Source organism: Schistocerca americana, chromosome 5 (genome assembly GCF_021461395.2).
Source record: "Schistocerca americana isolate TAMUIC-IGC-003095 chromosome 5, iqSchAmer2.1, whole genome shotgun sequence".
Lineage (NCBI taxonomy): Eukaryota > Metazoa > Arthropoda > Insecta > Orthoptera > Acrididae > Schistocerca > Schistocerca americana.
The window spans coordinates 405,549,699-405,621,787 of record NC_060123.1 but is presented as its reverse complement, the minus strand read 5'-3'; positions in this window follow the sequence as shown (position 1 = coordinate 405,621,787).

The following is a 72,089-nucleotide window of genomic DNA, read 5'->3' as shown; positions in this document are numbered from 1 at the left end:
TTTGTACTCAGTTGATTCATATGAAAATCCGTTATGATTATGGCCGCACGACGGTAATTAACAGACTTTGAACATGGAATAGTAGGTAGAGGTAGACGCATAGGACATTCGCCTCGGGAAATCGTTAGGGAATTCAGTGTTCCGCGGTCTATAGTGCCAAGAGTGTGTTGAGAACACCGGATTTGAGGCACTATCTCTCACCACGGACAATGCTGTGGCCAACGGCCTTTACTTAACCACCGAGAGCAGCAGCGTTTGCGTAGCGTTCTCAGTGCTAATAGGCAAACAACTCTGGGTGATATCAATGTGGCACATACGACGAACGCATCCGTTGGGACAGCATGGTGAAATTTGGCGTTAATGGGCTGTGGCAACAGACGACCGACGCGAGTGCCTTCGCTAACAGCGCGACAACGCCTGTTGCGCCTCTCCTGAGCTCGTGATCATATCGGTTGGACTCTAGACGACTGGAAAACCGTGGCCTGGTCACGTGAGTCCCGATTTCAGGTGGTAAGAGCTGATGGTAGGGTTCGAGTGTCGCGCAGACCCCACAAAGCCCTGGACTAAAGTGTCGACAAGGCACTGTGTAAACTGGTGGTGGCTCCATAATGGTGTGGGCTGTGTTTGTATGGCATGGTTTGAGTCCTCTGGATGTTCTTCTATTTGGAGACCATTTGCAGCGACTCATGGATGTCATGTTCCCAAATAAAGATGGATTTTTAATGAATGGCAATGCACCAGGTCACTGGTCCACAGATGTTTTCACTGGGTTTGAATAACATTCTGGGCACTTCGAGCGAATGGTTTGACCACTCTGACTGCTCGACACGAATCCCATTGGACATTTATGAGAAATGATAAAGAGGTCGGTTCTTGCAGAATATCTTGAACCGGCAACACTTTCGATATTATGAACGGATATAGAAGCAGCATATATTTCTGAAGGGGACTTATTACGACTCGTTGAGTGAATAAATGGTACAGTAATCCTATTCTTAGTTATAGCAACTGCATTTATAGGATACGTTTTACCTTGAGGTCAAATATCATTACTGGACTACGCCGGGCAAAAGGAGGCTCGGCATAGTATGAGGAGGTATGCCATGACTTCTGCACCTCAATGTAGTTTAATGGCATCTCGAGTTATTTCTTAAAAAGTAATCGCTAACTTTACAACGTAGGGTGGTTTCATTTCATCCGTCGGACTGCGGCTGGTGGCGCATCGGTGTTATCTTTCCTTCTCCCCACTGTAACGTTAGATACGTGGCGACCAACATGAAGTAGTACAGCGGACAAAGTTCACAGCTCGCAGCTATGACGCTGGTGGTCCAGCGCGAGTATTTTTTTTTTTTTTTTTCAAATCCATCGTACAGAATACCGTAAATACACTCCTGGAAATGGAAAAAAGAACACATTGACACCGGTGTGTCAGACCCACCATACTTGCTCTGGACACTGCGAGAGGGCTGTACAAGCAATGATCACACGTACGGCACAGCGGACACACCAGGAACCGCGGTGTTGGCCGTCGAATGGCGCTAGCTGCGCAGCATTTGTGCACCGCCGCCGTCAGTGTCAGCCAGTTTGCCGTGGCATACGGAGCTCCATCGCAGTCTTTAACACTGGTAGCATGCCGCGACAGCGTGGACGTGAACCGTATGTGCAGTTGACGGACTTTGAGCGAGGGCGTATAGTGGGCATGCGGGAGGCCGGGTGGACGTACCGCCGAATTGCTCAACACGTGGGGCGTGAGGTCTCCACAGTACATCGATGTTGTCGCCAGTGGTCGGCGGAAGGTGCACGTGCCCGTCGACCTGGGACCGGACCGCAGCGACGCACGGATGCACGCCAAGACCGTAGGATCCTACGCAGTGCCGTAGGGGACCGCACCGCCACTTCCCAGCAAATTAGGGACACTGTTGCTCCTGGGGTATCGGCGAGGACCATTCGCAACCGTCTCCATGAAGCTGGGCTACGGTCCCGCACGCCGTTAGGCCGTCTTCCGCTCACGCCCCAACATCGTGCAGCCCGCCTCCAGTGGTGTCGCGACAGGCGTGAATGGAGGGACGAATGGAGACGTGTCGTCTTCAGCGATGAGAGTCGCTTCTGCCTTGGTGCCAATGATGGTCGTATGCGTGTTTGGCGCCGTGCAGGTGAGCGCCACAATCAGGACTGCATACGACCGAGGCACACAGGGCCAACACCCGGCATCATGGTGTGGGGAGCGATCCCCTACACTGGCCGTACACCACTGGTGATCGTCGAGGGGACACTGAATAGTGCACGGTACATCCAAACCGTCATCGAACCCATCGTTCTACCATTCCTAGACCGGCAAGGGAACTTGCTGTTCCAACAGGACAATGCACGTCCGCATGTATCCCGTGCCACCCAACGTGCACTAGGAGGTGTAAGTCAACTACCCTGGCCAGCAAGATCTCCGGATCTGTCCCCCATTGAGCATGTTTGGGACTGGATGAAGCGTCGTCTCACGTGGTCTGCACGTCCAGCACGAACGCTGGTCCAACTGAGGCGCCAGGTGGAAATGGCATGGCAAGCCGTTCCACAGGACTACATCCAGCATCTCTACGATCGTCTCCATGGGAGAATATCAGCCTGCATTGCTGCGAAAGGTGGATATACACTGTACTAGTGCCGACATTGTGCATGCTCTGTTGCCTGTGTCTATGTGCCTGTGGTTCTGTCAGTGTGATCATGTGATGTATCTGACCCCAGGAATGTGTCAATAAAGTTTCCCCTTCCTGGGACAATGAATTCACGGTGTTCTTATTTCAATTTCCAGGAGTGTAGTATACGTAATGCAAAATTATTCATAATTAATAATTTTCGCCGTAGTAGTTTTACTAATAAAGAATTCATTACAGCACACATAGGTCACATGTAAATTCCGTTTATCTGAGAGCAGATTACGGAATTGCCTTACTCGTTGACACTTGCATCGCTCGCTGTGCTGTAAAAGAATCCGGGTGGTGTTTTAACCATAAGCAACCGAAACACAAATTCGTAGTGCACCACGCACATTTAACGAAAGCTGCTGTTTTGCAGGCATACCGATTTTTCAGAAACGATAAAGAAAACCACAGTACCTTCGAATTCAAAAAGATTGTTGTTTTTTCGGTCAACATCGATGTGAAACACGCCTATTTGATCATTCTTGTGAAAACATGTGCACTATACTACTGCAGAATTAGGTAAAGTATTTTATGAAATCTCCTCTCGAAACGGTTTCTCTGTTAATATTTAGCAGGTTGGGAGCATTTTAATCTCCATGTAAAAATAAACAGCACAGGGTTGTCAAAGTGGAAAACATTTGAGTGAGACAATTTTGACGGTGCAATTGCTCGCTTTTCTTTCACCTACAAAGATTTGATCGTAAAGTTTCTGATCCCACCCAAAGGAATCAAGCGAACGTTATCCACATATTTGACATTTTAACTATGAGCCGCGAACGAATACACATTTAGCCCTAGCATTACCAAGGCCCTTCCCATACCGCGCGCTGCCAAGAGGATGGCACTTTAGGCTTCCCCGAAAAAGAATTCTTAAGAAAATTCGTTAATTTTTCTGAATTATATTGTCAATATACGTTTTAAAGAGGTACAGATGTGTATGTAGTCTCCATAACCTGAAAATACCTTTTAGCAAACATTTAGCAATATCAAATCACTTTCAATACGTGTGCTATGAATTTATGACCACCATAATTTTTTTTAATACAGCAAATTTCGTTCATTGTTGTTGACATTCACTGTCAACATTATTTTTAAAGAGATGTTGATGTGGAAGTAAGTCTCTGAATCACAATATATTGAACACGACGTACATTAAGGTAAGAGATATCTATTACTGAGACTTAAATTTTTGGATTAAGTTTAAGAGAAAAATTTAAAACATTCGTGGAATCTGGTAAAAGAACTCATTAAAAACAATAAATACTTTTTTCAGAAATTTAAAATAAAAAGTAACAGTTTAGGTTACAGTATTTTCAAACGGTGCGCGCAAAGTAACCCTTCCCCTCACCCACCCACCCAGTTGATATTACGAGTGTTGACGAATGTTTTCCGTAATGATTGATATATTAATGAAATTACTACAGCCAAATAATTTTGCGTGACATATTATATTTAAGTATGTGTTTTACGATGAAATTAAAAAACGTATAGTGTTTTGCTCTGAACCTGTATTGTCAGCGTGCTGGCTCTGAGCACTATGGGACTTAACATCTATGGTCATCAGTCCCCTAGAACTTAGAACTACTTAAACCTAACTAGCCTAAGGACATCACATACATCCAGGATTTGAACCTGCGCCTAGAACCGCTCGGGCACTTCGGCCGGCTGTCAGTGTGTTGGTCTTGGATCTGAGCCACTGCGCTAATTTCGCTTTGTCGAGGCTGAATTAACGTTACATGTGTAGGAGGTATGCATGAAACTTCAAAATCGGTTGTCGAGACATCTAGGGGCCGAAATGCCGCTAGCCAGCCAGGTACCCAGGACAGGCCCCTCTAACACACACCCAAGACTCGTCAAGATCCGCGATTAACTGGTCTGATGGTCACTTTGTCAGCGGCAAATGGCACAGTTCGAATTTCGACCCTGTCAACAGGTGGCAGGTGTCTCTCCTTGCCGGGAAGTGTCTGATGTCACGTCCGGAGTCTGCACCAGTGCCGCACGAAACCAATGAGAAAGTAGCTGCGTAGACTGGAAATCAGTTGGTCAGCGGACAACGGAACTCCTTGATCTTTGACCATGCGCCGGGGAAGATGAGCCGCAGTAGACAGTTGACAACACAAGTGAACTGCTCCGTGTACGTGGAGAATGGTCCGGCCACTGTTGTCTTGCTGCCCGGAGGAACGGCGGAGCACTGGAGCGGCCCCGTATATGTGGAGGACGGAGCGGCTAAAAAGTTCGCGGTAAGTTGGGCAAAGGCATTAATCGCCTGGGTTGTCACCATGCCCAAGTATGAACCTGAGAAGGTTTGGTGCTACAGAACACATGTTGAAAATTTGCCGGACAGATAAGGAATGATGAATTTCTGCGCAGAATCGGCGATGACAGACAGGATGACAGGAGATGTGTTCAGATAACAAGGAATAACTTTCATTGTACTTATGACAGCCGTAGAGGTTGTAAATTGTAAGGCAAGACAGAGACTGTAATATATCCACCAAATAATTTAGAATATTTCAGAAGGGTGACGAAAAAAAGAATTGAAAAGACCTGTCACTTGACACGTTCCTACATAATATTGCACGTTCAGTAACGTCAGTGCAGTCTCGGTGAATCTAAAACTAGATCAACAGAAATGGCATCTTCATCTTTGTGTTAGACAGAACATCGTTGTTTTTTATCTTCTGCGTGCCCCAAAACATTGGTGTTATAAATGTACTGAACGAAGATACAGACACGGAAGCAAATAAACATATAAATTTACCTGACATGTATTAGCTTTTCCCGGTCGTTACCAACACACTGCCGGCCGGTGTGGCCGAGCGGTTCTAGGCGCTTCAGTCAGGAACCGCGCGACCGCTACGGTCGCAGGTTCGAATCCTGGCTCGGGCATGGATGTGTGTGATGTCCTTAGGTTAGTTAGGTTTAAGTAGTTCTACGTTCTAGGGGACTGATGACCTCAGATGTTCAGTCCCATAGTGCTCACAGCCATTAGAACCATTTGAACCAACACACTCTTTTCCTTCAGGATAATGTACTTCGATAAATGTTGTTTGCGTGTTTACATGAGTGGAAATTTCAACACAGCAATTGGCAATGAATTAAACTGTAAAACTTTAAGAATTCACATGTTGTAAAACATTTTGGGTGCTGCCTCCAGATCCGGACTTGTAAGTGATTTTTAGCGGCAACGAGCTGAGAGATTCTTGAGTAAGCCGTTGCGGCAATCGGTCGTGAAAAGAAGCAAATCACGTCCGCCGTTTACGACCGGCGAACAGGAATTCTGCTCCGTTGGCGCTCGCTAACCAAAAAGGAAATAGTCCTTCTTGTCTCCGCCTCGCTGTCCTTTGCTGGTATCTGAGCAAACATGATGGGCTGCTCCGGTATGCATCTCACTCTCCCGGCTGTTACAAGGCACGCCTCGAAAACCGACGCGACTGTGCACATGCCTTTCTTCTTATATCCCTAGCCTAGGGTTCATATTCGCTCATAACGTGTGTGTCTGTGTGTCTGTGTCAGTTAAATTCTAATTAATTTGTTCAGGCATCGCGCTAGCTTCACATTCTTCTGCAAGCAGTTGTTGAGTCCACGATATGTTGAGTCCTCGGTATGGCAGCACGGTGAGAAGGTAAATAAATTCGAATGTTTCACCAAATGTCAAAAATCCTACTACTATATTACCTACGCCATTCCGGTAGAAAATATGTAGTTTTTGTTGTACCTTTACGATTATCAGTTCGTTTGTCATTTATTAGTATCTGTAGCTTTTCACGGATGGTTTTTACTTCTACCAGATTTGAGTATAGTGATGCATAGACTGATTGATTACACCTTTACTAAATTATGGAAGGTGTAAGAGAGATACTGGTTTATTGTGAGTGCGGTCGGGAGTCCTGTCTGAACAGGTCAGGGAAAGGTGATATAAAGGCACATTTGCATGCCGAGCGTGAGTTTCCTCGGAAACGCGAGATATTAATTAAATAAATAATCAGTGACAAATAAATAAAGCCTATGGCACACAACTGCAGCGCTGTGTCGCTGATAAAACAAAAGCACATTTTCGTTAGTCGTATGTTTGATTAAGAAGAAAGAGCCCTGGTTGAAGTGGTGCGAGAAGCACGTATTTTAGTTTATTGTCTGGCACACCGCCATATTTCATGATATAGAAAATTACTGCGAGTTGCAACCATACTAGGCACTCGATTCTGTAAAGAATTTATATTTATAAAAGTAAGTAGGATTGTGAACAGTAGGCTTATTCATTGAATATATATGATTTAACTAACTGTGTAATTTTTTTGTTTAGTAGACAATCACCTCTGTACGACGTTTTGGCATGGCTGGCAAATTATTGTAATATTGAGATTTAGTTTATGAGTCCGCACCTACCGCAGCAGTCTTTGGAAACGATTTAATTACGAAGTCCGATTATTTCAGTTTTATTTCACGGTCAAGTACGAGTAACATTGCCTTTACGAAAAAGCCATTGTCAAGCGTCTGATACCGAATAATCAAAACCTGACGACTCATAGGAGAGCCAATCATACAGATAAAAATAATTAATATTTCATTTTATTTTATTTTATTTTATTTATTTTATATTGGCGACTGCGTGTCGGACTTGTTATTTTGTCATTTGTTACATTGTTCTCTTTGTTTCATGTGAAAAATCAACCTTCTGGTCCTGGACTTGACTATATGAGAAATAAAAAAAATCAGAAGATATTTGCCAATTATAAAATTTTGCGGGAAGACGCAAAGAAGCTTCCAGCAAAATAAGGTAAGACGCAGCATCTTTGCATTAGCAGGCTTGACCAGACGTATAATTCAGTGTATTAGCTTTTCAGTAAAATTCTGTAGTGTTTCTTTTCCGCATAACAGTTTCAGTGATAAATTCCATTCTCAGTATTTTTCCTTAAACAATAACGTATGCAACAATACCAATACACGAGTGTACAATATGGCCGACTTCTGTACGATATCATGTAACATGGCCAGCAGCCATTACCAATAATCTCAAATTCAGTTTATATTTTTAAATTAACAGACAGCCATTGTTGCTACGACCGGTTCATACTCAACTGTATTTTATTTTAAAATCAGTGTCAAATATTTTCTTGAAACATATATCACGTGTGGCATGGTAATAACTAGAAAACAATACGCAAAAATGGAACAGCAAAGACGTACTATTCAGACGCAATCCGACTCGGACGAGAGACAAATGTTAGAAAATGACTTTACGACAGCAACCGGTAGTGACGATTCATCAAACATTGACGCGAGTGTTGACGAAAATTTTGACAATAGGCCTTCCACCACAAAAATTTCAAAGTCTCAATCAGAGCCCATGTTAATGCATGACGTCACGTCTAATGACGCGGCGGGGGCAGAGACCTTGCAAACGGTAAACATTGCCGACATGTTACAAATGCTAATGAAGCAAAACGCCGAAAACATGGCAACCTTACAGATGCAAAATGAACAGTTAAAGACACAAAATGACGGAATCAAATCTGATCTCATAGCACTCAAGACAGCTAATGACATTTTATGTAAGCGTGTGGAACTTATAGACGCCACACTGACCAAACAGATGATTGAACTCAGTACGAAATTTTCCAAGCTTAATACGAGACAAGAAAAGACTACAAATGACGTAGCACTTTTACAGACACAATTAAAAAACCTTAATGTCACGTGTGAAGCTCTTACTGAACAAATTCAAACATATCCTTCAGTACACGACAACCTTGAAAAACGAATTACTGACGTGCAGAATAAATTTGACGATGTTGAACAACACCTGACTGACATCTTACAATCTGATGCCACAGCTCATTTTCAAAATATTAATAAAGAATTTCATGATTGGGTAGAGAACAAAGACAAACATTTTGATAGATGCATACGTGAAAATTTACCAACAATTGTGCACGACTCCGTAGCGGAATACAATAACAAACAGCTGATTAGTGACGCAGTACAATCCGTCACTGCACCCATGAGACAATTCACCGATCAACCACAGTCTGAATGTAACGAAAATATCAGTCAAAATGTACAGTTCAGAAATCAATATACATTCGAGTATGACGCACACATACCGCACACAACATACACACAAGAACAAAACACACCACGACAACAACACATACCACAACGTGCAAACACAAACACAAGCTATTATCATGGTAAACCACAGCAACATTATCGTAATTACTCGCCAGCTGGACATAGCAGTAATTACAGTGGGACAAATCCATATCATAATGCAAAGGAAGACGAAAGCTTAATGAAACACAGGCAATTTCAGATTTTTATCCCAGAAAAACGAACCATTCATCCGGTGATTTTTCTCAAATCTTTTAGTAACGCATTTCCACGCACTTGGAGTGACCGGAAAAAGATTTCATATATTGTCGGTTACATCCAAGGCGATGCAGCTGTCTGGGCATACAGTCAAGCTGACGTATGTACCACGTACAGTGAGTTTGAGCGTGCTTTTCTGAACAAATTCTGGTCGCAATCCGTCCAGGAGCGACTCAGAAGACAAATCTTAGAACCTGAAACTTTTAACAGTAAAAATGGTAACTTACGCAGATATTTTGAAAAATACTTGAACATGGGACATTTTTTAGACGAACCAGTCGCAACGCGAGATATACTCCGTGCGTTGAAGGCCAAATTGCCTTTCAACATTAAAGAAAAACTCCTACATATCCCGGATGACGATTCAGATTATTTTTTAACAGCTTTAGATTCGGTTGACATGTTACTTGAAGATCAGCGCTTCGCGCGGCAAAACACCAGCCACAATGTTTACACTTGTGGTATGCAAAACATGCAGGCTTGCCAACACAATTCTGGCGCGCCCACAGTTGGATACGCGGTACAACAAAAACAGCAAACTCACATGCCGTCTCAGTACGGAAATCAAAATCAACACGCGTATTTCAATACGAACAATAGTTACAACAGTAATAACATTTCATGCGGCAATCCATACAAAAGGCACCGCGGTAATAACTACAACGGTAACAACGGATACAAAGGTAATAACAAAAACACAAACAGAAATAGAAATAATAATAACTACGAGCCAAGACAGCATCAAGGTTGGACTCGTAACGATCAGTACTTTCATTCAAACTCTGCTTTACCACAGCAGCCACCAGGTCAAAATTGGAGCATACCTTACGACCGACAGGTAAGTTATAATGCGCAACAGCAACAACAACCGCAAAAGTTTGGAGATCATAATAGGCAATATCCGAATGTGAATATAATAGAAATGACACCTGATGCACAACCTCAATCTGTGTCAGTACCTAGTACAAATGCTAATCCAACAAACTAGAAACAGTCATTACTTTGCCCCAGGTCGTGGCTGAAGAATCCTTGGGGGGCGGCTTCAATGTTAATCAGTTATTTGACATCACACTTGAACAACGGAATAATGATATGCCGAGTAATTCTAAACAAAAACTACCTGTTTTATTTATAAGATACAACCACAATAACAATATATCAGATGAACTTTTACAAGACAGTACACAATGTCGTTTAAACACAAATGAAATCGTTTTAGCATCCACTACTGGTGTAGTAGGTGGGATTCCAACTACTATTATCCTAGATACAGGTGCAGCTGTGAGCGTTTTATCTTTTAATTTTTATAAAAAGATGTGTGAATTGGAACCTGTGCCTGAGTTTCCTGCCCAAAACTGTAAAATAACTACTGCACTAGGTAATAAGTCATGTAGGGTTACGAAGCAAGTTTTTGTAAACGTTAAAATAGGTAATGGAACCGTACAATGGCCATTCCTGGTTGTACAAAACCTTGTGACTAATTGCATATTAGGAATAGATATTATGAGCGAGAAGGACTGCATTATAGACTTCTCCAAAGGTAAATGTATTTTAAATGATAAAAGCAGGGTAATTATTATTGATTTGGACAGGAGAACTCTAAAGCATGACAAACACTGTACAGGGTACAAGGTTCAGTTAGTACTTGACAAAGACATTCAAGACATGCAAACACACTCATCTGACACAGAGCTAATGGACTTGAAAACATTGCTTGATCATAAGATAAGTGAAGCTACAGCTCTCAGTGTACATGAACGTATAAAACTACAGGAAGTGTTATCCAAATATTTACAAGTTTTTACCAAACGATTAGGTGTTATCAACACGTATGTGTACAAGATTGAAGTTAAGCCTCACAAGATCTTCTACCATAAGACATATAACGTACCGTTATCTCAACGACCTGCTGTGTGGCAAGAACTAAAACAAATTACAACATAGATTATAAGTAGTATAGAAATTTTCATTTCAGCGGTTCCAGAGTCGCAGTTGAAGACAGAAGAACTTTTCTTTCAACGCCGCGGCTCCACCGAGAAGACTGAATATTAAAGTAAAATTTATGATTACGTAGCAGTGAATGATATATAAATTTTTCACGGAACATTTGTGACTGTAGGTACCACTGACCTGGTATGACACCTGACGAACTGACAGACGTCATCTGTGAAGCGATCTTTTACTTTGAGAAATAGATTAGACGCACATCTCTCAACACGAAAAGCATCTATCAGTAGTCAAGGCCATACAGACACTCTACACACACGCACAAAACGCGAGGAATCGAACATTTTCTCTCTCTTACTATTTTGAATATTTATTGAGTAGCGAAAACGCCTGGTCTTGCCTACTGATGTAATGAATGTTGTGTCTAACCTATCTTAATTTCAGATGACATCACAAAAAACATCGATAATATCCCAGCAAAACCGCTAAAGAGGATGTAAATATCTGCAATTCATGTAATCAAATGTGACACAATGTAATAACCTATAGCTATGTAATGATGATGTAAACATGTTTATGTGCAACTGTATTATGTTTATGCTAAGAAAATATGTGACGTGTGTATGTATTATTACTTATGTTTTTTTTAAACTGATGTATAATGTAACTGTTACTGTGTGAAAATTTGAACGATAACGAGTGCCAAAATGTGAAAAACTTTCTTTCAACGCCGCGGCTCCACCGAGAAGACTGAATATTAAAGTAAAATTTATGATTACGTAGCAGTGAATGATATATAAATTTTTCACGGAACATTTGTGACTGTAGGTACCACTGACCTGGTATGACACCTGACGAACTGACAGACGTCATCTGTGAAGCGATCTTTTACTTTGAGAAATAGATTAGACGCACATCTCTCAACACGAAAAGCATCTATCAGTAGTCAAGGCCATACAGACACTCTACACACACGCACAAAACGCGAGGAATCGAACATTTTCTCTCTCTTACTATTTTGAATATTTATTGAGTAGCGAAAACGCCTGGTCTTGCCTACTGATGTAATGAATGTTGTGTCTAACCTATCTTAATTTCAGATGACATCACAAAAAACATCGATAATATCCCAGCAAAACCGCTAAAGAGGATGTAAATATCTGCAATTCATGTAATCAAATGTGACACAATGTAATAACCTATAGCTATGTAATGATGATGTAAACATGTTTATGTGCAACTGTATTATGTTTATGCTAAGAAAATATGTGACGTGTGTATGTATTATTACTTATGTTTTTTTTAAACTGATGTATAATGTAACTGTTACTGTGTGAAAATTTGAACGATAACGAGTGCCAAAATGTGAAAAACTTTAAAAAAAAAAAAAAAATGCGTAGTGAACCACTGTTCACGGACATTAACGTACATTACTAAGTCTGCAACTACGCAGAAACCTATGTGAAAGAAACTGTTAATGACATTCATGATGCATCGTACCTTTGTTAACGCGATGAACGATTTCTTCGATGAGTAACCACGAACATTTAGGTGAGCTATATTTAAAAAAAAACTGAATATGTGAAGTGCATAATTCGTGCATCGTCTAGTGACATTACTACAGTACCCAACTTCAAGATGTTAACTGGATTAAATGGACACAAAGTGCCTGTCCAGAAAACAACACGACGGGTGGAAGAGTTTTGGTTGGAACTTCAGGGAATGAAATGTTCTCGAAATGTGACGGACACTCTTACCTGGACTGTCCAAGGATCGACGCCAGCTATGTGCCGTCCGAGGTTCTGCAACCAAGCTTCCACGGAATGTAAAAAAAAAAACGAACTGCACGTGGACCAATTACTCGACGGGTCACGTCCGATCTGTAATAAACAATGCTTTTTGTCACAACGAACTGCATCACAACGACTATAATGGAAATAGGAAATGGACACGCTTATGTATTAATCACGTTGTTATACAACGATGTTACTGTGATCAAAAAACTTTACCACGACGATACTAACCCGTAAAAAATTATTGTGCAGCAGATGAATATGAACTGTGATAACGACACCATGTGTATAGGTCAACGCACCTGAAACAACAGAACATTTTTCGTTGAAGCATTTCATTGCAATGCTATGTAACTAAGAACATTCAACAATCTAAAGTTGTATTGTATTATAACAAATATTGTAATTTTAAAACTAAGTTACCTGTCATAGAATGTAGTCTTCATATGTAATCTTGGTGGAATATTTTCTTTGTGCAACGACTAAGAAATGCGCGCGCACACGAACAATATGAACTGCAATACTGTGCCGCGTGATCTAAATTTACGAAATAACGGCAGTGCCGTAGTTACACAGACGCTTCTGCGCATGCGCGCACTCTATCTGCCAACATAAGAACTTTTCGGTGCACGCGCGTCATTCAAATTTGGTATATAATATACAGTATAATGTAAGTCATGTAAATAGTTGTAGATAACTTAGATTTTCTTGTGCCTTTAGGTGAATTGCTCGCCTGCAGGTGTGTCCTTTCGCCTCGCAATTCAGGGGGCAATATAAAGGCACATTTGCATGCCGAGCGTGAGTTTCCTCGGAAACGCGAGATATTAATTAAATAAATAATCAGTGACAAATAAATAAAGCCTATGGCACACAACTGCAGCGCTGTGTCGCTGATAAAACAAAAGCACATTTTCGTTAGTCGTATGTTTGATTAAGAAGAAAGAGCCCTGGTTGAAGTGGTGCGAGAAGCACGTATTTTAGTTTATTGTCTGGCACACCGCCATATTTCATGATATAGAAAATTACTGCGAGTTGCAACCATACTAGGCACTCGATTCTGTAAAGAATTTATATTTATAAAAGTAAGTAGGATTGTGAACAGTAGGCTTATTCATTGAATATATATGATTTAACTAACTGTGTAATTTTTTTGTTTAGTAGACAATCACCTCTGTACGACGTTTTGGCATGGCTGGCAAATTATTGTAATATTGAGATTTAGTTTATGAGTCCGCACCTACCGCAGCAGTCTTTGGAAACGATTTAATTACGAAGTCCGATTATTTCAGTTTTATTTCACGGTCAAGTACGAGTAACATTGCCTTTACGAAAAAGCCATTGTCAAGCGTCTGATACCGAATAATCAAAACCTGACGACTCATAGGAGAGCCAATCATACAGATAAAAATAATTAATATTTCATTTTATTTTATTTTATTTTATTTATTTTATAGTGAGTAATATAAGATACGTAAAAACATACCACGAGGGGACAATAAGACTGGAAGGCCAAGAACTAAGTGCTCGGATTAAGAAGAATTTCAGTCATGGATGTAGTCTCTAGCACCTACTGTTCAATCTGTACATTGAAGAAGTAATGGCGGAAATTAAAGAAAGGCACCAGTATGGGATTAAAATTCGAGGCGAAAGGATATCAGTGATAACATTCGCTGATAACATTGCTATCCTAAGTGAAAGTGAAGAAAAATTGCAGGATGTGTTGGAGTAAACAGTCTAATGAGTACAGACTATGGACTGAGAGTAAATTGAAGAAAGAAGAAATTAATGACAGCGAAAAAATTAACATCAGAATTGGGGATCACGAAAGAGACGAAGTGAAGGAATTATACCTAGGCAGCAAAGTAACCCATGATGGACAGAGCAAGAAGGACCTAATAAGCAGAGACGGCATTCCTGAGAGAGATGTCTACTAGAATCAAACACGTGTCTTAATTTGAGGGCAATTTCTGAGAATGTACGTTTGGAGCACAGCGTTGTACGGCATTGAAACAAGGCCTATGGGAAATGGCTCTGAGCACTATGGGACTTAACATCTAAGGTCATCAGTCCTTAACATCTAAGCTCATCAGTCCCCTAGAACTACGTAAACCTAACTAACCTAAGGACATCACACACATCCATGCCCGAGGCAGGATTCGAACCTGCGACAGTAGCGGTCGCGCAGTTCCAGACTGAAAACCAGAACAGAAGAGAATCGAAGCACTTGAGATATGGTACTACGGAATAATGTTAAAAAGTAGGTAGACTGGTAAGGTAAGACGATAGGACATGTGGTAAGACATCAGGGAATAACTTCCATGGTAAAAATTCGTTCTTGTCACACATGGCGTAAGTGGTGAAGCAAAGATGTTGCACCACGAATATTCAAATTGAGAAGGAAAGTAAAGAACTGGGTAAAATAAACTTACGAGGAGATGACATGATATCCAACTCCTATGAGACTCCTAGGTGCAGTCAAAAGTCACCAGGCAAGAAGAACTATGGACGTGTGCGTGTACAGACGAAATGAATTATTCATGTCAAGAAACAAATGCTCATTTCGAGAGCAATTTTAGAATTCTATTAAAACTTTTTGATAATGCTGATAAGGTTTGAAGCATCTACAGAATAACGGGGTAAAATTATTTTAATATCACTAAGAGGATTTGAATTGGGAACAAAATTTTAGGTAAACTAATTGTTACTTCTTGGCACCATTTGATAGAGAAATACGTTACTGACAATGAAATAGTTGCAGCATTACTGTTCCGGTAGAACCTTCACCATAGTGTATTAGTATTCTTTGTGATTAGTGTTATCAGGCCTTGCAGCATAAGTAAGACAGTGAACAGAATACGATGTTGCGTTTTCACTATGAAACACTTGGAGATGCCACGTTCTCTTATGAGACGGCGTTATCAGTAGCTGATGGAGTTACAAAGGGGCCTCACTGTAGATCTCCATTTGCCGGTTGGTTGTACAAAGCAATAAATAGAAGTGTGGGTCATTCGGAAGTGACAGAGGCCGAATGTCGGACTGCATAGAAAAGTTTGGGCCGGCATAGTCGTCGAGAACGTTTGATTACCACAATGGAGGATCGCTGTGTTGTGCACCAGGTACGCCGTAACCCCTTCATAACAAGCTAGGTGGCGCACTGGTTAGCAAACTGGACTTGAATTCGGGAGGACGACGGTTCATTTCCGCGTCCGGCCATCCTAATTTATGTTTTTCGTGATTTCCCTAAATCGCTCCGGGCAAATTCCTAGATGGTTCCCTGAAGGAGCATGACCGATTTCCTCTATCATTCTTATGTTTCTTTTTTGTAATTTAAATACTTTATTAATGTTTGTTTTTGTGGTACTTCCCCATAAAATTATGCTGTAACTTAATGTCTTATGAATTAATGCAAAGTATATAGTTTTCATAATGCCTGTATCTCTTGGGTTAAAAAAAATGGCTCTGAGCGCTATGGGACTTAACATCTGAGGTCATTAGTCCCCTAGAACTTAGAACTACTTAAACCTAACTAACCTAAGGACATCACACACATCCATGCCCGAGGCAGGATTCGAACCTGCGACCGTAGCGGTCACGCAGTTCCAGACTGAAGCGTCTAGAACCGCTCGGCCACTCCGGCCGGCTTATCTTTTAGGTAGCTGAGTTTGTGCAGCACCTATAGGTTTACACTGAGTTTCCCCATTATATATACTACATGCTTATCCCAGTTTACTTTTTCATTGATACTTATCCCAAGGAATTTGGTACATGTGGTGTTCTTTGCTTTGCACTCGTCTAAGCATACATTGATATCTTCACTTTGAAAGTTTCGAAGTCTGAAGTTTAGGCAAAGTGTTTTAGTAATATTGTTGTGCAGGTTTAATTGAGAAAATCTTTGGATGGCATTATCTACTTCTCCATTGGATTTTATTTCTAGCTTTTCTGTGTCTTTATCCTTGAACAGACGAGTTGGGTCATCTGCATAGGTAACTATACCACCATACCTGATCATATTTGAGATGTGATTTGTGTGTAGAAGGAAAAGTATTGGGCCAAGGATGGAGCCTTGTGGCACAGAGAAGTGTAAAATTCTCGCTTTAGATCTCATTTTCATCACCAGTAGTTTTTGTGTTTTCAGTATATTGGCTCCTGTAAGTCAAATATGAAAGAATCCAGTCTCCTGCATATCCTCTTATGCCATATACTCCTAATATTTCTACTAAAGTTTTGTGGTCTACACAGTCGAATGTCTTTGTTAGATCCATAAATACTCCTACACATTTATTTTTAGAGTTCAAGTTTGTTATGACATTTTGAATGAGATCGATTACTGCAAGCCAAACTGATTCTTGTTGATCATTTCATATTTCATCAGAAAAACAACGAGTCTCTGTGCTTAAGCTAGTTCAAATATTTTGATATGACTGGTAAAAGATCTGTAGGCCTATAATTTTCTGGATTGAATTCATTCGCCTTTTTATGTATTGATTTTATCAGTGCTGTCTTTAAGCACTTTGAAAAAGTTCCTTCCAGAAATGATGAATTGATTAGTTGTGTAAGAGGTTAATTGAGTTCCTGCATACAGTGTTTAATTTATGTACTTGATATTCTGTCAATTCTAAATGACTTTTAGGTTTTTTATTGTCTTCAGTATTTCTTCTTCTGTCGCTGGGAAAAGTGCCATTGTTTTTCCCTGGGGATTACAAAATGTTTTCCACGTGTTATTGTATTTTTTATTTGTTTCTCTCTTTTAGGTTTTGGCCTACTGTGGCAAAATATTCATTGAAGAGAGCTATGATTTTATTCTGTTCAGTTATAGCTTTTTGATGATCATGAACTGTATTTTACTGTGTTCCTGTGAGTTGGAGGGTTTGCAATTTTGTTTTTTTAATAGATCAACAAGCCTTGCTTTTATTATCATCACTATTTATGTACTTTTTTGCTTCTAGTCGTTTGGCTGCTTGCAATACTTTAGCATACATTCTTTTATATTTTCTGTAGTACTCTATAAACTTTTCATCAATACTAGTTTTATATATTTTGTGCATTGTGATATGATTTAGACATATTTTTATTTTATCATGGGCTGACAGGGCTGTTTCTATAACTTCACTTCTGTACTGAAAGTACCTTAAATTTGTGAAGATGTGATCTATTTCAGTACAGGAGTTTTCAGTTATACGTGTTGGAGCAGCAATTGCATTGTATAAGCCATATGTTTTCATTGTGTTTAGGGCCCCCCCCTGCTGTCATTGGTGTCTTGCAATCCTATATCTTCGTAGCGTACATTGAATTTGGTAGCACTTTATTTTGATTTTTATATATTAAGTCATAGAGAACCTGTGATCTTTCAGGTTTTCTGGGTGTAATTGATTAATGGTGTGATTCATAGAGTACAACTGAGTGTTCTATTCAGTTTTATTCACTATATACATCGTCGAATGGCCCAGTCTTCTACAGGCCCTGCGAACTGAATTATTTTGTGTACTCACTGCGTGACTGGAGTGCAGGTGGCAGATTATCATTCAGAACGTAATGAATGGTCTCATGTCAATAGTGTCGTTCTCTGTTTAGCAACTTCTGATATTCAAGATGTTCATGTTGGCTGGAGACAATGGCATATCAGCGCTGTACCGCAATAATTGGCTATGGCACAGATTTTTTTTACGTTAGTTACTTGAAGCTTTTGCAAGCATCGTATGTAAAGCAATGGTGGTTTCTGCAGGAACATAAAACATTTATCTGTAAGAAAATTGATTGTTTCCTGCGCTAAAATAATCGGAAAATATATATTTGTGAAAACTAGAAACAATTAACCACAGCGTAACATTTAATATAAATACTTGTTCTTTGTAGGTCAACGGCGATTCATTTTTACATTTAATTGATGGCCTAATGAAAGCGAATATTCTATTTCTATTACTCACGTGGGATACATTCCACATTAAAAACCTGTTTGAGGCATTTGCGTATATGTTCTATAAAACTTCTGTGCATAGTGCTCTGTTTTGTAAATACTGTATGACTGTATTTTTCGAACTGATCACTGGCTAGTTCATATGGCACGTTTTTAACACAGACATTAATTAAAGACTTCACCAAATTATTTCCTTTCGCAAGAAAGAAGTTGATAGAAATATGTTCCAGTACCAAGATAATTGGATAAATAAGACAAATAGCTTTACCATATAAAAATTATTCTCTAGCCTTGACATCAGAATCGATCTGTAAAACATAGCCGTAAAATCTCCTAGTTACATCCCGTAATTAAAGAAAAATATATTTCTCTGATTGACTGTCACTACCTGGCACTCAAAACTCGAAAGTTTAGTTTAACAACTTACTTTCCTACCTGCACCTGAGGTAACAATACAGAAAATAAAACAAATTTTCTGGAAAGTAGTGCCTTGTAACTTGTAAAATTTCCTGCTGCTCCGTCCCCCTAGCTGCGTAGTCAGGGACCCGGATTTGATTCCCGTCCGGGGCGGATATTTTCTCCGCTAGGGGCTGGGTATTGTCCTCACGTTAGTGTCGTCACAATTGACCTTTCATTGCTGAGATGTCTGTACGGATATGTCCCTAAAGCAAATAAGCTGAAAAAAAACTTTCTGCTGAGTATTATGTAGGAAAAGATTAATTTTGTTAAGGACTAGCAACCTACTAGAGGAACGCCAGTGAAGATGTCAGTGATACTATCAGAAGCTTCCCGATGTTGTCCGTAGCCATTTTTGAACTGGAGACCGTACTAAACGTATTGCAGCGGCACGCTCTCAGCTACGATTCAAAATGAGAGTGTGCGAGCCTTTTTCGACAGACTGCTTACCTTCACGTGGTAATATTTATGGGAGCATCATAAAATGTGAAAGCTAGTTAGCAATGTGTGGGCGAATAATAGCGGGCAATTCCGAATAGGCGTCCTTCCTTACAGGAGCCGCCTCCGTAGCCAGTGGCGAGCCACTGGAAGAGGGCAGTCCCGGATGCTTCGGCTTCACAATGCTTGGCGGCGATCTTAAGAGCTCGTGGCTGCCTTTTCTGTATTGGTCTATCGGCGGCCTTGGACTTGGATCGTCGCAGGTCGTCTTTGCGGGCCGGTTGGTAGATAGGAGCGCACCTTTATCTGTTTCCCTAACGACGCCATAATAAAGAAAGGAGAAATACAACTACAGAGTGCCACAGCGCTCTGTGCTAGTGCCTCTAGTATTCATGTCTTACATCTTGCAACAAACAGTTCGTGGTGTATTACTTTTAATACAAGCTATTCGACAAATGTATTTGTTAAGTTTATTTTTTCTCAAATATGCATTTGTTCCTGCAACATGTCACTGCAGTTTGATGAAAAGAGGCTGTATCTATAGTACCAGGTGGTTGTAATCAAAGATCAGTTACTCACAGAGGTCTAGTGTGGGCTGTAATTATCGTACGGCAGTGAAACTTGGTAGATGTACACTACTGGCCATTAAAATTGTTGCACCACGAAGATGACGTGCTACAGACGCGAAATATAACAGACAGGAAGAAGATGCTGTGGTATGCAAATGATTAGCTTTTCAGAACATTCACACAAGGTTGGCGCCGGTAGCGACACCTACAACGTGCTGACATGAGGAAAGTTTCCAACCGATTTCTCAAACACAATCAGCAGTTGACCGGCGTTGCTTGGTGAAACGTTGTTGCGATGCCTCGTGTAAGAAGAAGAAATGCGTACCATCACGTTTCCGACTTTGATAAACGTCGGACTGTAGCCTATCGTGATTGCGGTTTATCGTATCGCGACATTGCTGCTCGCGTTGGTCGAGATCCAATGATTGTTGGTAGAATATGGAATCGGTGGGTTCAGGAGGGTAATACGGAACGCTTTGTTGGATCCCAACGGCTTCGTATCACTAGCAGTCGAGATGACAGGCATCTTATCCGCATGGCTGTAACGGATCGTGCAGCCACGTCTCGATCCCTGAGTCAACAGATGGGGACGTTTTCAAGACAGCAACCATCTGTACGAACAGTTCGACGACGTTTGCAGCAGCATTGACTATCAGCTCGGAGACCATGGCTGCGGTTACCCTTGACGCTGTATCACAGACAGGAGCGCCTGCGATGGTGTATTCAACGACGAACCTGGGTGCACGAATGGCAAAACGTCATTTTTTCGGATGAATCCGGGTTCTGTTTACAGGATCGTGATGGTCGCATCCGTGTTTGGCGACATCGCGGTGAACGCACATTGGAAGCGTGTATTCGTCATCGCCAAACTGGCGTATCACCCGGCGTGGTGGTATGGGCTGCCATTGGTTACACGTCTCGGTCACCTCTTGTTCGCATTGACGGCACTTTGAACAGTGGACGTTACATTTCAGATGTGTTACGACCCGTGGCTCTACCCTTCATTCGAGCACTGCGAAACCCTACATTTCAGCAGGATAATGCACGACCGCATGTTGCAGGTCCTGTACGGGCCTTTGTGGATACAGAAAATGTTCGACTGATGCCCTGACCAGCACCATTCTCCAGATCTCTCACAAATTGAAAACGTCTGGTCAATGGTGACCTAGCAACTGGCTCGTCACCATACGCCAGTCACTACTCTTGATGAACTGTGGTATCGTATTGAAGCTGCATGGGCAGCTGTAGCTGTACACGCCATCCAAGCTCTGTTTGACTCAATAACCAGGCGAAGGAAGGCCGTTATTACGGCCAGAGGTGGTTGTTCTGGGTACTGATTTCTCAGGATCTATGCACCCAAACTGCGTGAAAATGTAATCACATGTCAGTTCTAGTATAATATATTTGTCCAATGAATACCCGTTTGTCATCTGCAATTCTTCTTGGTGTAGCAATTTTAACGGCCAGTCGTGTAGTAATGCGTTAAAGCGGAACCGATTCACTCTGGAAAAAAAAAAAAAAAAAAAAAAAATACAGTTTTGGCCACGAGGTGCAAATTGGCCATGTGAATGAAATAACGTGTACAGAAGTGTTTTAGTATGTACTGGATTAGGAACGGAACGTGGCCAGAATAGGTCTAATAGGTAAGAAAAACATACGTGTTCACTGTATACAGATCTTCAGTAGAGACAGAACGCGTCCCTAGTAAACATGTTCTTTTAGATATCCCATGGCCAAAAGTCACAAGGATTCAGATCAGGTGATCTTGCAGACTGTCCATCTGAGAAACCTCTTGAAATAGCACGTTCATGGAAGACTGCATTAAGCAGATCTTTCAGTGGGCGAGCAACTTGAGGTGTTACCCAAACTTGCATGAAACAATGGTTTCCCCATAGTTGCGTTCTTCCAAAGCACTGGTTGCCTCTTCATACTCGTCTGACGGCGGCTTTGGATTTCTTCACATGCTGTACATGGAGGTCACAGTACACACGACAGACCTCATAGTACTCATAACAGCCCTCTGGGTGTATTCTCTTTAAAGAAGAACAGTCCGCGAAGAAAGATACTTGTGAATCCATACCACACAGTCACATATAGCGAGTGCAATGGCTCTTTGTGCACAACACGCGGTTTAACAGTACCCCGAATTCGGCTCTTCTGTGTATTCATTGCACCCTCTAGTGTAAAATGTGCCTCGTCAATTCACAGAATACTGACAGGCCACATGTCATCCACTTCGATCTGTGCCGGAAACCGAAAATCAAATTCAGAAGATTGCTGCAGGTCATGTGCTTTCAGATTTTGGTATTGTACGGGTACCAGAGTATAATAGACCGCAAAACCTTTCGTACTGTTGGCCATTGGATGCACAATTCTCATGACACTCCATGAGCTCTAGCACAGTGATGTCCCGTCCACTTGTTTAATATAGGGTGCCTAGGAAGATGTTTTCTGGGATAGATAGACACCAGCAAATCTTATTAATGGAGTTTATTACAGTAAACTGAATTGACAGTACTTAACTTTGCCCTTTTACACAGAGGTGTCGCAAGCAATTGGCAACATACTATAATGAATTCTTCTCTGTAAATGATGAAAGTCTATATGAATGCAGCTTGCCGCTAACTTGGTGTAATGTTTTGTCTGTACAGAAGTGTATCTGTCGCCTTTATCGCTCTTTCACCCTCACACATAAATCGGTACAATAAAGTCAGGGCTTCGTGTTTTCTTATTAGGCTGATCCGTGAAAAGACAGACAAACAATTATACTAATGGAGGATTCTGAGTAATTTCTCGAATTTCATTCGCTCTCTCTCTCTCTCTCTGTCCTTTATCTGTGTACAGTTTAACTATATTATTTACGTGAAATCAGCCTAGTAGAATCTCTGGTGGAGCCCTTCGTCTTAATATTCAGCGGCTGGCTTGCTAGAAAAGATCTTTACATTTGTTATTATTATTAAGCGCTGCATTCAGTTGGGAAAATCGATCGTTTGAACAATTAGTTCAGTTTACGACAGATCTAAAATTTCAGATGTGGACGAAGCCTTTTTGGACGATTTATAAAAACTCAGAGATTGCAGGCTCTCTTCGTCACAGCTGAAACTTCCCAATTAATTACAGGGCCCAGATTCAATGATTCAGACAGAGAACTCATTCGTCATTCACTCTAGAATAAAATGGTCACAAACCTTATTTCTGAGGAAAATTGTATATTGAATCCATTTCCGTACATGTTACGTTTTGTGTGGGTTCCAAGTCTCATGCAATTTGCTTTTACAGGTTTTTTCTTTTTCTTTACTTTTCACGCTAGCGGCACAAACTTCCTAGCTCGCTTTAGCGCGAAGACGAGTAAATAAATCTCTTTTAGCAATCCGGTAATCTTCCAACCGATACTTCCGAAGCTGTTCCTTTATCCCACTATATTAACCATGGAGCATACATTTCTGTACCTCTGTTGTTCCAAAGAATAAACGTACTAGAAAAATACCTTGGCGTCGACGAGCTGTCGGCGCATATATTACTAGAAAATCTGATCAGATACTTTTCAAACGTAAATACATGTGGATGATTTGGTTGACCATTATTAATTATTGCGTTGTAGAGGGTAATGTTCCGTGGGGAGATTACAATGCCCCTCGCAGCGAGCGAAGTTTGTGAGCTCAATTTTGATTCACCGAACACACTTCGCGAGCTATCTATTAGCGTGGATAACCCGGAAGTGATGATTGTCAGTCCTCCGACTGAAAAAGAATATTATATTTGAGACAGACGAAGAAAACAAATGTTGAAGACAGAAGAAATGAAGAGATCGGTACCGCGGCTGTATTGCTTTTACGTGCATCTAGGTGTTATATTTGCTGTGCACAACCAAGGAAGATGATCTTTCATGAACTGATGTCAGGGTCTACCCATTCGGGAACTTTCTTAAGCAGGGAAACCTTGGAAAACCTCTTAAGCCTAGACCCCCAGCCTACGGTACATAGAAGATAGGAAAGCCTGTAGAAGAAAAAAATATATAATTTTGAAATAGATCTCTAAAGGAAAGACCGGGATCAATTTGTATCACGATTTGGAGAAGAGTGTGCCTCTAGCAAAAAAAAAAAAAACGTTTTACAATAAATAACGTGAATTCTCGTTTTACAATCTTGCTCCTGGTACAATATCTTGCGGTGCTAAACTCCCCCGGGTCTTGCATGTCCCCGACGTCCACATTTGTAGTCGGTCTTCTACGCGGCCCCCTCTGTAGTTGATCTTCTACGCGGCCCACAATGGGAAGAGTAGAAGGAACAGGGATACTCGAATTCACATGCAACATTCATTCCAAAAGAATTAGCAATGACCAAAAGGAAAACTCTTCCTGTAAGAGAACTGATTAGGTTGCACCGTCCAAGAATCTCCTTTTTGAAAGCAAAATCTTTATGGCTTCATGGATCCTTTTTGTTACGACGTACTTCAAGGAATTCAACCCTTAACTAATGATGTTGCCAAAAGCATCATCCGATTTACTCCCTTTTGAATACTCCTTTTGACTTTGCCTCCCCACTTGTGCTTATAAGTCCAAAAGTTCTAACACATTTTCTATCACTGATTTGTTCTTCATAATTTAAAGGATTCATGTAACTTACTATAGATTTTGGATTCAAATCATCGAATAATGGAAAGTGTAGTTCATTTTATACCAAGACATCATCCATATTTCCTTGATAAGTCATATAATTTAGCTATACTCAAAACTTTTTATTCGCTTGAGTGCTGAAATGTAAAAGTTATTAGCATTGAGGAATGTGGATTCGCTTCTTTCAATTACTCTCTGATTCATACGGTGTTCATCCATGCTCATATATGGAAATGGACTTTTCACGCAAAATTCCCAAACGAACACGAACCATTAAATTACTACTGAATCTATGAATATTACTTTCTTTAATCATTCATTAATAAATTAAAAACTCTTAACTTCTAATTATAACACCTATTCCTTTTAAAGTTCAACATGAATCAGTTTATCCTCGCGTTTGGTGCGAGTCTCTTACAAAGCATATCTGTATCGTCTATATCGATTTTAATTCTCGCGCCGACGTCAACTGTTTTGCACGGGAAATTATCTTTGCGGCGTTAACCGTCACTCATGATTCACTACCACAACACATCCCTTCATACGTTTACACATGTAAGCGTTCACATGAGATTATATATGAATACTCACTCGGAACCTCTTTTGATTATTCCGCGTCATTTGCGGGAAACATTTTATTCTTCTTGACGGTCAGTTAGATCTTTAATCATTCTTCATGACATTAGCAATGCTAAAGTTCTATGTTCACCCAAACCACAGGTGAAGCCTATCTCCACTATCTTCTTTACAACACTCGATAATAATAGTTAGTCACTATTTCTATACTCTATGTCACTGATTAACTATTTCAATTTAAAGGTTTCTATCACTACACACACAGTTTATTGTTATGTTTTTTACGAGCGTTCATTTTGCTTTTGGCACGACCAACAATGGGGAGCAGTAAAGGCTTGTAGAGGGTTCGATCAAACCCCATTTCAACATGCGATCTATTTCTTTTTGAACTTGAGCCTTTAACCTCCAGGGAACAGGATAGAAAGTTCTACAATACGTTTCGTGTGGCTTAACGTAGAGATGGCATATGTATCCCTTAATAACTCCTGGCCTTTCGTCAAACACGTTTTCATACACTAATAATAATTCTTTGAGCTGCTTCTTCTGCTCTTCCATAATGCAGTCGGATTCATTTAACTTCTCATACACTAATTGACCGAAATCTCCTTTGACTTGGAACTCATTATTTACGTGCTGTTTAGAATTTTGTGCAGTCCTAATTACTTGCACACTGATCCCACTATTATATTTTCTGGTAAGGCTTTCCTTTTTCAACAAGTCTACCACCAATTTTTCACAACAAGGAATGTGCTTAATATTGCTACATTTCCGACTTCTACACTAAGTAGTGACTGCACTTTTACATTAGCCGATCTAGCCCCAACGGCGCCTATTATTCTGCAATTTTGAACTGGAAAAATTGGTACTCGTCTTATATTTCTGATCTTGTTGAATAGAGCCTCCGAAATAACATTCGTGGTTGCAGCTGTGTCCAAAACCGCCACTATAGGTACAGTCTCCAAAATGACTTGCACTTCGGCTACTGCCACCTGTTCCTTATCCTCATCTTGGAGTTCTAAGTCCTCGGTCAATTCATCTGCCAGTAATTGTCCATCATTATACGTTAGCATTGGTACACATATCCTGTTGCCCCTCAACCTATTGTTGACCGCTCCTCCGGGGCACGAGTGGGTCCTTACAAGTTTGTTGGATTTTGATTCGCCTGGTGGTTGACATCGTCCGTCACTTCGGTAATTACCGGTTGATTCGCAGATGTCCGTCCCCACTGATGTTGGTTATTTGAGTTTATTCCCCCCGGTTGATTCCACTGTCTATTACCGTTATTGTTCCAAACTTGCGGTCTGAAATTCCTTTCGTTTCCCCATACGGGATTGTATCTTTTCCCATTCCTGTTGTTCCTTGGATAGCCCCTCGCAAGATTATTGCCGGTATTATTGTTGAGATTTTGAGGGGTTTCTCTACTATTTATCGATCTCTGTGCGTTTACTTGCCTACCATTTGGCGGAGGTTCTATCTCCCTATATTGGAATCTGTTGTTACGGGCTTTCTGGTTGTTCTCTTCTATAATGTCTATATGATCTAACGTCGTGAGGAACGACTCCAGGTCTTTATCGTTGCCGTAAATTAATTGATTCCGTATACTAGTTGGTAGTCTTGCCTTAAGTATGTTTATTATGTCTGGCAAAGGCATAGGTCTGTCCCAATATCTAGTTTTATTTATATATTTTTCAAAATACTTCCTAAGGCTTCCTTTTGAAAAAGAGAAAGGCTCTGGTAGAGCACCTCCTGCCTTAGGCGTTCCTGTACCCCTTCTGACCAGAATTTTGCTAAAAACGCTTTCTCAAAATCGTCATATGTCGAGCAAACAGAAGTCATGTCCGAGGCCCAGATCGCCCCCGAACCCTGTATATACCCAGTCACGAAACTGATTTTCTGCCACTCCGACCAATTTCTGGGTAGCACTCCTCTAAAACTTCGGATAAAAACAATCGGATGGACCCCCCTTTTGTCAGTGTTAAAAATCTGAAATTGCCGATGCTTTAGCATTTTTTCTTCGGCATGGCAAAGGCTTTCGTAATCTCCGTCAGATAAAACTTCACGCGAACAACTAGCTCGTGGCAATTTAATATTCGAGTTACTCACACAAGTCGGTATCGTGTGCGAATGTGCAGTAACTGGCTCTACAGTCGCTGCCAACTTCTGCTGCTGGCCTGTATTCATTTGTTCTGAGCCTTGTTGTGAAACGCGTATTGACTCTGCTATCGTTTGTTTCCAATGCTCGAAATCAGCCCCTAACTGCTGTCGCACTTCCTCAAGTCCTTTCGCAAACAAATTCTCTTCCTGTTTGCCACATAGACTCTGGAATGCTGCTTTAACATTTTGCTCAACGTTTTCACACATTAGCCTTTTGTTTTCTAATGTGATTTCGGATAATTTACCCGTTAATACATTAATTTGGTGGTCTATAAGGTCCTGACGTTCTGTCAGAAGTTCCACACTTTCCTTTAGGTTCGTCTGCGTACGTGCCAATTCAGGAAGTTGCGCAATTGCACATGACATGGCATCTTGCTTTTGTACTAATTGCGGAACCATTTCCACTTGTTCCCGTACGGTGTCTATCTTAATAGCCACATACTCCTTCATTTCTACACGTACGCGTTGAGTAGATTCCTCACATTGAGCTTTAACCAATTCTATTTGTGCAGTTAATTTTCGTTCCGTCTCTTCGGCCTGATCTTTAAGTTCCTTTGTCTTCGCCTCTATCCGCTGCTCTAATTCGGAAAAACTGTCGTGTAACTACTGCTTAATCTCAGCTTTCAAATTCTCCTGCCCTTCCGTAACTGAGGCTAACTTCAAACATTGCCCTAGTTAAAACCATATAAATGTTCTACAGTCAATATGTATATATCTCCCTTCACACAAGAATACTTCTGTGGCTACTTTCTTATAGTACTTATACGGGTAAATGCAAATAGGGCAGGTCAATCAGACTACGTCTGGCATGAACACAATTAGTAAATGTTCAAATCTACGTCTACTTCCTCAATACTAGCAAGCTTTAATAAAAAGCTATAGATATGTATATATCTCCCTTCACACAAGAATGCTTCTGTGGCTACTTTCTTACAGCACTTATACGGGTAAATGCAAATAGGGCAGGTCAATCAGACTACGTCTGGCATGAGCACAATTAGTAAATGTTCAAATCTACGTCTACTTCCTCAATACTAGCAAGCTTTAATAAAAAATCATAGTTCAAATCTACGTCTACTTCCTCAATACTAGCAAGCTTTAATAAAAAATTATAGATCTGGCCCTTTTTTCTGCGCCCAGCGTGCTGCTTTTATTTGTAGATGGACTTAATTTGGCCGCGAGTATTTCTTCTCTTTTCCAAGTTAAGTTGTCTCGTCGTAGTTCACATGAAACAGAGAACAAAATTATTTTAACAACGTCCAAAAACGTGTCCTGTCACGGATTGGCGATTATAATGAATTCTACTCTGTAAATGATGAAAGTCTATATGAATGCAGCTTGCCGCTAACTTGGTGTAATGTTTTGTCTGTACAGAAGTGTATCTGTCGCCTTTATCGCTCTTTCACCCTCACACATAAATCGGTACAATAAAGTCAGGGCTTCGTGTTTTCTTATTAGGCTGATCCGTGAAAAGACAGACAAACAATTATACTAATGGAGGATTCTGAGTAATTTCTCGAATTTCATTCGCTCTCTCTCTCTCTCTCTCTCTCTCTCTCTCTCTCTCTCTGTCCTTTATCTGTGTACAGTTTAACTATATTATTTACGTGAAATCAGCCTAGTAGAATCTCTGGTGGAGCCCTTCGTCTTAATATTCAGCGGCTGGCTTGCTAGAAAAGATCTTTACATTTGTTATTATTATTAAGCGCTGCATTCAGTTGGGAAAATCGATCGTTTGAACAATTAGTTCAGTTTACGACAGATCTAAAATTTCAGATGTGGACGAAGCCTTTTTGGACGATTTATAAAAACTCAGAGATTGCAGGCTCTCTTCGTCACAGCTGAAACTTCCCAATTAATTACAGGGCCCAGATTCAATGATTCAGACAGAGAACTCATTCGTCATTCACTCTAGAATAAAATGGTCACAAACCTTATTTCTGAGGAAAATTGTATATTGAATCCATTTCCGTACATGTTACGTTTTGTGTGGGTTCCAAGTCTCATGCAATTTGCTTTTACAGGTTTTTTCTTTTTCTTTACTTTTCACGCTAGCGGCACAAACTTCCTAGCTCGCTTTAGCGCGAAGACGAGTAAATAAATCTCTTTTAGCAATCCGGTAATCTTCCAACCGATACTTCCGAAGCTGTTCCTTTATCCCACTATATTAACCATGGAGCATACATTTCTGTACCTCTGTTGTTCCAAAGAATAAACGTACTAGAAAAAATACCTTGGCGTCGACGAGCTGTCGGCGCATATATTACTAGAAAATCTGATCAGATACTTTTCAAACGTAAATACATGTGGATGATTTGGTTGACCATTATTAATTACTGTGTTGTAGAGGGTAATTTTCCGTGGGGAGATTACAATACAAATAATCAATGTCTTTCGATATATACAATTTCCATCCAACCAATTAGCATAGATCACAAGTCTCAGCTAAATCGTTTGGATCACAGCTCGTGTTCTAGTGCGGCTCTCCTAGTGCTCATCTAGTGCTGCCGCGGTTACTGGAGCGTTTCTCTTCATATAGTGGCCGCTCCTCTCGTGGTGTCGTCCTGGTCAGCTTTCTGTTGGCTGAGGTCGTCTCACTGCCTTCTCTGTTGCATCGTTCCAGAACGACGTGCCGGCGCTTGTCGTTACGCCGGAACAAGCACTACCCGGGACTGGCGCTGCATGGTCACCTACAGCAACAGCAGACTTCTACCGAGATAGCATGCTTACCTCTTCCAAGTGTCACACCAAGCTCGCTCGTATTTTCGAATTTCATCATCATCTTCCTTATACCATTTACTGAGAGTGGTGATAGATTTAGCTCATAAGAGTTTTCAGTCGGCGATACTCTCTGAATGACGCACTCCAAATGCTGCCGTTCACATAAAACAGTTTCACTCTCTTCTTGATGACCATGCTGTTCACCCAGGTTTGGCTCGTTAAGTGTCATCGTGAATGTTATCCTGTCATAAAAACAGTGCATATCGCCAGGTTGCCACAACTGGAACTAATTTGTTTTCCTCCGTTAATCAGTTCGACATTAACAATATAGCATATCACTAAATTTCGCTGCCAATTACAGCCCACAGTAGACCCCCGTGAGTGCCTATGAATTTATTATCACCAACAGGTACTAAACAAATTACTACAGTAAGAAGAAGAGGCGGTTTCATCTATACTCCTTCCAGAAATGAGTAGCATCCAAAATATGAGTCAGCAGTTTTTGGCCAAAGCAGAAGCTAGGTTACACTGTGCTGCCTTGCACAATTAGTATAGTCAAAAGAACCTACAAGTGTACTTCAGAACAACGCAGATAATGTACAGACGAAATTGCAGTGTTGCAGAACTCAGTGGAAGAGAGTAAAGGAGGTCACCAGGGTGCTTTGTTCTGTTGTTGTTGTTGTTGTTGTTGTTGTGGTCTTCAGTCCAGAGATTGGTATGATGCAGCTCTCCATGCCACTCTGTCCCGTGCAAGATTCTTCATCTCCCAGTACCTACTGCAACCTACATCCTTCTGCAACTGCTTAGTGTATTCGTCTCTTGGTGTCCCTCTACGATTTTTACCCTCCACGATGCCCTCCAATACTAAATCGGTGATCCCTTGATGTCTCAGAACATGTCCTATCAACCGATCCCATCTTCTAGTCAAGTAGTGCCACAAATTTCTATTCTCCCTAATTCTACTCGTTACTTCGTCATTAATTATATGATCTACCCATCTAATCTTCAGCATTCTTCTGTACCACTACATTTCGAAAGCTTCTATGGTCTTCGTGTCTGAACTATTTATCGTCCATGTTTCACTTCCATACATTGCTACACTCCATACAAAAACTTTCAGAAACGACTCCCTGACACTTAAATCTACACCTGCTTTCTTTGGGATCGGAATTATTATATTCTTCTTGCGTTGGTCGAGATCCAATGACTGTTAGCAGAATGTGGAATTGGTGGGTTCAGGAGGGTAATACGGAACGCCGTGCTGAATCCCAACGGCCTCGTATCACTAGCAGTCGAGATGACAGGCATCTGTCGCATCAGTCGCGAATATAGCCCGAAACAAATTATCCTGGTCTGGTTGTTCCAGACTAAAGACTTCCTAGCAATACAAATGCGCCTCTGAGGGAGACAAAGAAGGTTCGCCACACAATCACTGATGGTACAGTGATTGATTTTAACAAGCGAAGTCACACAGTACCTCCGATAGAGTCAACTTTAGCCAAAACTGCTCAAGACAGAAAACATAGGCCGCTTGTACACAGAACGCTCAATTGCCAACTGTACTCGGAAAGTTACGTTGAAGTCGAAACTTCAGCAACTTCGTCAAACAGTTACAATTAAATAAAAATATATTAGACAGCCAACGGAAGGCAGGTTGTCTAGAGCAGCGAGAGCTCAGTCTTGTAACCTACTCCGACCGAAAGGCGAGAGCCGACCCCCAAAAGAGCACCCGTACAAACCGAACACAGAACATTCCCGCCCCCACGACAGTGGCCGTGGCTAAACGTTCCAATCAGCAACTCGAAACCCGGCGGAAAATTCCACTCTATTGCCGAAGCACTACCATTCCACCAATGGAGATTCTTGGCGCCAATTTCTGCGCCGAATTTGCTACGTCATGGAGCTATGCCCTGAGCAAGCCAATCACAATTACGATTTTGCAGAAAACGCGGGGATTTGCCTGCCAAGACTGCCTTGAACACAAGTCATTCCCACGCCTCGTTGGTAGCCCGCCAGAAAGTGTTTTCGCTAAGTTTCTGCGAAGTAACGGAATCTCTAGCCCAGCCTCTCCTTCAGGCCCCTGCGGGCGTGTCTCCGCCGCTATTATGACAATGTCGGCGTCTGGAAAGCATTCACTCGACTCCCTCACACCTGTCGGCTTAACCCTTTCAAGATCAGCAGAGCCTGCCTGTCACTGGACCACACAGGTGACGAGAAACGCTGCGTGGGAAGTCCGTGTGTGAAGGAATAGCAACTTTTCACCACATGCAATTAGAGAGGAAAATCGAATTACTCAGAGTAAGATAGAAATATGAGAGGGGGGCTTCTGCCACCTCTCACAGTATCTTTTCATTAGTTATGTGATCGACCCATCTAATCTTCAGCCTCTTCTATAGCACCACATTTCTGTTCTCTTTTACCTAAACTGTTTATCGTCTATGTTTCACTTGCATACATGGCTACACTCCAGACAAATACCTTCAGAAAAGACTTCCTAAAACTTAAATCGATATTTGATGTTAACAAACTTGTCTTCTTCAGAAATGCTTTTCTTGCCATTGCCAGTCTACGTTTTATACACAATCTGCTTAGCCCATCATAAGTACTTTGTTGCTCCAATAGCAAAACTCATATAATACTTGAAGTGTCTCGATTCTAGGATAGATTGCATGCAACCGGTGGTGGAGTGGAGTGTTCGTCGCTGTTAGTAGTAGTTTATCCTGTAGTGAAGTAGAAGTGGATAGTTCCTGTGAATTATTATGGGTGGAGGTTACACTAAACAACCGAACTAGGTTAATAATTGGCTCCTTTTACCGACCTCCCGACTCAGCAGCATTAGTGGCAGAACAACTGAGAGAAAATTTGGAATACATTTCACATAAATTTTCTCAGCATGTTATAGTCTTAGGTGGAGATTTCAATTTGCCAGATATAGACTGGGACACTCAGATGTTTAGGACGGGTGGTAGGGACAGAGCATCGAGTGACATTATACTGAGTGCACTATCCGAAAATTACCTCGAGCAATTAAACAGAGAACCGACTCGTGGAGATAACATCTTGGACCTACTGATAACAAACAGACCCAAACTTTTCGACTTTGTATGTACAGAACAGGGAATCAGTGATCATAAGGCCGTTGCAGCATCCCTGAATATGGAAGTTAATAGGAATATAAAAAAAGGGAGGAAGGTTTATCTGTTTAGCAAGAGTAATAGAAGGCAGATTTCAGACTACCTAACAGATCAAAACGAAAATTTCTGTTCCGACACTGACAATGTTGAGTGTTTATGGAAAAAGTTCAAGGCAATCGTAAAATGCGTTTTAGACAGGTACGTGCCGAGTAAAACTGTGAGGGACGGGAAAAACCCACCGTGGTACAACAACAAAGTTAGGAAACTACTGCGAAAGCAAAGAGAGCTCCACTCCAAGTTTAAACGCAGCCAAAACCTCTCAGACAAACAGAAGCTAAACGATGTCAAAGTTAGCGTAAGGAGGGCTATGCGTGAAGCGTTCATTGAATTCGAAAGTGAAATTCTATGTACCGACTTGACAGAAAATCCTAGGAAGTTCTGGTCTTACGTTAAATCAGTAAGTGGCTCGAAAAAGCATATCCAGACACTACGGGATGATGATGGCATTGAAACAGAGGATGACACGCGTAAAGCTGAAATACTAAACACCTTTTTCCAAAGCTGTTTCACAGAGGAAGACCGCACTGCAGTTCCTTCTCTAAATCCTCGCACAAACGAAAAAATGGCTGACATCGAAATAAGTGTCCAAGGAATAGAAAAGCAACTGGAATCACTCAATAGAGGAAAGTCCACTGGACCTGACGGGATACCAATTCGATTCTACACAGAGTACGCGAAAGAACTTGCCCCCCTTGTAACAGCCGTGTACCGCAAGTCTCTAGAGGAACGGAGGGTTCCAAATGATTGGAAAAGAGCACAGATAGTCCCAGTCTTAAAGAAGGGTCGTCGAGCAGATGCGCAAAACTATAAACCTGTATCTCTTACGTCGATCTCTTGTAGAATTTTAGAACATGTTTTTTGCTCGCGTATCATGTCATTTCTGGAAACCCAGAATCTACTATGTAGGAATCAACATGGATTCCGGAAACAGCGATCGTGTGAGACCCAACTCGCCTTATTTGTTCATGAGACCCAGAAAATATTAGATACAGGCTCCCAGGTAGATGCTATTTTTCTTGACTTCCGGAAGGCGTTCGATACAGTTCCGCACTGTCGCCTGATAAACAAAGTAAGAGCCTACGGAATATCAGACCAGCTGTGTGGCTGGATTGAAGAGTTTCTAGCAAACAGAACACAGCATGTTGTTATCAATGGAGAGACGTCTACAGACGTTAAAGTAACCTCTGGCGTGCCACAGGGGAGTGTTATGGGACCGTTGCTTTTCACGATATATATAAATGACTTAGTAGATAGTGTCGGAAGTTCCATGCGGCTTTTCGCGGATGATGCTGTAGTATACAGAGAAGTTGCAGCATTAGAAAATTGTAGCGAAATGCAGGAAGATCTGCAGCGGATAGGCACTTGGTGCAGGGAGTGGCAACTGACCCTTAACATAGACAAATGTAATGTATTGCGAATACATAGAAAGAAGGATCCTTTATTGTATGATTATATGATAGCGGAACAAACACTGGTAGCAGTTACTTCTGTAAAATATCTGGGAGTATGCGTGCGGAACGATTTGAAGTGGAATGATCATATAAAATTAATTGTTGGTAAGGCGGGTACCAGGTTGAGATTCATTGGGAGAGTGCTTAGAAAATGTAGTCCATCAACAAAGGAGGTGGCTTACAAAACACTCGTTCGACCTATACTTGAGTGTTGCTCATCAGTGTGGGATCCGTACCAGATCGGTCTGACGGAGGAGATAGACAAGATCCAAAGACGAGCGGCGCGTTTCGTCACAGGGTTATTTGGTAACCGTGATAGCGTTACGGAGATGTTTGATAAACTCAAGTGGCAGACTCTGCAAGAGAGGCGCTCTGCATCGCGGTGTAGCTTGCTCGCCAGGTTTCGAGAGGGTGCGTTTCTGGATGAGGTATCTAATATATTGCTACCCCCTACTTATACCTCCCGGGGAGATCACGAATGTAAAATTAGAGAGATTAGAGCGCGCACGGAGGCTTTCAGACAGTCGTTCTTCCCGCGAACCATACGCGACTGGAACAGGAAAGGGAGGTAATGACAGTGGCACGTAAAGTGCCCTCCGTCACACACCGTTGGGTGGCTTGCGGAGTATCAGTGTAGATGTGTAGATGTAGATTCGTAATCTACTTCCCTCAGAATCACCTGATTTAATTCGACTACATTCCATTGTCATTGTATTGCTTTTGTTGATGTTTCTCTTATATCCTCCTTTCAAGACATTGTCCTTTCTGTTCAACTGCTCTTACATGTCCTTTGCTGTCTGTGACAGAATTACAGTATCATCGGCAAACCTTAAAGTTTTTATTTCTTCTCCCTGAACTTTAATTCCTACTCCAAATTTTTCTTCGGTTTCGTTTACTGCTTATTCAATGTACATATTGAATAACATAGGGGACAGGCTACAACCCTAACTCCCTTCTCTATCACTGCTCCCTTTTCATGATCCTTGACTCTTATAACTGCCGTTTAGTTTCTACGCAAGTTGTAAATAATGCTTCGCTGCCTGTATTTTACCCCTGCTATCTCAGAATTTCAAAGAGGATATTCCAGTCGACATTCACAAAAGCTTACTGTAAGTCCACAGATGCTATAAATGTAGGTTTGACTTTCCTTAATCTATCTTCTTAGGTAAGTCGTGTTCCTGAATTTCTTCTGAATGCAAACTCATCTCCCCCGAAGTCGGCTTCTACCATTTTTTCCATTCTTCTGTAAAGAATTCGTGTTAGTATTTTCAACCATGACTTACTAAATTGATTGTTCAGTAATGTTCATACCTGTCAACAACTAGTTTCTTCGTAATCGGAGTTACTACATTCTTCTTGAAGTATGAGGGTATTTCGCCTGTCTCATACATCCTGCACACGAGATGGAAGAGTTTTGACATGGCTGGCTCTCCCAAGGCTATCAGCAGTTCTGACGGAATACCGTCTTCTCCCGGGGCCTTATTTTGACTTCGATCTTTCAGAACGAAATAAGAATTATATTAATACCTTCAGCTGCTGACGGGCGTTGATATATATCAACGGGGACAGGTGAAAGTGTGTGCCCTGACCGGGATTCGAACCCGGGGTCTCCTGCTTACACGGAAGACGCTCTATCCATCTGAGTCACCGAAGGCACAGAGGATAGCGCGACTGCAGGAACTATCTCGTGCACGCCTCCCGCGAGACCCACATTCTCACCTTGTATGCCCACACACTACATTCGTAGTGTCTCACCCCAACACACTCATTGCTCGTGGAATACATTCTTACCAAGTCCCGTAGGAGTTCGGGGAATATGTGTGCATCCGCACAGAAGGAGAAGGTCATGGCCGGTGTTGTCAGAACTATATATTTATATGGATATGGTGTCTGTTCTTTCGGACATGCCCATATAAGTAGATAGATCTTTCAGGGCTTTGTCAATTTCTTCTAGCAGTAGCATATTCCCCATCTCATCTTCATCTACGTCTACTTCCCTTTCTATAATATTGCTTTCAATTTCACCTCCCTTGATAGACCCTCTATACACTCCTTCTACCTTTCAGCTTTCTCTTCTTTGCTTAGGACTGGTTCACCGTCTGAGCTCTTGTTATTCATGCAACTGCTTGTGTTTTCCCTAAAGGCCTCTTTAATTTTCCTGTAGGCGGTATCCGTCTTAATGAAATATGCTTCTAAATCCTTACATTTGTACTCTGGCCTTCCTGCTTAGTAATTTTGCTCTTCTGACAGTTTCATTTTTTAAACGTTTGTATTCCCTTCTGCTGCTTCATTTGCTGCATTTTTAAACTTTCTCCCTTCATCAGTTAAATTCAATACCTATCGTGTTATGCAACGATTCCTACTACGCCTTGTCCTTTTACCTATTTGATCCTTTGCTGCCTTCACTATTTCATCTCTTAAAGCTACCCATTCGTCTTCTGCCGCCCTCCTTCCCCTTGTTCTACATCTACATGGATACTCTGCAAATCCCATTTAAGTATCTGTCAGAGGGTACATTCACAAACCTCTATTATTCCAATCAGGTACAGCGCGTGGAAAGGACAAACACCTGTATCTTTCCGTACTAGCTTTGATTTCCCTTATTTTATCGTGGTGATCTTCTCTCCCTATGTAGGTCGGTGTCAACAAAATACACTCCTGGAAATGGAAAAAAGAACACATTGACACCGGTGTGTCAGACCCACCATACTTGCTCCGGACACTGCGAGAGGTCTGTACAAGCAATGATCACACGCACGGCACAGCGGACACACCAGGAACCGCGGTGTTGCCCGTCGAATGGCGCTAGCTGCGCAGCATTTGTGCACCGCCGCCGTTAGTGTCAGCCAGTTTGCCGTGGCATACGGAGCTCCATCGCAGTCTTTAACACTGGTAGCATGCCGCGACAGCGTGGACGTGAACCGTATGTGCAATTGACGGACTTTAGGCGAGGGCGTATAGTGGGCATGCAGGAGGCCGGGTGAACGTACCGCCGAATTGCTCAACACGTGGGGCATGAGGTCTCCACAGTACATCGATGTTGTCGCCAGTGGTCGGCGGAAGGTGCACGTGCCCGTCGACCTGGGACCGGACCGCAGCGACGCACGGATGCACGCCAAGACCGTAGGATCCTACGCAGTGCCGTAGGGGACCGCACCGCCACTTCCCAGCAAATTAGGGACACTGTTGGTCCTGGGGTATCGGCGAGGACCATTCGCAACCGTCTCCATGAAGCTGGGCTACGGTCCCGCACACCGTTAGGCCGTCTTCCGCTCACGCCCCAACATCGTGCAGCCCGCCTCCAGTGGTGTCGCGACAGGCGTGAATGGAGGGACGAATGGAGACGCGTCGTCTTCAGCGATGAGAGTCGCTTCTGCCTTGGTGCCAATGATGGTCGTATGCGTGTTTGGCGCCGTGCAGGTTAGCGCCACAATCAGGACTGCATACGACCGAGGCACACAGGGCCAACACCCGGCATCATGGTGTGGGAGCGATCTCCTACACTGGCCGTACACCACTGGTGATCGTCGAGGGGACACTGAATAGTGCACGGTACATCCAAACCGTCATCGAACCCATCGTTCTACCATTCCTAGACCGGCAAGGGAACTTGCTGTTCCAACAGGACAATGCACGTCCGCATGTATCCCGTGCCACCCAACGTGCTCTAGAAGGTGTAAGTCAACTACCCTGGCCAGCAAGATCTCCGGATCTGTCCCCCATTGAGCATGTTTGGGACTGGATGAAGCGTCGTCTCACGCGGTCTGCACGTCCAGCACGAACGCTGGTCCAACTGAGGCGCCAGGTGGAAATGGCATGGCAAGCCGTTCCACAGGACTACATCCAGCATCTCTACGATCGTCTCCATGGGAGAATAGCAGCCTGCATTGCTGCGAAAGGTGGATATACACAGTACTAGTGCCGACATTGTGCATGCTTTGTTGCCTGTGTCTATGTGCCTGTGGTTCTGTCAGTGTGATCATGTGATGTATCTGACCCCAGGAATGTGTCAATAAAGTTTCCCCTTCCTGGGACAATGAATTCACGGTGTTCTTATTTCAATTTCCAGGAGTGTATTTGCGCATTCAGAGGAGAAAGTTGGTGATTGGAATTTCGTGAGAAGATTCCGTCGCAAAGAAAAACGCCTTTCTTTTAAAGATGTCCAGCCCAAATCCTGTATCATTTCTGTGACACTCACTCCCATATTTCCCGATAATACAAAACGTGCTGCCCCTCTTTGAACTTTTTCGATGTAATCCGTCAGTCTTATCTGATAAGGATCCCACACCGCGCAGCAGTATTCTAAAAGCAGACGGACAAGCGTAATGTGTAGGCAGCCTCCTTAGTAGATCTGTAACATTTTCTTAGTGTCCTCAATAAAACAGTCTTTGGCTAGCCTTCCCCACAACGTTTTCTGTGTGTTCCTTCCAAATTAAGTTGTTCGTAATTGTAATACCTAGGTATTTAGTTGAATTTACGGCTTTTTGATTAGACTGATTTATCGTGTAACCGCAGTTTGAGTTCCTTTTAGCACTCATGAAGATGACCTCACACTTTTCGTTATTTAGGGCCAACTGCCACTTTTTGCACCATTCACATATCTTTTCTAAATAGTTTTTCAGTTTGTTTTGATCTTCTGATGACTGAAAACAACCTAAGACGGCTGCTCAGATTGTCTCCCAAATCGATTATATAGATGAGAAAGAGCAAAGGGCCTATAACACTACCTTGGGGAACGCCAGAAATCACTTATGTTTTGCTCGATGACTCTCCGTCAATTACTACGAACTGTGACCTCTCTGACAGGAAATCGCAAATCCAGTCACATAACTGAGACGATATTCCATAATCACGCAATTTCAGTACAAGCCGCTTGTATGGTACAGTGTCAAAAGCCTTCCGGAAATCCAAAAATACGGAATCGATCTGAAATCCCTTGTCAATAGCACTCAACACTTCATGTGAATAAACAGCTAGTTGTGTTTCACAGGAACGATGTTTTCTAAACCCATGTTGACTGTATTTTAATAGGCCGTTCTCTTCGAGGTATTTCATAATGTTTGAACACAGTATATGTTCCAAAATCCTTCTGCACATCGACGTTAACGATATGGACCTATAATTTAGTGGATTACTCCTAGTCAACCGCTATATAATCCCCCCTCTGGAGCACTCAACAACCTCTGGTTCTTTCAGCTGCCCTTGCGACTGCTAAAAAGGTTGGTGCCCCTCTTATGGCCTCTCAGCAGATACTCCTCTGTTGTGGTTGTACCTACTGTAGGGCTATCTGTGTCGCTGAGGCACGCAAACCACTCCACCGACGGAGAGGTCCTTGGTTCATGGGAGGGATAAACGTTTTATGAAGTTTCATAAAGTTGCTGGTTCCTGGTCAACGAAAGATTAAAACTAAAAACAGTTGTTATTAAGTGCATCTGAAAATCAAACTTACTAAGTTTTCTGTACAATATCGGCCATGTCATCGCCACTGAGCGTAACAGATCAATGACAAAAAATTGGCTATTAATATTCAAAACCATCTGAAGATGGTACCTCTAGCGAGGTATTATTATGGACTATTAACGTTTAAAACCATGAGAATGCTAACGTATCAAGAGAGTTTCAGTTTAGCATTAGTAAACGTGTTCTAAACTACATGTATGAACGTTGATGTTCTGGCCAACATTGTTCATAGACAATAGGTCTTTAGTAAGCTTGATCTGAGGATGGTTCTCAACCGAAACCAGTTGTCGGAAAACTGTAATTTTATGTTTTACTGCGATAAGGACTGTTAAAAAATTTTAATTTCTATTATCACCTCAGCTTGAAAATCAGCATGAGTTTCTAAGTCGATTGCGTCGGAAATGCTAAGTGTAGAACAGACGAAGGCTGCGAGTGTTTTGTCTAGGACGACAACAGCGTCAGACAAGATGTGTGCGTCACTTGCGGGTGGGCTTCAGCGTCTACCTCTCACTCAGAGATCATATCAGTCACGTGTCCCTGGCTCAATAGTTAACAGAACATAAAATAAAACACTTGGCTGGCATTTGTGCGTCTCTGGGACAGATTTACGGCGACCCACTGAGGCAGATCCGTCATCGATTAAAATACATATACCGCACTGTTCGCAGAAACGTTTTCGGCTATCAGTGAACTATTTACAAGACCCGTTATACCAAGAGACACCGACCACTTTTCATTCGATTCTGGGCACCAGTAGTGAATTTGAATTACGATTAATTTTGATACCACGCCAAACGCTTGTGTAGCTTGACTATACCCGACACCTGAATATTCCACTCTGAAGGCGAAGATCTCACAGTTTAGCACTCTGCGTATTTTTTCCCTCCTCTTCGAAAAAAAAGGGGGAGGGGCGACACGGAACTGAAATGTCAAAATATTTTCATATAATAAAAATTATTAACTGGCTACTTTGATTTTTCGGTTTGTGCTGCGAGCAATAGGAGCAGTGGTTTATAAAATAATATCCATTTCATATGTAGGCCAATTTTTGTTTTACTATTAAGAAATTCAAAATTGTGGAACTTGAGAGTGTATTTCTAGATCTCTCAACGCACCAGTGCTAGTCTGCTTTTTAAATCCTCCTTGCTTCGCTCGTCATGGGCTATTTTTGCTTCGCAGCTAACAAATACCTGAACTTCATTTCATTCGTGATCCTCATTTCTGGTGTGAAGTCTCTAGCTGGTGTCATTTCTGCTACTTCTCATTACTTTCGTCTCACTTCAGTTTATACTCGGTCCACATTCTGTCCTCATTAGACTGTTCATTCCATTAAACAGATCCTACAATTCTTCATCACATTCACAGAGGATATCAATGAAATCAGTGACTCTTACACTGATGTCCTTTCAACTCCCACTCTTGAACCTTTCTTTTATTTCCGTCATTGCTTCTTCGTTGTTTAGATTGATAAGTACGGGCGGTAGACTCCATGATCGTCTCACACACTTTTTAATCAGAGGACTTGTTCTTGGTCACCCAGTTTTATTGTTCTCTCTTGGTTCTTGTACATATCGCATATTACCAGTCTTTCCTTACAGTTAAATCTTATTTTTCTCAGAAATCCGAAGATAGCACAATTTTACACTATCGATTGCTTCTTCCAGTGGAAAAATCTGATCATGTTTTTTTTTCCAGTCTTGTGTCCACTATCAAGCGCAACGTCACAACTGTCTCTCTGGTGCCTTCACCTTTCCTAAAACGAAACTCATCATCATCTAACAGGTCCTCAGTGTTCTTTTTTATTCTTCTCACAATCATTCTTATCGGCAATTTGGACCCATGAGCTCTCAAGCTGATTTTGCGATAGTTCTCTCACTTATTTCCTCTTTCTTTATCTTCGGAAGTGAAATTATGACATTTCTCCGAAAGTCTCACGGTATGTCGCCAGTCTCATAGATTCTGTACACCAACTGGAGTAGTCGTTCGATTGCCACTTGCCCTAATGAATTTAGATATTCTGATGGAATGTTATTTCACCCTGCCGCTTTTTCAAGTTCAAGTCTTCCAAAGCTCTCTTAAAATCTGACTCCAGTTCTGGATTCCCTATCTCTTCCATACCGAAACCAGTTTCTTCTTACATCACGTCATCCCACAATTCCTCTCCCTCATAGCGACCTTCATTGTACTCTTTCGACTTATCTGCTCTCTCGTGTTTAACAGTGGCATACCCATTGCACTCTGAATAATACCGCCGTTGCTTTTAATTGCACTGAAAGTTGTTCTCATTTACCTGTATGCTGAGTCACACCTTCAGAAGATCGTTTCTTTTTCTATTTCTTCACATTTTTCCTGCAACCATTTCGCTTTCGCTTTCTGCATTTCCTATTTGTTCCCATACTGAGTGATTTATATTGCTTTTCCTAAACATTTTTGTACTTCCGTCTTTCACCGATCTATTATCGAAGTGTATCAACTGTTGCCCAGGGTTTGTTCAGTAGAAGGAATGTGTTTCACAGTATCGAAGATGAATAAGTATGCATAGCTCTTAAGGTACGCACTTTAGAGCCCTCGTTTACTGAACACTTTCTCTCGTTTTCGTCCATACTCCCTCCTCCAAAAATACGTATGCCAAAAAGCTTTCAGCAGAAGTGGTGGGTTTCAAAGTATCGAATACGAACAAATATTCATAGCTTCTAACGTATTCATTTTAGCGCCCATGTTTACAAGACATTTTTTCCTAGTTTTGGGTCATACTACCACCTCTGAATGCTTCCTGCTCTACAATCTCAGCAACAACAGTAACTGTACATGTATTGCATCATCAAAAGTATCAGAAGAATTTTCAGTTATAACTTTCGACTTTGGTTGCTTCCGGAGCTGGGTCTCTTACCTGAAATTGATACATTTACCCTTTTACATCACCCCTGAAAGTTTGAACGTCACCATGGAATTATTTTGCATAACACTGCGAGAAGAATTTGACAGATCTCTGAAAGATCTAAATCGATACAAATCCCATGAAGTAGATGTCATTCCTTCAGGATTATAGAAATCTAGGGGACAGCCAACGATGGCAAAATGTTCCACTGTATATGCATGACATATCAACAGATGAAATACCCTCAGACTTCAAGAAAGTAACAGTTCCTATTAAATGAAAGCCAGGTGCAGATAACTGTGAATATTACAGAATCATCAATTTAATAAGTCACGGTTGCAAAATACTGTCACGAGTTATTTACAGAATAATGGAAAAATTACGTTTCGGAAGAATGTAAGAGCATATGAGGCCATTCTGACTCCACTACTCATTTTAGAGAAAAAGGCAGGCCTACGTTTATAGCACTTGTTGATTTAGAGATAGCTTCTGACAATGTTAACTGGAATACACCCTGCTAAATTGTGAAGGTAGTAGGGGTAAAATACAGAGAATAAAAATGTATCTACAACTTATGCAGAAACCAGACGACAGTTTTAAGACTCGGAGAACCTGAAAAGGAAGGATTTGTTAAGGAACATGGCTGTAGCGTCTTCCCGATATTATTCAGGTTGTACATTGAGCAGGGAGTGAAGCAAACCAGGTAGAAATTTGGAAAGGGGTGTAAAAAATTAAGTAGCAGAAATAAATATTTTGTGGTTTGCCGATGACACCGTAATACTGTCAGAGACGGCTCAGTACTTAAAGGAGCAGTTTTAGGGAATCGAAAGGGTCTTGAAAAGCGGTTATAAAATGAATGTCAGCAAAGAAAAACATGTGTAATGGAACAGAGTCGAATTAAATCATCTCAAGCTTGTAGAATTAGGAAATGTGACAGCAAAAATAGTCAATAAGATTTGCTATTTCGTCAATAAAATTAATGAGAATTGTTGAAGTAATGAAGCTATAAAACGCAGACTGTCTACAGCAAGCAAATCCTTTATGAAAAAGAGAAATTTGTTCACATCGTAGGTGTTTTCTGAAGGTATTTGTATTGAGAGTGGTCTTGTGTTTAAGTGAAACGTGACGTCAAGCAGTTCAGACATGAAGAAAATAGAAACTTCAAATGTGATGCCAGGGAAGAATGTTGGAAAGTGGATGAGTAGCAGAGGCTGAAAATACAGCTTCATTTGTAAATTACTTTATTTTAATACGACCGGTTTCGGACTGTTATAAGCCCATCCTCAGGTGTCGTAGCGGTGCTGTGGTCCCCGAGCGCTGCGTGTACCAGGCGCGATGTGCTGCCTATGAGCGCAAAACACAATATGATAGATATCAAACTGATTTTCTCGGAAATGCTTTCAGTAACAACCCCAACTGTTTGTTCAAATTTCGAGTTACCTCTGCTTTATAAATCAGTAATGCTGTGAGGGAGAAGGGAATGTGAATGTAGAACACTGCAGCTATTTCGTGACCTCTGAACGTGTCAGAAGGCCGACTAACGCTTGCTGGAAAGCTGTTACAGATCAAAGGTTAAAAGTTTCTTTGAAAAAGAAAATTATTAGATTTAGTTTTACAGACAGTTTCTGTTTATTAATTTTTCATTGGCAATTCCTTACTTGGATTGTGCTAAAAGGTTATTTGAGAAGCTGCGTCTGTTGCAAACAACGAATCGAACCAGAAGTAAATCTGACGGCGTAATTTCCAAGAAAGTGTACTGAGTCGCCTAATAAAGAATCCCAGATTGTGCCTAATTTCCCTTCAAAAAATGTAACACTCTGTTTCATACTTCTTTACTTCTCTGACATAAAACTTGACAAAACATTAAATGATTTCTGGTCGTATGGAAGGAAATTTTCGAAATCTGAAATGTATTTTTTTTCCTTTTTTCTTTTCGCTTACATGTAGCAAAGAGCAGCTTGTCTCTGGGAAGAGCTGCTGCTGTTACTAAAAACGTGCATCTTATTTGCCGGGCGGTAAACTACCTACAAGTGAGCGCAGTGTGCAGCGAGTCCACGTAATGTGTCTGCATTTTAAATTTCAGCTGTGAAACTTTAGCTAGTGAATTACAAAGATTGGGAAATAGATTAACACATTGTAAATTACGTTAATGCTGATTCCTTTAAAAGGAGTGTTGGCAAATTTAGAAACGTCCGTTTGTGAAAGTATTCTTCATTATCAATATTTACATTGTAAAAGTAAGTGTACAATGTGTGTGTCGCTAAAACTCATAAACGAGACCCAGTGCAATCAAGGGAGTTATATGGTGTGGTAGCCCTCCGTTCCCCAACCGTGAAGAAGGTTCCCATTTTTACCAGAAGGTCGTGCTTCTGAAGACACAAGGGCCGGGGAGTTTCGCCGACTAGAAATATCTAGACTACTTTAGAACATTCAAGAACGTTCCAGAACACTGGCGGGTATTCGAGAGCATTCCACAACATTTCAGGATGTTCTGTAATGTTCCACAATCATCCGGGCTGTTCTGGAATGTTCGGGAACATCGTGGAATATCCCAGATCATTGTGCAACATTCCAAAACACTCTAGAATGTTGTGGAATGTTCTGAGACATTGTGGACCATTCGAAGCCTTTTTGGTATGGTCTGGAATTCGCCACTGGTGGGGCTACTCATAAAGCAAGACCCGTCGTTGGTGCGAAAGTCAGTTTCTTATCAGTGACGAAGGCAGGAACTGATAAAGTAGTGCAGTGAGTGAATAAAAACAAACAGTTAAGTGTGAGTAGTCAAAGTGATACAGTGGCAAAATTGTACTTGTAGTATTTGTTAATAAAAAGTTGATTTGATTTATATTTTAGACAATGCCCAAACGTAAAAGAGGAGATCTTGCCCGTTCTGAAACAAAGCGGTGAAAACAGAAATGAACAGCGAAAAAACAAAACAGATGAAGAGCCCGAAGAACATTTTAAGTACCCAACGAACGAGAATGAGCATCGTGAGAAGCAGAGGAACCGAAAAACCACGAAATGAAAGGAATGAAGAATCAAGAATTGCGACACGATATTATAACAAAAGACTGCGAACCCAAGCCATCCATGAAAGTCGAGAAGCTCGGACGAGGACCAGTGAATAGTATAACCCAACAAATGAAATATTTCACTACGAACCGACGCAAGAATTAACAAACACAAACATGTCATAATCGGAAAAATGGATAACATCTGCCAATTTTGGTATTTGGAAATCTGTAGCAAGTTCTATGAGACCAAACTGCTGAGGTCATCGGTCCCTATGCTTACATAATACTACTTACTCTAACTTAAACTAACTTACGCTAAGGACAAAACACACACACACACACACACACACACACACACACACACACACACACACACACACACACACATGCCAGAGGGAGGGCTCAAACTTCCGACGGGGAGAAGCCAAGCGGAACCGTGGCAAGGCGCCTTGGATCATGCGGCACCCCGCGCGGCTGCCAACTTTGCAATGCGAAAATATTCAGCAGAGGAACACCAGGAATCTCTTGCATCAATCGAAAAATTCGATTACCACCACTGGAAGCTCCTCCAGAAGAATTTTTGCTTTACAAATCGGGGAAACTCCAGAATCAAAACACTTCCTCGAAAATACAAAAACGTACAATACCCGCTTCCAAACGATTTCTTTCGATGTCATTTCGATCAACACTAAGAAAGATGAAACCGATTATGTTTTCTTCCGTCCAAGGACAAATCTATCACAACATGTGATCATTACTATCACCACCCAACAAAGATCATAAATTTCTGTATGTAGACTTAATCGGAAATAAAGAAACAGCAATTGATCAACGACGCACAAATATCAGTGAATGTAGACGAGAAATAGTCTGATACGTACAGATCATCTTATACGAATACAATCAACAGATTCACATATTCAAAACAACACCAGACCGAATGATTTCTGATGAATTACCAACTTATAATTCTAGCCAACGAAAGACCATATGCAAAACATGAACGTCGATTTAATACACCTCAGACAAAGTCGCCATCGCAATTGCGGACAGTGAAAATACAAGCTGTGACATAATTGTACAACGAAGAAGAGGAGGACTACAGCGCATTGCTGAGACACGCCGTTCATATGATGCCACCTATTATCCATTATTATTTCTGTACGGAGAGGAAGGATATTATTTTAATGTGAAACAAATTCGACCGGAAACTGGCGTAGAAACAAACAAAAAAAGTCACCTTCAAGGAGTTCTATGGTTACAGCATACTGATCTGAGACAATGAAACACACAGTCACATTCTAAATACTCGCCGTTTATTCCAACATTTCCTGGTATACATGTAAAAAAAAGCGGTATTGGTGCTTTACGTAAGACTGAATCAGAAGAAACTACGCACGGAAGAATACATCCGCCTTCTAGACGCAATCGTATATGACGGAAACATTGATGACACTGGGGCAATGGAAATCTTACCCACATCATAGACAGGAAGTCAGAATTACATGTACAAATACACTCAAGACGCGATGACCTACATAAGAAAATATGGACAACCTGACCTCTTCATAACTGTCACATGCGACTCGTCGTGGCCAGGAATCGAAGAACAACTAAGACATGAACAAGCCCCCAAGCATCGACGCGACATAGTCGCCCGAGTTTTCCGACAAAAATAAATGAGGTTTATTAAAGTCATCACAAAATACCACATCTTCGGAACCGTTAGATGCTGGACATACACAATCGAATGCAAAAACGAGGACTCTCCTACTCACACAATATCATATGGCTACACGACAGAATTCATCCCATGGATATTGACAAAATCATCCAAGCTGAATTTCCCAGTCCGCAAGAAGATCCGGAAATGTGCTTGCAAAAAGTGATTCAGGGACCATGTGGGTCATTAAATCCAAATTTGCCACCTATGATTGAAGGCAAATGTATAGAAAAGAATGGCTATCCCAAATGCAGAAGACTATCACCCAAAAACAGTAGCTTCACAGCAAAAATATAAATAGGAGGCAGCGATGAACTGGAAATAGATAATAAATGGGTGGTACCATATAACACACTACTTTCCAGATAATCAGTGGGTAGTACTATATAAGACACTACTTTCCAAAATGATCCAACCACAAATAAACGAAGAATATTGCAATTCAGTGAAGTCAATCAAATATTCCTGTTAGTATGTGAACAAAGGCAGTGACAAGGCAGTATTTCGAATAGTCAAAGACAGCGAACAACAAAACAGAAACGACGATATCATCACGTACCAAATGGGAAGATACGGCACCAGCAACGAAGCAGCATGGCGTATTTTCGGTTTTCCAATACGCGAACGCGAAGCAATTCTGCAACATCTAGCAGTATATTTGGAAAACGGACAGAGAGTTTACTTCACAAAAGCCACCATCAGAAAAACTGCAAGCGAACCACCTCAGAACACAACATCAACAGCTTTTTACCAACTATGCCAAACACATCCATTCGCGAAAACATTACCATGTCTCGGCGTACCTACCTTATTATACGTGGAACACAACAAGAAAAATCTTTCAACGACTAATCCAAAGAATTACAGCAGGAGGTCATCCAGGAATCATGAAAACTGGCGCACTAGGCCGAATATACACCATACATCCGAACAACGCCGAATGTTTCTATCACCGGATGTTGCCACACGAAGTGCGTGGACCAACAAGTTTCACAGATCTCAAGACTTTTGACGATTACCTATGCCACACGTACATAGAAGCATGCCAACTCTTAGGACTACTGGGAAACGACAAATACTGGGAACTGACACAACAGAAGCCTCACTCACAGCCTCAGATGAGGAAATAGATGTATTCGCCATAATTCTAACAACATGTAACCCACTGAATCCACAAGAGCTATGGGACTCTTTGAAAGAGAGTATGAGTGGTGACATACTGTACCATATTTGACAAGCTCATTCTGCACTGACCACCAAATTCAACGAGACATTTTCTATAAAACACTCATTCGCTTAGAAGATAAATGTTTAGCAGTAAACAACCAGACCTTAGAACAACTTGGGATTCAAGGACCACGAAAAGATGCTATTAGTGTGCTAAACTTCAAAATTATAAAAGAAAAAAGTTAAAACCTCAACGAAATACTTCAGTACATTGCTCACATCAAACTACTCCCCTATGACAATCAAAAGGAAATTTACCACGCTATCATGGACCGGATCGAGAACAACACTGGCAGAATTATTTACTTGGACGAACCAGGCGGCACTGGGAAAACGTTTCTAATAAATCTATTGCTGGCGGAAATCGTGCTAAACAGAACGTCGCACTTGCACTAGCATCATCCGGCATTGTAGAAAAACTTACGGAAGGAGGGCCAACTGCTCATTCCTCCCCACAACTACCGTTGAATATAGCCGAAGAACAATTTCCGGTATTTAAAATCTGAAGACCATCTGGACAGAGTGAACTTCTAAAGCAAGCTAAAATTATCTCCTGCGACGAATGCACAATGGCAAATGAAAACTCACTCGAAGCCGTGGACAGAACATTACAAGAATTGCGAGGAAATTATGAAGTGATGGAAGGACTACTCACACTCTCAGGAGATTTCCGACAAATACATCCAGCTATTCCCAAGTGAACACCAGCAGAACAATAAATGCGTGCTTAAAAAATCATATCTCGCGCTACACATACAAACACTGCGACTAACAAATATTATGAGAGTTGTACTAACAAGAGACGAAATAGCACATTTTGACAACAACTTTTACAAATAGGGGAAGGCACATATCCCACTGATCAAACGACCGGCCTCATTACACGCAGCAGTGATTTCTGCAACATAGCCACTGCCGAAAACGAACTCGTACTATCAGAAGTCTCAACTAACCAAAAATATGTAATGGAACAAGGATGATGTTGCAAGCGTCGTCGGACTGTTCGTGCAGATGGTTGTTGTCTTGCAAACGTCCCCATCAGTTGACTCAGGGATCGAGACGTGGCTGCACGATCCGTTACAGCCATGCGACTGTCATCTCGAATGCTAGTGATACGAGGCCGCTGGGATCCAGCACGGCGTTCCGTATTACCCTCCTGAACCCACCGATTCCATATTGACCTAACAGTCGTTGAATCTCGACCAACGCGAGCAGCAGTGTCGCGATACGATAAACCGCAATCGCGATAGGCTACAATCAGGACTTCATCAAAGTCGGAAACGTGATGGTACGCATTTCTCCTCCTTACACGAGGCATCACAACAACGTTTCACCATTCAGCGCCTGTCAACTGCTGTTTGTGTATGATGAATCGGTTGGAAGCTTTCCCCATGTCAGCACGTTGTAGGTGTGGCCACCGGCGCCAACCTTGTGTGAATGCTCTGAAAAGCTAATAATTTGCATATCACAGCATCTTCTTTTTTTCGGTTAAATTTCGCGTCTGTAGAACGTCATCTTCGTGGTGTAGCAATTCTAATGCCCAGTAGTGTAAAACCATGTTATAAAATCAATTTTCTCAATAATGAGAATTTGTCATCATTATTGCCATGCCGCTTTCTCGTCCTTGGCTCGCTTCACGATTTCATGAACCGGACTGACTGTCTCTGCGACCAGCATCCGTGAGAAGCGGCGGACACAGAGATGTTATTGCAGACGCGCAATGTTGCAGATGACATCGCGCACTCATTGAGAAACAATGTAGGCGCGAATGCCGCCTTTGTATCCAAGTTAAGTTATAAGGCAGGCTGAGAGTGAACTAATATCAACGCACCTTTCAAGGTGGCGCGCGACAGCTGGCTCCGGTGTCAGGTAGCCGGGCGAGGCGCAGGTGTGCGGGACAGCGCGGGTCGGGCACGGCCCTCGGGCGGGTCAGCGACCGTGGCCGCGGCAGCGGCTGCGCCACCTGTCAGCGCCCCGCCCCGCCCCACCCACGCCGCCTGCGCTCTGTATGCGCCGCGGCGAGCGAGCTGCGCTGGCACGCGGCGCAACAAACAGCCGCTGGCGTTGGTGGTGACACTGCCAACGCTGCCACTGTCACGCTGATGGAGAGCAGTCCTCTCCCGGACCTGGACAGCGATTCCTGTGACCAGAGCGTCTCCTGCTATATTAGCCTACTGCCAATGAGATCCTCCAAGTCCAGCAGCTAGTCACAGACTGAAAGAATTTACCACCATTTTTTCTGCGGACCACCATCCCGGATTACATCACGGGTGAGGAGGGGGAGTGTGTGGACGGGCACAGCGCCCTCTGGGGGTCGTATTGTGAACTAAATCAGTTAAACTCTGGACCCTAAGGTGAAGACACTGGCTGGAGCTACTGTCTAGTGCTCGATCAATTACAACTCAAATTGCTTAACTAAATATATCGCAATGCATACAAAATAAAGATTTGCAGCCATCCTATCCAGCAGCCAGCACAGGTTGACTCCTTTTCCCGACAATTTCCGAATAGGGGAGAGGAGGGGAACGGAGAGGAGGAGTGCGAAGGTGTTGTAACTGCGACCAGGACGGTCGCGGGGTAGCAATAACGGAAAGCGCGGCGGGACCCGCGGATAGGCCCGCGAACAACAACACAACGGAAGAGGACGGACACGACCAACGAAGGACAGAACGAATACAGAACGAATACAACAAGACCGAACAACAGAGTCACAAGGAAACAAACACGTCCACTTGTACAAGAACCAGGAAGTAAGCAGTCTAGCGCAAAGCGAGGTGTAAACCGACGTAAGCGAGATTAGACTGACTGGCTCATCGAGAGGCCGGCGCTTAACTACGCTATCGGAGGCGCCGCTATTGGCCACTGGGACCACGTGTTCCACTGTGGCGCCCTCACACTAAAAGCGGGCCAGGAGGCGCGCGCCGCCACAGCTTACGGCGCGATGGTGCAGAGACGTCTATGGGTCTTCGACGTCCATGACGTCTGGCGCGGATTCAAATTCCGCGGCGCGCGGTACCAGAGAAGGGGGATGGGGAAGGGCAGCAGAGTGCAGTGGAGTTGGGTTAGTGGAGGTAATCCAATTGACTTATTTCCCCGCCTGAATTTGAACTTCCCACCGTAATTCAGAGCGATGTGGCTATGGCCGCCATCTTGTATCTGCGATCAAGTTTGGCAACAATGTAGAGTGAGGTGATGCTTGGTTTGTCTACTACTCCCATAGCCACGCAATCTGTCTGTTCATAGAACTAATTGCTCCGTTTGAAATACATGGTCATGAGGCAATATTTAAAAATTTCTACAATACGTTTTCGAAGCACGCAGGAACACACGTGAAGTTTAGTGTAGTCAGCAGTTAGCCAGGGACACTCAAAGGCTCTACGATCCCCCATGAAAATGTCCTCGGCAGATGAGGACGAAACGTTGAGTTTTAATGTGAGCTCCATCCAACCATGGGAAACAGAACGGAATGTTTTATTGATTTTAACATTTCCGGCCGCTCATGTTTACATTTTACAGATCCACGAAGTCCATGGATATATTTATCTTGTCCTCATTGTTTGTCCAAGGCTGCAAGTCCAAGGCTTGATGCTGACGTTTGTGTGTGTGTGTGTGTGTGTGTGTGTGTGTGTGTGTGTGTGTGCAGGTGGATGAGTGAGTGGGTTGGTGAGTGTTTCAACAAAACGTGATATAACGCTTGCTTATTTGTATTCCATGGCTATAGAACAAAAAAAGTGAGCTGCAGTGAACTAACTCCCTGCGTCATCGATGCTACTGTTAGGCAGAAGCAATACGGAGCCACCTTGTAAGCACGCACATCTGTAGCTGTCAAGGTGTCCGTCAACGTCGTGCCAAGACCGTTCCCGCAACTGCTCAATTATAACTGAAGCGTTTCTTTTACTCTGTTGGCTTGTAACAAATTAAATCTAATATAATTTTTAACAGTTCTCATCGTCAAATATAAAGATTATTCAGTGTATTTAAATGACATTCGGTGTCCCTCACAAACTGCTGGTTCTGCTGGGATCTAAATTGTTTTTGTATTATATTTCCTGATTTAGGATGAAAACATTTTAAAAAATGCCAGAATAAAAACCAAGCAGAATGTTATTGTCATTCATATCAAAGTCTGGTGGTAGAATGAGTGGTGGTGCTGTGTTGACATGTGTGAAACATGATTCATGAAATATTTGGCTTATCATATAAAATCTCAGCTAAGATCGAAATCAAGCATCGAACCGCTAGTTAACAGTACACTGCCATACAATATCAGCTTATATGTACTTAAAATGGGGCCATTAAAAGAAAACACATAACATAATGTCGTTTACCGAGATGTATCAAATGTTATTCTCACGTTAGCCAGTTGCCAATGCTACAATTAAATATCCTAAAAATCTGAGCTCGATGGCACCATTAATATTTACTATTTATAACAATTCCATAACACTCATAAAGATTTCAAATCCGTATTGTTCCTTCTAAAAAAAAATTAACCTGAAACAGTCATCACTAGATCTTCCTAGAAACGCAGTGTAGTGAAAATAGGACCATCGAAAATAGTCCATACTCAACCATTAAATGATAAGGATGGTTTCCCGTTGTCACAGTGTGAGGCGGCAGGGTAATGATAAGAAAGTAAGAAATATTGTTCGCTGTCTTCTACTTAAGCCTTAAAACTATTTTTGTAGTCAGCCTGTATTCCTCCGGGCATACTATCTACAAGTTCATCAAGGTACTGTTGGTCCAGAATGTCCCACTCCTCAACGGCGATTCAGCGTAGATCCCTCAGAGTGGTTGGTGGGTCACGCCGTCCATAAGCAGCCCTTTGAATCAATCCCAGCCATGTTCGATAGGGTGGCTACTATAGTCGAGCGATGTCGTTATCCTGAAGGCAGTCATTCACAAGATGTGCACGATGGCGGCACGAATTGTCGTCCATGAAGACGAATGCCTCGCCACTATGCTGCCGATATGGTTGCGCTGTCGGTAGGAGGATGGCACCCACGTATGATACTGCCGTTACGGACCCTACCATGACTACCAGCGGAGTACGTCGGCCCCACATAATGCCACTCTAAAACACCCCGGAACCTCCACCTTGCTGCACTTGTTGGACAGTGTGTCTAAGGCGTTCAACCTGACCGGGTTGCCTATAAACACGTCTCCGATGATCGTCTGGTTGAAGGCATATGCGACACTCATAGCTGAAGGGAACGTGATGCCAATCCTGAACGGTCCATTCGGCATGTTGTTCGGCCCATCTGTACCGCGCTGCATGGTGTTGTGGTTAAAAAGATGGACCTCGCCATGGATGTCGGGAGTGAAGTTGCCCATCATCAGCCTACTGTGCACAGTTTTAGTCGTAACACGACGTCCTGTCGCTGCACGAAAAGCATTGTTCAACATGTTGGCGTTGCTATCAGGGTTCCTCCATGTCATAATCCGTAGGTAGCGATCATTCACTGCAGCAGTGGCCCTTGGGCGACCTAAGCGTGGCGTGTCATCGACAGTTCCTGTCTCTCTCTCTATCTCCTCCATGTCCGAACAACATCGCTTTGGTTCACTCCGAGACGCCTGGACATTTCCCTTGTTGAGAGCCCTTCCTGGCACAAAGTAACAATGCGGACGCGATCGAACCATGTTCCTGACCGCCTAGGCGAGGTTGAACTACAGACAACAGGAGCATTGTACCTCCTTACTGGTGGAATGACTGGAACTGATCGGCTGTCGAGCCCCCCTCCATCTAATAGACGCTCCTCATGCACGGTTCTTTACATCTTTGGACGGGTTTAGTGACATCTCTGAACAGTCAAAGGGACTGTGTCTGTGGTACAATATCCACAGTCAACGTCTTTCTTCGGGAGTTCTGGGGTGATGCAAATTTTTTTTAATGAGTTTAAATAATTTTATCTTGCAAGATACAGTATATTAAAGAATACAGGACGTGAGAGGACATGCTGCCGCCGATTTTGGAGCGAAGTTTAATGAACTAAGTAGCTGCGTTATTAACATTTATTTCACGAATAGAGAATATACCTGAGGCTGCAGTAAATGGAAGGCACATTAAAACAGTAACCCTATGGTTCCATACCAGCAGACAATAGTAACGTGTCGATAGTTTGTCAGCAAAGTGACTTGTGGATTAAGGGAGTGCCTAATGGACGTGCAGTCGCTCACACACCAAGATTTGAAAGCAATATTCATCATTTTGCATTACTAATTGACCCATTAAAGTAAGCTCATGACTCATAGCGGAAAGGGCACACGTTGCGTGAAATGCTTCGTGTCCGATAAAACACAGAACTCGGTTCCATTTGAAATTAATTAAACTATTACTGAAATCGTCACTCGCGAGAATTCTGTTCCTAGCAATGGATCTGCATGGTGTCGGAGAAACTGATCTAATTCCTACCTAAAAATCGCTATTTACTTGATCTCGGAGCAGCGACTGCTTGCTGCGATTGATCTCGTCCAAGCCCTGATAAGTTCCCTCTAAAACAACTCTATACCCCACCGCGTACAGAGAGCGATAAAACTTGGTGGGGGGCATATTGACCAATCCCCAAAACTGCTTTTTTCACAAACAGCAGGTGTTTGTGAGAAGACAGGAGAGGAAACGCCCGCTCCTCTCCACCTGAAATATTGAAGACGGCGTCCCAATGCTTGCCTTTGAAACGACCACGCGTCTCTACGCCTGGAGACGGCCGGTCGTGTCCGGCGACACATCGTCGCGACTGGACCTGGCTTCGAAAATAAAGTTCAGCTGCCTTCCCAGGCTGCTACTGTAAAGGTAAATCAACAGCTTCCACCTGAATTTTCCCAGTTGCATGCATTTTTATTACGCCGCCATGCATTCAAAATGCACGAGTATCCGTGTTAGGGACAGGAGGCATGTTGTGCTGACTGTCAGCTGTCGACAAAGTGAAAGTAAAGAAACGCAGATGCATGTCGTCAGCTGATCTTCCTCCCTGGCACGTAAATGTGAGCATCAACAACATAAGCTAAAGCAAGCATAGAAAATATACTCTGCGGAACTTGATAACGCAAAAGTACCAAAATTTATGTGAGAGGCGGACTGATATAGTTACTCTTTAGGAATCTATGTCTGTATCTTACACGTAGCGGGCTAGTACAGCAGCACAGCGCGCCAGAAGAATCCCCCAGTGACCGAGAAGCTCGCTTTGGCGCCAACCGTTACGGGTGTTGTGGAAGGCGATGAGTAGTGGGGAGTCGTTTCTGGATGTCAGACGTGGTTGGACGATACATGGCCGCGTGTCGTGAGAAGTTCGATAAATTCGTTAAATGTTGCAGGGCTTGTGCACTGGATTGAGAGCTCATCAATGTTATAGACGAGTCGCTAGGAAAGATCGGTAGAAGTAGTGGTTAACTCAGAAAAGTAATAACAAGCCGAAATAAGAGTGAGCGTCGGTAAGTGTGCGTAGAATCGTTAGCAACCTGTACCGCGGCTTGTGCTAGAGACAGCAGGCCGGAGTGGCCGAGCGGTTTCATGCGCTACAGTGTGAAACAGCGCGATCGCTACGGTCGCAGGTTCGAATTCTGCCTCGGGCATGGATGTGTGTGATGTCCTTAGGATAGTTAGGTTTAAGTAGTTCTAAGTTCTACGGGACTGATGATCTGAGAAGTTAAGTCCCATAGTGCTCAGAGCCATGTGCTAGAGACAATAACCCTTTCAGTTCTATGAAGTCAGTGTCTTCTTTCCAATACCTTTCAAATCCGTTAGAATTAACTCAGTATGAAGACTTTTAATAGCAAGTGTGGTGATTTTGACAGGGTGTGTACCGGTAAGCACACAGTACCATTTAAATCTGCAGGTGCATGTTCCTTGGGAGTATGAAGCCCGTTCTACGCTGTACAGCATAAACATTGGTCAGATTGCCGTCATTGTATGAACACAGCTGGTTTTAGGGAGAAACTTAGTCGTGATAGATACAAATAACGGAGTAGACATCTTACAGCCTTTCAGCATCATCATCGAACTCGTAAAATTCGTGAAGCACCATTGGGACACTGTTAGAATGTCATCAACATGGATGCGTCTGGTGCACTCGAACTGACAGAGAGGCTTCTGTTGCTCAATGGTCAAAAACCCCTGAAAATGGCCTAAGCCCCAGAACCATCTATGGAGAAAGTTTGGTATAACTGGTGCTGTCGTTCACCTATAATGATATTACTGACAGCTGCTGATGCTCTGTCTCCAAACAAAAATGTTGGGCAAAATAACAAATCGCAAATAGGAAGTTCCTGACAGATTAATACTGTGTGCCGAACTGGGACACGAACCTAGGATCTTTGACTTTCACTGGCAAGCGCTCTACCGCTGCACATTCCGCTACATAACAAAAGTTCACTCTGGGCATCATTGATTGTTCGTGTGAGCTACCAATTAGTTTCCTTGCTGTACAGCAGCTATCGTCGATCCTCAACTATTTTCCTTTTTTTCTCCCCGGTCGTGCCCATTTAGCCACCTCAGTAACGGAAAGACGATAAATAGCGTATTAGAGAGCACTTTCTTCTGAGCTATACGAACGTAAGGATAAACAACGCCCAGACCCTGAGCGGAGAAAATCCCCAACCCGCCCAGCAATCGAACCTGGGCCCCTTCGGTTAGCAATCTGTCGCGCTCACCACGCAGCCATCAAGGCGGACAGTCAGAGCGTTTTAGCAAGGTTTGATACATTTGTGACATTCATTCTTTCCCGCCATATTACTCTGCCTACCGACAATTTACGTGCAAAGCAACGTAGAGACTATAATACTCCATAAGTCCTCAGTCGACTTCTCAATCATTGCGCCCCCTCTTTTTTATCTTCCACTCTAACGCTCTTATTTTAACAGAATTTCAGAAAACAGCTAACCCACAGTGTTATTAAACGCTTGAAAAGTGTAGTATGTGTGATTTGCGCTCTGTTTCAAGAAAAGCCAATTTCTCACGCATCTCAATATTTATGGGTTCATAGACTTGGAACTACGTGTCCGTCAGTGATATATTTTGCAGCTCTCAGTAACAGGTAATTCACTAAAATGGTTACACAACTGCTCACATGTTAAAAGAAGAATATAGGAAAATGGCTGTAGAAGCCTACGGCAGCCTTTCACATTGCAAGAGGCGATAGTACGTTGTCTTGTTGATGGTTTCATAACTCTACATAAATAATTTATTGCAATCTTTCTGTCGTTAATTGTACTGTAGTGCTGTGTAGCTGATTCTGATGATCAAAACTACAGAAGTCTTATTTATCGGCAAGGTAATAACAATTTTTTTTCCTTTTTTCTTTTCGTTAGGATATCCTGGGTACCACGCTACAATATTTCTTCTTACCCTCACTATGTGTTTGCCTCCTCTGATACAACTGCTTTTAATCAGTTCCTGCCTTAGATAGATTCTATTTTCGACGTTTCCTTTCCAAGAGAACCTTATTTTTGCGCCAACTTTTATACGACTTATTTTCAGACCTTTACTATCCTCCTACATTTGAAGATATCTTTTATCCATCTATTGCCATTTATTCTGTGAACGTGACCTGAAAACAAAAGTCGGGTCTATCGTATTGTTTCTGACACACTTTCTATATTTTGACATTTTCAGAGTCTGTGGAGTATATAAAGTTTACTAGTTTTCATGTGTTCTTTCCTCTCAGTGATTTCCTTGTACGTAGGGTCTAATTAAATACTACACATTCATATGCGTTTTGGGATCCCAGTTTTAAGTGTCGTTTCAAGTAAATGATCCAGTCACATTAATGTGACCACCGCCCACGTTGGACGTCAACGTGCAGCAACCACTCACAGCATAGCACTAGCAGTGGACTGTGAAAAAAAGCGGATTCGGTAACGCGGAAAACAGTGTAGTTGTCGTCGAATTGAGGAAACGGAGCAACTTATCTGACGTCCAGACGAGCATGATCACTGGCTTTTGGGCCATTGGTGGAAGTATTTCCGAAACAGCTACGCAAAATAGCGCTATCCAAAACTGGCACCGTGGCAACTGTGGTCCTCCACGGGCCGCAGATGACAGGGGTAAACGACGGCGGGAACAGGTGTGCAGCTGTTGAGCAACTGGGCACTCAGCTCAGTCAAGCAGCTACCAACAACGTCTCTTCCACGACCGTTCAGCGAACGTTGCTGCGGATGGGCCTCTGCAGCAGACGCCTGGTTGCTCACCCATGCTGACTGCTGGTCATCGGTGGCAAAGGCTGGAACTTACACGCCAATACTGCAACTGGACATCCACTGATTGGTGACACGTGTCCTTTGCAGGTGGATCACGTTTTATGCTCCATCGCACAAAAAGAAAACTTCCTGCAACAATCGTCAGAAGGCTCGAGGCCGAGGGAGTGAGCGTTATGGTCTGGGGATTGTTTTTGTGGCATTCCGTGGGTGATCTCGTCATTCTGGAAGGCACGGATCAACACAAGTATGCATCAGCTTCGGGGACCTTGTCTACCCCTGCAAGCTGTTGGTTCCTCCTTGGCACGGTGCTGTCTACCAGCAGGACAATGCAACGTGTCACACAGCTTTCAGTGTACGTGCGTGGTTCCCCTGGCACAGAAACTCCCCATATTTAGATCCAAGCGAGGTGAGACCACCTCGATCGGGTTGTTCGCGCCACGCACAGTTCGCCACGGCCCTAGAGTCGGTATGGCTCCACATCCCTGTCGGTAACTTTCACAACCACAGTGACTCTCTTCCTCCACGTCTCTCAGCGGTCCACGCTTCAAAAGGTGGTTGTTGAGGCTGTTGACAGGTGCTCACATTCATGTTAATCGGCAGTGTATATACTTCAACAACTTCAACTGCAAAAGTCCCTAGCTAATGATGCACTACGGTTTCCTGTACACGTTATTTATTTTATTTTATTTTATCCTCCCAAACACCTCAGTAATGGTTTCCTTCAGTCATCCACATTTCTCCATCACCATAAAAAATCGCAGTGATTTCTACTAATTGTACGAAACATAGACCTAGTGGATCTTTTATCTCTATGGACAGTTGATCTAGTGCCGTGTCGGTCACGGCTCCTTTGCCGGCCCCAGAATAGCCAGTGGTGGCGCCAGATTGTGGCTGATGCGAGACATGCGAGCGCCACAGCCAGTATTTGAATGGGTTTCGCGATTTAGGTTTGCCTCTTCGTACCGATATTACCGCATACAGTGCACGTACTGTGATTCTAAGAGTTCTAAAAGGTGTCTCAGTAATACCAAAGAAAATTTATAAATGCAGAAAGAAATAACTATCCTAAGTTACCGCAGCGTAGGTGGCGCAGCACTAAAACGGTACTGACTTTATTACCTCAAAACATCCAAAGTCACGCTACTACTATCCTTAGCTCACTTTTATTATCGTGAATACAAATGTATCCAATTTAAATACATCGTTGGCGAACTACTACTTAAGAGAGAGACGTATGTTGAACAGTTTTTTCGCCGTAAATACACATCACCACTGAATAATCATTGGTGTGAGTGTATAACCCTAGTCCATGTTATGTGGCATTTTTAAAACCAGAAGCAGACAAAGGAAAACAATCTCTCTTGCCTAACTTCGATTGATATTTTACACACTAATGAATGAAATGAACTCGATTGGCTGATTCCCTTGTGCAAACCTTTTTGAGTTGGTATACTTCGGCTATTTCCATGTCAGGTGTCTTAATACGCTCACGCCGGCGCTGAGAATTGTGTTTCTCGCTGTGGAGTAGCGCCCGTATTCGTACTTTCCTACAAATGGCAGAGCAGTTTTTAATTTCTCGCCGTATGGCGACGGTCGTCTCCAAAGGATCTAGACTACCATTTTAATATACTGACCTTTTATTTTGAAAGCCTTTTTCTTCTGTAGTGCTACAGCCCTTCGTGAGCCTTGAATTCTTCAACTATTTTCCTCCACGGTTCTCGGATTTTTGCAGCCCTTTTCTACCCCCGGACTGCGTTGCTGGTAAGATTTTCTGTTACATCATCAGTCTACTTTCTTCTTGGTCTTCCTTTCCGTCTAGCAGCATGGATCATTCTTTTCATCATTTTCTTTTGTCTTCTATCCTCCGAATTTCTCTAGACGTTTTCTAGTTATGGTAATCATTCTGATTTGACATATTTTACTACGCCATTTCCTTATAGTAATGCTTGTAGCTCGGTGTCATATCATATTGTCCAGACTTCTTCCTTCCTTATTAAGCCATCAATTTTAAGTAGTACTTTTCACTCAAAGGTTCATAGCATGTTTTTGTCACCTGACAGCGTCCAAACCTCTGACCTACGTGTCAGGACTGACAGACTTGGCGGTTATATACTCGGAATTCTGTTATTCTAGTAATTTTTCTTCTAGTAACCAGACTGTTTCTGAAAAGCTGTAACATTGTTAAGTAAGCTCTGTTCCCTGCCAGTATCCTTCCCCTTATAGCCTTTCCAACGTTACACTACTGGCCATTACAATTGCTACACCACGAAGATGACGTGCAACAGACGCGAAATTTAACCGACAGGAAGAAGATGCTGTGATATGCAAATGATTAGCTTTTCAGAGCATTCACACAAGGTTGGCGGCGGTGGCGAAACATGCGACGTGCTGACATGAGGAAAGTTTCCAACCGATTTCTCATACACAAACAGCAGTTGACCGACGTTGCCTGGTAAACATCTGTTGTGATGCCTCGTGTAAGGAGGAGAAATGCGTACCATCACGTTTCCGACTTTGATAAAGGTCGGATTTTAGCCTATCGAGATTTCGGTTTGTCGTGTCGCGACATTGCTGCTCGCGTTGGTCGAGATCCAATGACCGTTAGCAGAATATGGAATCGGTGAGTTCAGGAGGGTAATACGGAACGCCGTGCTGGATCCCAACGGCCTCGTATCACTTGCAGTCGAGATGACAGGCATCTTATCCGCATGGCTGTAACGGATCATGCAGCCACGTCTCGATCCCTGAGTCAACAGATGGGAACGTTTGCAAGACAACAACCATCTACACGAACAGTTCGACGACGTTTGCAGTAGTATGGACTATCAGCTCGGAGACCATGGCTGCTGTTACCCTTGACGCTGCATCACAGACGGACGTCCAGGTTCTGTTTACAGCATCATGATGGTCGCATCCGTGTTTGGTGACATCGCGGTGAACGCACATTGGAAGCGTGTAATCGTCATCGCCATACTGGCGTATCACACGGCGTGATGGTATGGGGTGCCATTGGTTACACGTCTCGGTCACCACTTGTTAGTACTGACGGCACTTTGAACAGTGGACGTTACATTTCAGATGTGTTGCGACCCGTGGCTCTACCCTTCATTCGATCCCTGTGAAACCCTACATTTCAGCAGGATAATGCACGACCGCATGTTGCAGGTCCTATACGGGCCTTCCTGGATACAGAAGATGTTCGACTGCTGTCCTGGCCAGCACATTCTCCAGATCTCTCACCAATTGAAAACGTCTGGTCAATGGTGGCCGAGCAACTGGCTCGTCACAATACGCCAGACACTACTCTTGATGAACTGTGGTATCGTGTTGAAGCTGCATGCGCAGCCGTACCTGTACACGCCATCCAAGGTCTGACTCAATGCCCAGGCGTATCAATGTCGTTATTACGGCCAGAGGTGGTTGTTCTGGGTTCTGTTTTCTCAGGATCTATGCACCTAAATTGCGTGAAAATGTAATCACATGTCAGTTGTAGTATAATATATTTGTCCAATGAATACCCGTTTATCATTTGCATTTCTTCTTGGTATAGCAATTTTAATGGCCAGTAGTGTATTATCGTTTGGTATTAATGATCCCAAGTAACTAAAAGAGGGCGATCCTTTGAAACATTTCCCATTCATATTTAAATCCTTAGTTCTTCTGGCCTCAGGGTATTGTGTTTCACTTTCATTTATCGTGAGGCCGATTTTTAATGCTTCTGTTTCCGTTGTCAGGTATATTTCTTTAATGGTGTTAGCATTTCTTCCTACTATGCAGTGTCATCAGCATATGTACATATCTGGCTTGTTTTCATAATTATGGTGCCTCTTTTATTGATCTCTGGAGTGCTATATTGAATCCGACAGTGGAGAGACTATCACCTCGCTTCACTTATTTCTTGAAGAAAAAGCTTTCACTTGTCCTGTCAAATATTTTTACTTTTATCCTTGTCTCTGTCATTTTGATTACATTTATTAGTTTGGCACATATACCTGCTTCTCTCAGTACTTTCTAAATCTCTTGCAAATTTACTCGTATATTGTCCAAGGCCTGTTTGAAATCAATGAATGAGAAATGCAGATCTATATTATGTTCATGGCACTTTTCCATCATTTACTTGATCATGAAGTCCAATCTTTTAAAACAACGAGAGATCAAATGAAATAATTTTACACTAAATTAATCATAGATTCATAAATTACGTATTGTCCCCTATGTTCAGAAAGCTCTTTCGTTGAAGGGTCACACAAAATTCTATTCGCAGTTGTTCGTTCCACCCGGCTAATAGATGAGAGATTGTATGTTAGTGTACTGCTGGTACTATAACTAGTAGATCGTCGTGAGCCACCGCTGATGCACACTGTCCAGGGGGAGGATGTTGTGTGAGTCACCGGTGGTACACGCCGGCATGATAGCGTTAAGTATAATTGCCTAGTCTACGTGCCCGTAATGAGTGTGTGTATTGTGTTGTGTCTTGTTTGTGTAAATAATGATGATGAAAGAAGGGAGACAATGAATCCCAACTCCGGCACATGGCCTGCTATTCTCAAAAACAGTGATACTATTTTTACGACCTGGAATCGAACTGATTAGGTCCGAGACGACTGCGTCACGCAGTCGCCATCAGCGGCGCCCAACATGCCAGTGGTAAATTTTTTATGCTTACAGCGAGGTTCACAGTACAAAAATAGATTAACGATGCGCACAGCGCAAGAGGACAACTGTATCTCGGGCTCGTAATTTAAAGCCAGCAAAGACAGCCAGTCATAACAACGGAGCAGCCCCATGATGTATGCTGGCATCTGTGGCTTGCATTGTATTACTTTCCGTTCTACGGTCACATCTGGCTGCGCAGGCTGTTTGTTCGGCGTTAATTAAGTGGACCGCGGAGCTGGCAGATAAGTTTTATCTGCTTCGCAGCGCATCGCTGCACAACGGCAGCCGCTGCGTTTACGAGTGTTATTATCACACAGAGCCGCAAATCATTGCCGTATTTGGTTTTCTGCAGTATCAGCAAGCGCGTATCTTCGCAAGAGCGCCTCTCAAACGTTCCTATTCAGCATATGTGCGAGACGCGAGCCCAATCGAGAGGTTAAAAACGTGAAGTAAATAGACTCCCAATGTCTCTGTGTTGGCAGCATCTATCAGCTCTCACTTCGACAAACTGCATCATTTACATACATCTCAATCAGGTTATTAAGACCACCTGTTAGTGTTTACAGGAACAGCTATGGGAGAAGCTAAATAAAACTAAACTCGTGTTTTGGTCCAGCTAAAAGCTTTCTAAACGGTTCACTGGGGTACTGACTAGTCCCTATAGGTAAATCGCGCAGTTGTTGAAGCTTGCGTTGTTCCGGTGGATGTGCAATTGCCATCCAACGGTTGTGGTGACATCACAAAAGCTTCGCTGGGTTAGGAAGTGGGAAATCTGCAAATGTTGCGAGTATGTCTTCATTTGGTGTTCCTTCCTGTTGATATATTTTCATCGCCGTGAAAATGCCTGTTAACTTGCTGAATAATGCTTGGCAAACATTTACCAGGTAAGGGAGAATGTGGTTTCCGATGGTGGATTCATTACCAAATCAGCCATAAGGCCTAGACAGTGGCTTGGAAACGTTTGCCACATCTTACCAACTACATCTCTCCCTAATGTTGATCCAACCATTGTCGTCCGCAAGTGGGTGATTTGGACAGGGGACAGGGGTAAGGGAGACTGGAGTGGGACAAATGTCCCATCCTGGAATTCTGGATAAAGGTTAATTATTCACTGCAGAATTCTACCTTATTTCTAGCAATTTTGTGACTGTGCTAAACTGCTTCTTAAACATTCCTGAGCGCAATGGGAGATACTGCTGCTTTAACAATCACCACATATCTTAGGTTTATTTGGTTGTCACACAGCTCACGGGAAATTATATCGATTGCTTGGTGTGGCGCCGGGTTCGACGCTGTTCTGCACCTTTACAGAACCGTGCCCAAAGAGTGTTCTAAACCTCGTGCTTGCCACTTCCTATTGCAGCCCTTACCGAGCTGCAGAAAGGGACCAATCCAGCAGCCTCCAACACCATGGCACGTGGATTCCGACGTCAGTGCCCATCCCAATTTTAATATGACACCAGTATACGCCCGTGTCACACGGTTGCACTTCCCATAAGGTCACCCCCTCCCTTTGTGGCTCAACGGCATCACAATGGTAGTTTAAAGGTCGTGGATGCAGAAGATCAGTGTTGATTTGATGATCATATATTCAGTTTTACATCATAGAACTATTACAATGGACTCTGGAGACCACAGCACGCTACGCTAGATGTGCATCTATAGACGCAAATCAATGAGTCTAATATTCCATTTTATCGCTGAGAGTAAAGAAAAAAAATGTAGACATTCAATATCAAACAGTTGTCTACTCCAAGAGCTCAGATCTTCTCAAACTCTATGAGGTGCAATACAGCTCCAAATACAGTCACAGAGCTACGAATTATGCACTTGGGGTGGCATGACTCACAAAAATGTGACTACCTAGAGGGAGGGCGCAGTATTGGTTCAGAGCCGGGCAGTTGAAAGTCAATTTTACGGAATTTTTGAAAGATTTCCCACAGTAATCTAGTCTTTTACTGGCCCATAGTTGCATCTCATCCAATCAATCCAAAAACGCAACTTACAAAACACATTTTGTTTATTTTATTTATGCCAGTCTACACTAAAATATAGAAGTCATGAAATTATTCCATTAATAGGATCGCCTGTGAAGTTCTGTGTGCAAATAGTCGTCAGAGTTGAATACGTGTTTTCTACCTGTTTTCACACCCTGAAAGGCATTAATGTGGCATTTTTTACTGATAACTTTTCTTGTCACTCAGCAGCATTTTCTCTACCGCTCTAACTTTTTTAGAATTCTGATTTGTAACTTTCAGTTTTAACCTATAATTTTTGGGCTATAAACAATTCTGTGAATATTTTCTACGTATAGTTTTAACTCTTTGTACAACCTAGATTAAATCAAATGAGCATTTATGTACAAGATCACTGAATCTAAAAGGTAGCGCCCATAAACATACTAATAATGTAAAAGATACGCGTTACACATATTCTTAAACTACGTTTATCATTTAGGTGGAAAAGTAATCTGTCTTAGAAGTACTACGAGGATAAATATCAACCGTTAGAGATAAGTTTTGTATCTATCATGTCAAAATAAGCTCTTGGCGCAGAACACATTTTCAAACTCACTAAACCTTTTATATAAAATCATGGTAATTTTTGAATCTTATCCCCTCTTGTATAAAGTTATGCACATGCTTATTGTTCCACATGTGGCTCCTGCTGGATACTCGAATTTTTCTTCTTCCGATGAAGCGGAAAATGTGTATTACCATAAAACGCTATCTGCCTAGGCATTCAAATGCAGTCCAGCTACAATACTATCGAACGAATTTAACTATTTTTTGTTGTGGATGAGCTGTCATTAGCATGGCTGCAAGGAACAACTGTTTCGCAGCTCCGTACTCAGCAGCATCGCTGAACTGTTCTGGTGCCTGTGAGTCGCTCCACTGTAACAAGTCAGTGGACCTTCCTTCACAGCCATTTGATGAACCGCCTGGGCGCTACTGATGTGCGGAGGTTATTGGAGACGGTACCAGTTTGTTGCGTCTAGGCAAGACAGCCTAGACACCATGAGAGGAAGCCGAAAGGCACGCGCTTAAACTCACGCAGCCTGGCGTGAGGTCTGAAACAGGATACGTAATGAATGCTATAAAGAAGAGTACGTAGCTTCTGGAATACTTAACTTTAATCCACATTTGTAGAACATCGCTCTTTATGATACATTAATAGAATCTCAATATCAATTGAATATGGCGCCTTCCTAGGTCGTAGCAAATGTAGCTGAAGGCTATGCTAACTATCGTCTCGGCAAATGAGAGCGTATTTGTCAGTGAACCGTCGGCTGTACAACTGGGGCGAGTGCCAGTACGTCTCTCTAGACCTGCCGTGTGGTGGCGCTCGGTCTCCTATCACTGACAGTGGCGACACGCGGGTCCGGCGTATACTAATGGACCGCGGCCGATTTAAAGGCTACCACCTAGCAAGTCTGGTGTCTGGCGGTGACACCACACAGTTGTCTCCTCACGACACGCTTTCAATGCAGAGATACACCAAAAAGTAACAAGGTTCACCACTGAGCCGATCGAACGCGAGTCTCTGTCAAATTAGACACAGTGGGTATTTCACTCCGATATCAATGGGTAAAATACGTTCAGCCCGACTCTCATTGTCAGTCTTCCTGTACACAGGCATCATTCTGAATACCACGTGCCGTACTTCACAGATATTGAGTCAACAAACAATCTATTATGACTTGGTATATTCAGATACAAACTTTGTTGACATTATACAGATCTATTTAAAACACAAAGAGCGTCCACAGGGCCTGGTGGGCAGATCGGTAAAGACTGACCGCCGATGCTTCCTCTGCCAGTGACATCGCTGTATGTGGCATGGAGGGGTGAAGCAGCACTCAGATGGCCTCGTGAGGCTGAGTGCACTCTGTCCCACTCCTCCCATCACAGAAAAATTACTAACGATACTGAAAATAGAACCCATGTTCTCTGCATGGCAGCAAACTGCGCACGCTGACCAACGTGAGGCAGAGTGCACCCTGTTCCAGTCCTCCCATCATGGAAAAATCTCTGACAGTATTGGAAATAGAACAAATATTCTCCGCATGGCAGCCAGCTGTGCAGGCTGGCCACTAGTGAGGCTGAGTGCACCTTGTACCAGTCCTTCCGTCATGGAAAAATCTCTGACAATACTAGAAATAGAACACATATTCTCCGCATGGCAGCCACCAGTGCACGCTGACCACTCGTGAGGCTGAGTGCACCCTGTTCCAGTCCTCCCATCATGGAAAAATCTCTGACGGTACTGGAAATAGAACAAATATTCTCCACATGGCAACCAGCTGCGCACGCAGTCCACTCATGAGGCAGAGTGTACCCTGTTACAGTCCTCCCATCATCGAAAAAACCCTGACAATATTGAAAATAGAACCCATGTTCTCTGCTGTGCACGCTGTCCACTCGTGAGGCTGAGTGCACCCTGTTCCAGTCCTCCCTTCATGGAAAAATCCCTGACAATACTGAAAATAGAACCCATGTTCTCTGCATGGCAGCCAGCTGCGCATGCTGACCACTCGTGATGCAGAGTGCACCCTGTTCCAGTCCTCCCATCATGGAAAAATCTCTGACAGTACTGGAAATACAACGAATATTCTCCACATGGCAGCCAGCTGCGCATGCAGTCCACTCATGAGGCTGAGTGCACCTTGTTCCAGCCCTCCCATCATCCTCCCATCATGGAAAGATCTCTGACAGTACTGGAAATAGAACAAATATTCTCCGCATGGCAGCCAGCTGCACATGCTGACCACTCGTGAGGCAGAGAGCACCCTGTTCCAGTCCTCCCATCACCCTCCCATTATGGAAAATTCTCTGATAGTACTGGAAATAGAACAAATATTCTCCACATGGCAGCCAGCTGTGCACGCAGTCCACTCATGAGGCAGAGTGCACCCTGTTCGAGTCCTCCCATCATCTAACAATCCCTGACAATTTTGAAAATAGAACCCATGTTCTCTGCTGTGCACGCTGTCCACTCGTGAGGCTGAGTGCACCCTGTTCCAGTCCTCCCATCATGGAAAAATCCCTGACAATACTGAAAATACTGAAAATAGAACCCATGTTCTCTGCATGGCAGCCAGCTGCGCACGCTGACCACTCGTGAGGCAGAGTGCACCCTGTTCCAGTCCTCCCATCATAGAAAAATCTCTGACAGTACTGGAAATACAACGAATATTCTCCGCATAGCAGCCAGCTGCGCATGCAGTCCATTCGTGAGGCAGAGTGCACCTTGTTCCAGTCCTCCCATCATCCTTCCATCATGGAAAAATCTCTGACAGTACTGGAAATACAACAAATATTCTCCGCATGGCAGCCAGCTGTCCACACTGACCACTCGTGAGGCTGAGTGCACCCTGTTCCAGTTCTCCCATCATGGAAAAATCCCTGACAGTACTGGAAATAGAACCCATGTTCTCTGCATGACAGCCAGCTGCGCAGGCTGCCCACTCGTGAGGCAGAGTGCACCCTGTTCCAGTCCTCCCATCATGAAAAAATCCCTGACAATACTGAAATTAGGACCCATGTTCTCAGCATGGCAGCCAGCTGCGCACGCTGACCACTCGTGAGGCAGAGTGCACCTTGTTCCAGTCCTCCCATCATGGAAAAATCTCTGACAGTACTGGAAATACAACGAATATTCTCCACATGGCAGCCAGCTGCGCACGCACTCCACTCATGAGGCAGAGTGCACCCTGTACCAGTCATCCCATCATCGAAAAATCCCTGAAAATATTGAAAATAGAACCCATGTTCGCTGCATGGCAGCCAGCTGTGCACGCTGTCCACTTATGAGGCTGAGTGCACTCTGTTCCAGTCCTCCCATCATGGAAAAATCTCTGACAGTACTGGAAATAGAACAAATATTCTCCGCATGGCAGCCGGCTGTCCACGCTGACCACTCGTGAGGCTGAGTGCACCCTGTTCCAGTTCTCCCATCATGGAAAAATCTCTGACAGTACTGGAAATAGAACACATATTCTCCGCATGGCAGCCACCAGTGCACGCTGACCATTCGTGAGGCTGAGTGCACCATTTTCCAGTCCTCCCATCATGGACAAATCTCTGACAGTACTGGAAATAGAACAAATATTCTCCACATGGCAGCTAGCTGTGCACACTGACCACTCGTGAGGCTTAGTGCAGTCTGTTCCAGTCCTCCCTTCATGGAAAAATCCCTGACAGTACTGAAAATAGAACACATATTTCCTGCATGGCAGCCACCAGTGCACGCTCACCACTCATGAGGCTGAATGCACCCTGTTCCAGTCCTCCCATCATGGAAAAATCTCTGACAGTACTGGAAATAGAACAAATATTCTCCACATGGCAACCAGCTGCGCACGCCGTCCACTCGGGAGGCAGAGTGCACCCTGTTCCAGTCCTCCTATCATCCTTCCATCATGGAAAAATCTCTGACAGTACTGGAAATAGAACAGATATTCTCTGCATGGCAGCTGGCTGTGCACGCTGACCACTCGTGAGGCTGAGTGCACCCTGTTCCATTCCTCCCATCATGGAAAAACCTCTGACAATACTGGAAATAGAACACATATTCCCCGCATGGCAGCCAGCTGCGCACACTGACCACTCGTGAGGCTGAGTGCACCCTGTTCCAGTCCTCCCATCATGGAAAAGTCTCTGACAATACTGGAAATAGAACAAATATTCCCCGCATGGCAGCCAGTTGTGCACGCTGGCCTCTCGTGAGGCTGAGTGCACCCTGTTCCAGTCCTCCTATCATCGAAAAATCCCTGACAATATTGAAAATTGAACCCTTTTCTCTGCATGGTAGCCTGCTGCGCAGTCTGGTCACTCAGATACGGGTGCAGACTGAAGCATTATGTGTTGTTATGAATTCAGACAAGAGTAAAATCGCTAAAGAAGGTTGCCTTGGAACATACCTTTTTTGAAAATGGTGGATTTGTTTGAGTTTAAAATTGGAAGTTGTAGTCCATTAACCTTGTGTGATACACACACGCATATGTATATACACACAAACACACACACACACACACACACACACACACACACACACACACACATGCTGTCACACACTGCAGTTTACTGCTTAAATGTTGCACGATTTCGCAGCTCAAAACGATCTTTCATCGATAATGGTACGGTGCAACTACCTATCGGCTGCTTCTTTTTATTTCAGCCTAGTCTGCCAGAATTGACTCTCATCTCTCTCCATCATTTGGAAAATAAGCTCACGTTTCATTACGCAGTGAGACTCCAGAATTATTTCGTAACGCCGAAAACTGAACAATATCGAAACAGTGTACTCAACTCTCAAGCTTGGTTGTTACTGATAGCCATGTCCATGTCTCACGCCATTATTAATAGGAAATAATAATATTGAGCGCATAGAGAGCGACATCAGTGTTAATTTGTGAACTTTACCTTTGTAGAAGAACAATAACATCGTCGATTTTGTATGAAACAGACGAAAAACTACCTTTCAAAAATCTCTATTTCAGATAGTATTTTTTTTTACCTTCATGGAGGATTCTACTTAATATGATATGATGGACAAAACACTGTGGCAGAAACCACTAATTTATTCTCTGGAAAATATAGGAGTTTTGTTATTTTGTGTTCAAACGTAGTAATTTTTTCTTTGTAAAAGTAAAGCCCTGGTAACAATACCACAACCGAAGACATAGTTTTTGTTCTTTACACAGCAACTTCAAGTGTTCAACAATCCAAAGAAGAAATAAAAAACTTTTTGAAGGGTGGATTTCCTTTTCTTTATTGTGCTGAATCGTAAGATGATAATAAAAAAAGTCGTACGGCCCGCCATTATTTTACAAGTAATACTCAATATTTTGGGCAAATGGCCCTGCTGCGCAGTTCCCGTCAGATCACCGAAGTTAAGCGCCGTCGGGCTAGGATAGCATTTGGATGGGTGACAGTCTTGTCTGCCAGTGCTGTTGGCAGACAGGGTGCACTCAGCCCTTGTGAGGTAAATTGAGTTGCTACTTGGCTGAAAACTAGCGGCTCCAGTCACGAAAACTGACAACGGTAGT